The 69,283-nt window shown below is 53.7% G+C and overlaps 2 protein-coding genes across 3 annotated transcripts in view; both read right to left on the reverse strand.

Moving 5' to 3' along the window:
* Positions 1–14,051: 14,051 nt before the first annotated feature.
* EPPK1 (epiplakin 1) lies at positions 14,052–43,883 on the reverse strand. Its single transcript, XM_070748475.1, has 2 exons — positions 43,835–43,883; positions 14,052–33,344 (listed from the first exon to the last, which is right to left on the reverse strand). The coding sequence occupies exon 2, from the start codon at positions 33,290–33,292 to the stop codon at positions 15,749–15,751; it is 17,544 nt and encodes a 5,847-aa protein (XP_070604576.1). The 5' UTR covers positions 33,293–33,344; positions 43,835–43,883; the 3' UTR covers positions 14,052–15,748.
* A 13,783-nt stretch (positions 43,884–57,666) lies between these two features.
* LOC139165298 (microtubule-actin cross-linking factor 1, isoforms 6/7-like) overlaps positions 57,667–69,283 on the reverse strand; it is a 23,226-nt gene continuing 11,609 nt past the window's right edge. Inside the window, exons 1-12 of one of the 2 annotated variants that reach the window (XM_070748478.1) lie at positions 66,643–66,733; positions 66,012–66,421; positions 65,741–65,905; positions 65,244–65,352; positions 61,064–61,233; positions 60,288–60,450; positions 59,911–60,065; positions 59,262–59,336; positions 58,777–58,894; positions 58,496–58,674; positions 58,276–58,399; positions 57,667–58,082 (exon numbers count right to left, since the gene is read on the reverse strand). In XM_070748478.1, coding sequence (XP_070604579.1) covers positions 58,036–58,082; positions 58,276–58,399; positions 58,496–58,674; positions 58,777–58,894; positions 59,262–59,336; positions 59,911–60,065; positions 60,288–60,450; positions 61,064–61,233; positions 65,244–65,352; positions 65,741–65,905; positions 66,012–66,404 — 1,698 coding nt within the window. In that variant the 5' untranslated portion in view covers positions 66,405–66,421; positions 66,643–66,733 and the 3' untranslated portion in view covers positions 57,667–58,035. Of the gene's footprint in view, positions 58,083–58,275; positions 58,400–58,495; positions 58,675–58,776; positions 58,895–59,261; positions 59,337–59,910; positions 60,066–60,287; positions 60,451–61,063; positions 61,234–65,243; positions 65,353–65,740; positions 65,906–66,011; positions 66,422–66,642; positions 66,845–67,027; positions 67,188–67,755; positions 67,926–68,133; positions 68,257–69,283 lie in introns of those variants that run through there. The other variant, XM_070748477.1, reaches the window with a different exon arrangement.

Raw genomic sequence — 69,283 nt, forward strand, 5'->3', positions numbered from 1 at the left:
TTATTTTCAGACCTGCTACCTTACCATATTGTTCTATTGTCTGGATTAATCTTGGTGCTGTAACTATCGGATCTTCCATTATAAAGGTCAGATCATCTGCAAAGGCCTGAACTTTATATATCTCTTTTCCAACGGTTAACCCTTTTATCTTTGAGTCTGTTCTTATTTTTATCAGTAGTGTTTCTAAGGTCATAATGAACAGGAGGGGTGAAATAGGACATCCTTGTCGAACTCCTTTATTTATTTTAAACGCTTCCAATTGCTCATTGTTTAATATGATTTTTGTTGTTTGTTCTGAATAAATAGCATCTATTAAATTGACAAATTTAGGGCCAAATCTCATTTTATTTAGTTGCATTTTTATAAATGTCCAATTAACGTTGTCAAAGGCTTTTTGAGCATCTAAAAACATTAATGATAATGTTTTATCTGGATGTTGTTCATAATATTCTAATACATTAATAATTGTTCTAAGGTTATTTTTAATCTGTCTACCTGGCAGGAAACCATTTTGGTCTGAGTGAATTTTACTATTTATAACCGTTTTCAACCTATCTGCATATATTGCAATAAATATTTTATAATCCACGTTTAATAATGATATTGGTCTATAATTTTTAATTTTTTCCATTGCTGTATCCGATTTGTGAATTAAAGTTATCAAAGATTCAGACCATGATTTAGGAATTTTACCATCTAACCTGCATTCATTAAAGATTTGCAGCATATTATTTCTTAATGTTTCATTTTCTATTTTATACCACTCTGCTGGAATAGCGTCTGGTCCTGTGGCTTTGTTATTTTTTTGCTTCTTAATAGTTATAAGGAGTTCTTCCATTGTTATGGGACTCTCCATCCTCTCCTGTTGTTCTTCTGTTAATTGAGGTAATTCTGAACTTTCTAAATATTTAAATACTTCCTCTTCCTCAATATTATCATTTTTATACAATTCTTTAAAAAAAAATTGTACTATATTTGCTTTTCCTTCTGTGTCATATTTTATTGTTCCATCTTTGTCTTCTAGTTGTTTAATTAATTTAGATTGTCTCTGTTTTCTCAGTTTATATGCTAACCATCTGCCTGGTTTATTAGCATGTTCAAAATATTGTTGCTTAGCTCTTTTTATTTTTTCCAGCATTTGATTTTGTTCTTCCAATCTAATTTTATGTTTAATTAAATTTATTTCCCCCCCCAAATCCTTATTTTTCATGTTTTGTTGTGATATAAATTCTAATTGTTTTAATTCATTCGTTAATTGTTCATATTTTCTTTTCTTTTCTTTGTTATATTTTGCTGTGTAAGATATTGTTAATCCTCTTATGTACGCTTTAGTTGCATCCCATAAGTTTTGGGGAGTAGTATCTGTATTTTTATTAATTTCAAAAAATGTTTTTAATTCCTTCTCAATCCATTCTTTATATTCTTTCTCTTTCAGAATGTTTCTATTCATTTGCCAATTGTAATGCTTTTTACTATTTCTCATATAGACTATAACTGGGTTATGATCCGCCCATGTGTTAACATCTATTTCCACCTCTTGTATATATTCTGCTGTTATTTTAGGAGCCCACACCATATCTATTCTAGTCCAAATTTTGTGGGGGTTTGAGTAAAAAGTATATTGCCTTTTTTGAGGGTGTCTTTCCCTCCAAATATCATTCAATAGTAATTCTGCTTTCATTTTCTGAAAAGTGGAGGGTAATAAAAATTTTTTTTCTTTTTACTATTTTTCTTCTCCCCCGAGTGGTCTAATTGCCTATTTGTTATCGCATTAAAATCTCCAATGATTAACATATTTTCCAAATTTAACTCTATAATTTTTTGATGTAATTTTTTATAAAATGTAATTTGATCATCATTTGGGGCATATATAGAAACAATAGCAAGAGGTCTGGGTTCAATATTAACTTGGACAATCAAAATTCTACCTTCGTTATCACTAAATAATTGTTTGGAATTTATAGAACTCTCAACATACATTGCTACTCCTCTTTTCCTTTGATCTGCTAATGCAGCATACATATTTCCAATTTTATTATTTAGCAATAAATTCCGATTACTTTTTTTTATATGTACTTCTTGAAGTATAACAATTTGAGCCATTTGGTTCTTAATTTTAGAAAATATTTGTTTTCTTTTTTTTTGGTTCATTTAGTCCATTAACATTTACTGAGAAAATTTTTAAGTCTCTCGATGTGGTCATTTATTGTACTTTTTGGTTTCCCGCTGACGTTGCTTTCTTCTGGCCCCGTGGTCCTGCTCCTCCACTTGTGCAGATGCCCCCATGGCTTCCGCCTGCATTACTTCCAATTCTCTTGTTAGCTGTTCCATTTCGCTTATTCCACTATTTTCATAAAAGTCTCTTGCTTGATCTAAATTCTCCATCTTATATCTTGTAGATTTCCATGTCAGTGACAGTCCTTGTGGAATAAGCCAGCGAAAAGTTATGTTCTCTTTGATCAAGATTTTGGTCAAAAAGTGGTAATCTCTTCTGTTCTCTCTAACACTTCTTGGAATTTGTTTTAATATTTTTATTTCTTTACCTTTGTGTTGTAATTGACCAGTTCTTGACCAGTGCAGTATATCATCTCTCAAAGTTTTTCTTACAAATTTGATGTGAATCTCTTGTGGAAGGTTGAAACGACGTATGTAGCTATTCGAAATTCTGTAAACTTCATCGATTTCTTTTATTATTTCTAGTGGGTCTATCTTGAGGATTTTCCCAATAATGTCAGCCATAATGGCCTTTAAATCTTCATCCTTTTCTTCTATTATATTTTGAAATCGTAGCCCATATGACGCACGTTGCATTTCCAGATGTGTAATTGATTCATCATATCTTCTGTAGCATGAATCCGCTTTGTCCTCAAGGTAGTCAATTCTTTTCTCCATTTTCTCCGTCTTTTCTTCAGCTGCTTTCATTCGGTCTTCGCTGTCTTTCAAGGTTTGTTTAATCTCCTTCATCTGGTCTTTCATCTCTCCTGTATCTACTTTCATTTCAGCCATCTCTGCTTTTATTTCGTCTCTCTGCTGAGTTGCATCGCGTTGAGATTGAAGCATAAAGTCATTTAATGCAGTTAGTGTCTCTTGGATTGAGGCAAGTGAAGGTTGTTGTGATTTCTCTTTCTCCTTCTCCTTGGTAAACATGGTTACTGATAACGCCGGCTGTGCGGGGGAGGGATGAGGCGAGCCTTGGGGGGACGATGCAGCAGATGTTTGCTTCTTAATTGTTTTAGTATAGGTAGAAGTACTTGACATTTTGAAATTTAAAGTTAGTATTATTTTATATTAGCAGTATGTAAAGAATCGCTATAAATTCCAAACCTACACAATTAATTGCCCTAGGCAAACCACAGTAAATATTCAAATACACACTGAAAATTGAAATATAGTTCAAGTACAAATACTATTAGAATTCAATATTCAAAATATGACTCGTTAATTCTTATTACTATAAGTCCAAAATTATATCAAGAAAAAAGAAATTGATTCGGCACAGCTGGAAAAGAGAGGGAAAAAAAGGAAAACCAAAGGAGGAGGAAGAAAGAAGAAAATAGAAAGAAGAAATAGAGGATAAAAGGAAGAGGGCAATCTAAGCAAAAAGAAGAGATATAATTCAGTTAAGGAGGAGCAGGAAACCAAGGATTGTTAACAGTGCATATACAAAACCCAAATGATTATAATATAATATAGGTTTAAAATTCAAAACTTAAAATTGAAGGAAGGAAAAAGCAAAAATCAATTATTAATATTCCTCTTATAATAACATAAAATAATTTTGATTGAAGATCTAATCTGTTTTAAAAGAGACTTTTAGTATAGGTTAAAAGAAGGTCCCGTTGATTTAAAGAGTAAAAACAGTAAAATTTAATCTTCTCAAAATTTATAAAATCTCAGTTTTCCAAACGATTTCAATTTAATTATCCAATGTTAGAATGGAGTCGATCCGTCTCTCGCAGCTTAAGGGAAAATGTAAAGCCTCTCCGCTATGAATCCGACAGAACAGCCGTTAATCCAAACGAAATGATCCAACGAAGTAATCCAAATAGGGTCAATCAAATAATCCAAATGTAAAAAATCCAAAATAAGAAGAAAAATATTTTTTATATATTTATTCCAGTTTGTGACTAGATAGTAAGCAGTCTTAATCCTTCTGCTAGAAAAATCCGAGCCCGGACTTCATTTTCTAGTATTTTTTGTAACCAATTGCTTCAATAAAGGAGAAAAATATTCAGCCAAATAATGTCATTTTATATATGTTAAACCTTTTAGTGTCTCATTTTGAAATCCTTAAAATTCCCCTTGTTTTCAAATGTTTGACAGTTCAAGTCCAAATTCGAAACAATAAGTGAAAGTAGTGAAAGTAAGTTCCGGCTGTTGTTTTGCGCCTGGATACAATGTTTTTAGACAACTTTCTCTTTCGCCTTCTTTTAAGACTTTTTAATTTCTCCACTTTCTTTTACTCCGATCTTCTTATTTAGCATGAAACATAGAAAAAAAAACTTTTTACCTTGGTTGTGCTTTCTTTAGTGTATTCCTTTTTCAATAAAAGTAGCTTTAATCTCTGCTTTCACTTTTCTGATTCTTTCTTGCTTCCCGCTGGTTTGGTGGGATCGCAATGGCCGCGTCCTCTTGCGAGAGGACCGGTGCTCCCTGATCCAGAGCTGCAGGACAGACCCCCTGCCTCCGGAGCCTCGGCGACGGCCCCTCGGACAGAGGGAAATCCCCTGTTCTAGGATTGAGCCATCTGGACTCGATCCGATCGCTTTGGGGCAACCTCTGGAAGGGTGGAAGGAGTCTCAAGGCAGAGCCCTGCCAAGAGACTCCGCTGCGGTCCTCAACGAAACCGGAAGTCCAAGCTTTCTGTATTTTAAAGCTTCCCTTCTTTCACCTCTTGACTTTCAATGTGTGCCCACCCCCGGCTGTGTATTTAGTTGCCGCTTTCTTAGGCTTGGGAAATAGCTTTTAAAAATTTTGTACTTCAATCAGGTCTTTAGAGTGAAAGTTGGTAATTACCTCCCCCAGTTTCAATGCTCTGCCCACGAACTGCTCCAGGCAGCCCAAATCTTGTGGCCCCGGTCGTCCCACCTTTGTGGCTGTCCTCCCTGCTGTTGTTTGGGAGAGCTTGCTTCAGACCTAATGAGAAAATTGCTACTTCCTCAGGGTCAGTGAAGCCCCTCGCCTTTTCACCACCCCTACAAGGCGGCTGTGACCCCAAAAGGTCTCCCAACAGTGGTTCCCAGCTGGATTTCAAGGGGCTCAGTGGATTTTCCAGACATTCTGATCTTAGAAGCCGATGTCTTAGAAGAACTTGAACGATTAAAGATAAATAAGGCAATGGGTCCATATGGCATCCACCCCAGAGTCCTTAAAGAACTCAGATCTGTCATTGCTACCCCCCTGACTGATTTGTTTAACCAATCCCTGTTAACAGGAGATATTCCTGAGGATTGGAGAATGGCCAGTGTTGTGCCTATCCACAAGAAGGGCAGTAGAGAAGAAGCTGGTAACTACAGGCCAGTTAGCTTGACATCAGTTATAGTTAAAATGATGGAGACTCTACTCAAAAAGAGGATAAATCAGCACCTAAAAAACAATAATTTATTGGACCCAAATCAGCATGGCTTTACTGAAGGCAAATCATGTCAGACTAATCTCATTGATTTCTTTGACTATGTCACAAAGGTGTTGGATGAAGGTGGTGCCGTGGATATTGCCTACCTGGACTTCAGCAAAGCCTTTGATACGGTTCCACATAAAGAGCTGATAGATAAATTAGTGAAGATTGGACTTAATCCCTGGATAGTTCAATGGATTTGCAGCTGGCTGAAGCATAGACATCAAAGAGGTATTGTTAATGGCGAGTATTCTGAGCAGAGTCAGGTTACAAGCGGTGTGCCACAAGGGTCTGTTCTGGGTCCTATTCTTTTTAATATGTTTGTGAGTGACATAGGGGAAAGTTTGGTAGGGAAGGTTTGCCTATTTGCCAATGACTCTAAAGTGTGCAATAGGGTTGATATTCCTGGAGGCGTCTGTAATATGGTAAATGATTTAGCTTTACTAGATAAATGGTCAAAGCAATGGAAACTGCAGTTTAATGTTTCCAAATGTAAAATAATGCACTTGGGGAAAAGGAATCCTCAATCTGAGTATTGTATTGGCAGTTCTGTGTTAGCAAATACTTCAAAAGAAAAGGATTTAGGGATAGTGATTTCTGACAGTCTCAAAATGGGTGAACAGTGCAGTCAGGCGGTAGGGAAAGCAAGTAGGATGCTTGGCTGCATAGCTAGAGGTATAACAAGCAGGAAGAGGGAGATTATGATCCCGCTATATAGAATGCTGGTGAGACCACATTTGGAATACTGTGTTCAGTTCTGGAGATCTCACCTACAAAAAGATATTGACAAAATTGAACGGGTCCAAAGATGGGCTACAAGAATGGTGGAAGGTCTTAAGCATAAAACGTATCAGGAAAGACTTAATGAACTCAATCTGTATAGTCTGGAGGACAGAAGGAAAAGGGGGGACATGATCGAAACATTTAAATATATTAAAGGGTTAAATAAGGTCCAGGAGGGAAGTGTTTTTAATAGGAAAGTGAACACAAGAACAAGGGGACACAATCTGAAGTTAGTTGGGGGAAAGATCAAAAGCAACATGAGAAAATATTATTTTACTGAAAGAGTAGTAGATCCTTGGAACAAACTTCTAGCAGACGTGGTAGATAAATCCACAGTAACTGAATTTAAACATGCCTGGGATAAACATATATCCATCCTAAGATAAAATACAGAAAATAGTATAAGGGCAGACTAGATGGACCATGAGGTCTTTTTCTGCCGTTAGACTTCTATGTTTCTATGATGGCGACTCACAGCTCCTTTTGGTGTGGCGGGGTTGCTTATCGGATTGTTGTCTGCCAGACCTCAGTCGCGCTGGCCCAGTCGGTTCTCCTTCGTGGCTGCGAACCACTGTGTTGAGGCTGCTCGGCATCCCCAGGCTTGCCTGGTGCTTGTGTTGCCTGTGGTGAAGGCAGCTTGGTACAGCAGGGTTTTGCTAGATGACCACGATGGTTGCATCATTGACAGATGGCCTCACATTACTGGCAGTTGGTGTGGTGATGGTGCCCTCCGCAGCTGGCACATGGTGGAAGTCTGTCATCGGGTGCGTTTGTGCTTTTTGCCTCAAAGGCGGCAAAACTCCTCATTGCTGCCAGGTGAGAAGTCTTGTGCCGAATGCTCGAGATGCACACCAACTATCTCTTGTGGGTCTTTCAGGTTGCTTGGCTGCTGTGGTGCCTCACTCAACCTAGTAGATGCTTCGGCTGCCCTGGCCTCGTCTAGATCGTGGAACTCACAATGGGCAGCAGCCTTGACCAGTGCAGCAACATATTCATTAATGGAGTCCCCCTCCTTCTGGTTCTGCGGATTGAAGGCATGTCACCACACCAATTTGGAGGGTTTCAGGACAAATTGGGTCTTGAGCATTGCCTGTAGGGTGGACTAGGTGACTGTCAGAACCGGCATCTGTTTGGTGGGTGCCTGGGCCCTCTCAAATACTTCTGTGCCACACCTCGTTTACGGTTGTCTGGTAGCCCAAGGAGGCCGTTTGCTTCCATGAATCATTCAAAGTGAGTTGTGTAGGTGTCCCAGTGACTCGGCAGGGTGTGTGTCATCACGTTGCCTGAATTGGGGCTTTAGAAAGGCCGCTTGTCGAAGACTTACTGTCCCAGGCTGGATTGAGAGGTTGTCAGCTCTTTTCTGGCCTATCTGACTTCCAATCCCACCTTCGTTGCCAGTGTTGGATATGGTGAATGGATGAAGCAGACAGAAGTGGCTTCAGGACAACAGGTCTTTATTTACTGCGGCAGGACACACGTTGAAACAGAACTGGAGTGAGAATTGGCAGTGGAGCGTGTGCCTGCAGCACAAACCTAACCCTTGACCCTTTAAAATCCAGGCCGATGGCTCTGATAAACAGCTGGAGGAGATAGTGAGTTTCTGGCCCAAATACAACTGGTCCTGATTGCAACACTGTCAGAAAAAGGCTGAAGAACTGGGGGGAAAAACCGGTGGAGGAGAGAGACGGAGATGGTGAGAGGTCCGAGGCTAAATCTACAATGAAAGTTAGAAGAAAGACGGAGGACTCCTGCCATAGTCACCAGAAGACCTTTAGGGACCCTTCCAATCGCGTGACTCCATGCTTGGATTCAGAAATCCGGCTCGCTCGCCATAGAAACAGACCACCACGAAGCGGGGTGACTGGGAGACCGGTGCCACCGCCGTCGGGTCAGAAGACTCCGAGCCGCTCGCCTGCCGCGCCAGTCCAGGTGCGACAGGAAGGCGAAGGGAGGAGCCGCGGCCGGGCCTCCGCCCAGACTTCCAGAGGGAGATTGTGATCCCCTTATATAGAACGCTAGTGAGACCACATTTGGAATACAGTGGAACCTCGACATACGAGCAGCTCTACTTACGAGCTACTCGAGATAAGAGCTGGGAGGGCAGCGACATTTTTGTTCGCCTCCCGAGCTCACATTCGGGATACGAGCGCCAAGGAGCTGTCTCCTGAAGCCGAACGCTAACTTCCATGTTCGGCTTCAGGAGACAGCTCCTTGGCGCTCGTATCCCGGGTGTTTTAAAACGTCGCAGCCGGCCTGGGGGGCTCGGGGGCTTCCCCCTGAGCCCCCCAGGCCGGCTGCGACATTTTAAAACACGCGCGCCACTTCGCAGCTGTCTCTTGAAGCCGAACGCGGAAGTTAGCGTTTGGCTTCAGGAGACAGCTGCGAAGTGGCGCGCGTGTTTTAAAACGTCACAGCCGGCCTGGGGGGCTCGGGGGGAAGACATGATCGAAACATTTAAATATGTTAAAAGGTTAAATAAGGCTCAGGAGGGAAGTGTTTTTAATAGGAAAGTGAACACAAGAACAAGGGGACACAATCTGAAGTTAGTTGGGGGAAAGATCAAAAGCAATGTGAGGAAATATTATTTTACTGAAAGAGTAGTAGATCCTTGGAACAAACTTCCAGCAGACGTGGTTGGTAAATCCACAGTAACTGAATTTAAACCTGCCTGGGATAAACATATATCCATTGTAAGATAAAATACAGGAAATAGTATAAGGGCAGACGAGATGGACCATGAGGTCTTTTTCTGCCGTCAGTCTTCTATGTTTCTATGTTTCTATTCTCGCTGCAACGTCAGTTGGAAGCCTGCCACCTCCTCTTCTGCTTAATGACCCTACAGGCAAGAGCAACCAACCAGTGGAATCGCTTCCCTCTAGAAGTTGTGAGTGCTTTAACACTGTGTCAGGCTGAAAACGTGAGAGTGATCCCTTGGACAACAGCCCTAAAAGGCAAAACCATGCAAGAAGCTTGGGAGACCTTAAAATCCACGATCACAAAAGCCCAAAACACACAGAATCCAAAAAGAAACCAGCTTGGCTACACAAAGATCTAGCAAATATACTGAATGAAAAAAAGACAGATACAAAAAAAATGGAAAGAAGGCAGATTACCAACAAACAGCCAGAATCTGCAAAGAAAAAATCAGGACAGCGAAAGCACAGTACGAACTAGGCCTAGCAATAAAAGGCAAAGACAATTTTTAAAAGCTTCTTTCAACACATTAACAACAACAACAACAAAACCCCAAGGAAACAGTCGGTCCACTAAAAAGTGAAGATGGCAAAGAAGTAATGGACAACAGAGAAAAAGCAGAAGTATTCAACACATTCTTTACCTCTGTCTTCACTCACAAAGATAGCACGAAACAACATACTTGTGCCGCAAATGCAGAATTCAAAACTGGAACAAAACTCTTCTTTAATAAAAAATACAGTAAGAGACCCCCTACTGGAACTCAATGAGTACAAATCACCAGGACCAGATGGACTACACTCCAGAGTCCTAAAGAAACTAGCAGATGTCATCGCTGAACTTCTGTACCACGTCTTTCAAAAATCCTGGACGACAGGATAACTACCAGATGATTGGAAACGAGCCAACATCCCTATTTACAAAAAAGGCAAAAAAAACCAGACCCAGGAAACTACAGACCGATCAGCCTAATGTTGATTAGAAAATACTAGAAAAAATAATCAAGAAACAGATGAATTGAACAACATAATAACCAACAGCCAACATGGATTTGTCAGGAACAATCATGCCAAAACAACCTCATCTCATTCTTTAACACAATTGACCAGAGAAACGCAGTGGACTTAATGTACCTAGACTTTAGCAAAGCATTCAACAAGGGGGACCACATGCAAAGTAAAGAAGAGTGGGGTTGACAGTAACACAACAAGATGGATTGAAAACTGGCTGACCGACCGCTCCCAAGGAGTAGCCCTCAATGAGTCTTTGTCCAGATGGAAAGAGGTAGGCAGTGGGGTACCAAAGGGATCAGTCCTATGCCCAGTACTCTTTAACATATTTATCTACGACCTAGACGAGGGAATAGAGGGGGAACTAATTAAATTTGCAGATGACACCAAGCTGACACGAGTGGCCAATACCCCAGAGGATACGCTCAGGATACAGAAAGATCTAGACAGATTTTCCCAAACAAACAAAATGAAGTTCAATGTGGAGAAAAGGAAAATCCTGCACCTAGGTTAAAAAAACCCAAACTGTACATACAAACTGGGTGAAACCACACTCACCTCAAGCGACTATGAAAGGGATCTGGGAGTCTTGGTGGATAATCAACTAAATGTGAGCCAGCAATGTGCAGCAGTGGCTAAAAAAACCAACACAATCCTAAGCTGCATCAACAGGGGATACACTCCAAGACCAGAGAGGTATTAATACCACTCTTCAACACCCTGGTCAGACCACACCTGGAGTATTGCATCCAGTTCTGTCCACCACACTTCAAAAGAGACATTGAAACTCTGGAAAGGGTGCAGAAAAGAGCAACCAAAATGATTGGGGGAACTAGAGACTGCTGGAACTGGGCATGGGTAGCCCAATGAAAAGGAGGGCCAGGGGGGACATGATAGCAGTATACCTCCGGGACCATCTTCTACCGCACAAATTTCAGCTGTCCCACAGAGTTGGCCTTTTCCGGGTCCCGTCGACTAAACAATGTTGTCTGGCAGGCCCTAGGGGAAGAGCCTTCTCTGTGGCAGCCCCGGCCCTCTGGAATCAAGATTAGAACTGCCCCCACCCTCCTTGTCTTTCGTAAATTGCTTAAGACCCACCTATATCGCCAGGCATGGGGGAATTGAGACATCGAGTGGGTTTTGCCCCATTTTGCCATTTTTCTTGCCACAGTTGTTACGTGAATCACTGCAGTTGGTTAGCTAGAAACCCGGCCATTGAATGAACCTGGCTTCCCCGTTGACTTTGATTGGCAGAAGAAGATCACACGCGAAGGCCACAAATATGAACCAGCTGCCCAGCGTCTGGATTCTGATCATGTGGGGATGCAGCAAAAGTCGTAAGTGGGGAAAAACGGTCACAACAAAACGGTCACTAAGTGAGACCTGTTGTGAGGATGACTATCATGACAAACACTTTGAAAATACCCACTCTCCTCTGCTCCAGGGGTGTCCAGGGCCTTTCCCGGTCAGGTTTAGCGGTCACATTTTAATAACCGTTTTACTGGTTCATTTATCCTGATCCCGACTTGGAGAATGACCTCCTTGGCTTCCCCGTTGTGGGTTCAGTTTTTAAAAAATAAGTGAACTTTCAGTAGAATTGTGACCCCTTTGTTCCTTTCGTTTGTTCCGTCTGCAAGAAGTTTAATTTAATGACCACCTGTTCAGTGACTGCCCCAACTTGTGAATGCTGAATGGAGGGGCAGCTATGAGCCGCTCCGTACCTGTGGCCGTACCTGAGATGGCCGCCTGGGCACTTGGCCTGGGGTAACAACGCCTCGGCCTGTGATTTCTGACATTCTCAGCCGGGTCCCCACAAGCAGAACCAGCGGAGAAGCCGTCAGGAAGTCATAGGTCATGTGAGGTCCTCACTTGATGACTGATAAGATTAACGTCGGCTGCCAGGGCTGCTGGAACTGCGGCTGTTAAGGATTGCATTAGGACTAGGCGGTCATGGTAATTCCAGTTCCCATTGCTGTCATAAGCCAGGGACTATATTACCAAAATTGGTGTTAGCAGGGGGTCAGAGGTCGACCTCTAGGTCTCCCCCTTGTGGGGTGCCTCAGGGGTCAGTCCTCTCCCCCCCTGCTGTTTAATATCTATATGAAACCACTGGGTGAGGTCATCCGAGGGCATGGGGTGAGTTACCATCAGTACACTGATGATGCACAGCTGTACATCTCCACCCCATGTCAGTTCAGTGAAGCAGTGATGTGCCGGTGTCTGGAGGCTGTCAGGGTGGGGATGGGTACCAACAGGCTCAAACTCAATCCCGACAAGACGGAGTGGCTGTGGGCTTTGCCTCCCAGGGACACTTCCATCCGTCCTGGGAGGGGGGAACTTTTTGACCCCCTCAGAGAGCGTCTGCAACTTGGGCGTCCTCCTCGATCCACAGCTGACTTTGGAACTTCATCTTTCGGCTGTGACGAGGGGGCATTCGCTCATGCCCTTCTCACCCCGAGGATCAAGTACTGCAATGCTCTCTACATGGGGCTACCTTTGAAGAGTCGGCCTTTCCCAGGTCCCGCCAACTGGACAATGTCGCTTGGCAGGACCTAGGGGCCCCGGCCCTCTGGAATCAGCTCACCCTCGGAGATTCATACTTGCCTTCCACACGAGTCTTAAGGCCCATCTATGTCGCTAGGCTTGGGGGCCACTGGATTCTTAGCCCCCTGGCCGACGAATGTATTGTAAGTTAGTTGATTGAATGGGAATGAGAGTTTTTTTAATGTTATATTGTTATATTGTTCCTTTATATGTTTTAAGGCACCCCGAGTCCTCGGAGGGGGGGCAGCATATAAATCCAATAAATAAACATATAAGTTCCCAGAGAGTTCTGTGATGGGTTGTCAGCCAAATGGCTCCCTGCTGCCCCCCCCCCCCCGCTAATCGAGGTCCTTGCTTAATGCTCAGCCTGATGTGGTGTCTGTGCTCCCCTTGACTGCACATTGCAAAGATGAGACAAATAAAAACAAATAAAAAAATAGGAAAAGGCAAGCGAAGCCAACAGCAAAGTCCGAAGGTTCCCCCCATTTCTCCCTCCCCCTCTTTCTTAACAAACTCCCCAGTTGTTGCTTCTGTGTGTGTGTGTGTGTGTGTGTGTGTGTGACAGGTTGTATTCGTTCTCTTGGGTCCTTGCAGCACACACATTAATGGGCACAGAAAAGAACCTCGGGCCTTGATTCTGGTCTGGTCCACTGCCTTGAGAGGCATTAAATGCCCCCCTTCTTTGTGAGGTTCTTCGTGAGTTCTAATCCTGCCTTAAGCATGAAAGCCGGCCCAGCCCCTCCCCCTCTCAGCCCAACCCCTCTCGGAGGCCTCTTGTAGTGGGGAAAATAAGGGGGAAAGAGGAGTGGAGGTAGATCCACCAGCAGGCAAATAAATGCATAGAATGACTTGGATAAAGTCCAGACCGAAACAATTGATCCCAGCCACACATTCCAAGGTGGGCAGAGCATCTCCTGGTTCTGCGCCCAGGATGGTGGTCAGAGCTCAGTGCTGGGGGCTGAAAATTCCTCCCGGAAGGACATCTGGCCAGCAAGGGAGTCCTGCCTCCCGGACAGGCCTGGAAAAGAGACCCAGACCCGGAGGAGGAAGATTCCCACTCGCTCCCATTTGAGGAGGAGGAGGAGGAGGAGACCACGTCTGTAGCTCGGACAAGAGCAAACTTTGCAGGCAGGCCAGAACAATTGGCTACTGGTGAAGCTGTTCCATTCTTATTAAATGTGCTGTGGGCTAAGTCTAAACACGGGGTGGGGGTCAGTTCTAAGTAGGGTTTAAGCTCTAATGTTTTCAGAGACGGGGGGGGCTTCATTCACCCCAGAGGCAACGATCCGCCACTGAAATGCATCCACCAGGTAGAACATGTCCCCATAGCTCTGCTGGCCCCACTCCACCCAGTCTCGGGAGTCAGCCTGGGTTTTGAACACACACCAATGCAGTCAAAGCAATTTTAACACATTTTCCTTCTTTTTATTGCCAGTAGAGACAGACCAGGCCACTAACCGAGATTAACGTGGCTAGAAAGTTGCAGCACCACTTTAATCCTACCCAGTTAAGCCCCCCTCGCCCCTCCCCAGTCCTGCACTGGAGGATATGATCCACCTTGAACCCTCCCAACTCGGGGGCTGTCCAAGGGGCCCCCAGCCCTGTAAGCAGTTCTGGACAAGGAGCCGTCGTTTTGCCTCCTTCTCCTGGGCGGCCACAGTGGTCTGTGTGTGTGTGTCTGTGTGTGTGTGTCTGTGTGTGTGCGCACACGCACACACAATGAGAGGGCTGGAGAGCATCTGCTGGCAACCCAGGGGAGAAACCCCACTGCCCACCCGCGCCAGAGGAGAGGCCAGAGTGGTGCACTTGGCGGGGGTGTCCGGGGGCACCTAGGTTGATGGGGGAGAAGAGAATCAGCTCCAGCAAGGTGTCCCCCCCCATTGTTACAGGCCGTCCCCTTGATCCTCAGCCTCCCTTCTCAGCGCACCACCCTCTTCTTGGTCTCCGGCTTCTCCAGCTGGCTCTCAGCTTCTTCCAGCAGGCCGGTGAGGGTGCAGATCAGGTCCTCCATGGGGAGGGTCCCTGCCCTGTACTGTTCCAGGAGCGCCTGCCTTTCATCCTGAGGGACGTATTTGGAGAAGAGGAGGTCCAGAACGCAGACGTGCTGCCCCTTGAGGTCTCCCACCGTCACAGGGACCAGAGTGCTCCTCAGAGTCTTCTTAAGTTGCAGCTGCTGAGCCTGGGACGCACCGTCTTCTGTGGAACCAGGGCTGCTGCCTGCTGACCAGCCTCTGCCCAGCGTCTCTTTTCCCCCCTTGCCTGCTTGGATGATCTCCGTCACCACCGACTCCATCCGATCAAGGGTGAGATCACCCACATGGTAGAGCTGCAGCAGCTCCTTCAGTTTCTCCTCAGAAATTGACCGAGAGTGCAGCAGGTCCCACAAGGAGGCTCCTGTTCCATGGAACTCGGCAACTGGGAAATTTAACCATCGAGACATTAAATCACACTGTGAATCAAATGGGATTTCTGCCAAAGACTCCGCAGAGGCTGTGGGAAGGGAAAGGGATCCCTGTGAAGACTCAAGGAAGACAGTGGGCCCATCACTCGAGGTCTGCGTTTGTGTAACTGCAGTAGACATGACCGGGGCGACTCCAGGGACACCGCCGGCCACTTCTTGAGATTCCATGAGACTCATTTCCTTACTGACCTTAGAGACACACCTGAAAAAGAAAGGATCCCAGACAGACGTTTTCTGCTCCTGGATATCACGGACAACATCACTGACATTCTCCAACTCCAACATGTACTGGAAAAGGTCATAGTGAGAAGGACGTTGATTTCCTGATTTCAATTCCTTGGTCTTATTGACGATGGCGGAGACCACGGTCTCCATCTGGTCAATGGTGAGGATGCCCGATTGGTACAATTGTAGAAGCTCTTTCCTTTTCTCCTCAGGGATGTACTTGGAATGAAGCACCTCCCACACCGACACTTTACGCCCGTGAAACGCCATAGCGGTGACCTCCACCACCCGGCTGCTGCCAACAGTTCTCCGCTTGGGAGCATCCTCTTCTCTCTAGCGCTCTCGGCAGAGGCAGCCATCGGGAGAGACCTTCTGGAGCAGATCGAGGTTGCTGCCTTGTGGCCCTGAAGGAGCTCACAAAGATCCTCGCCGATCGGCGAGGATCTTTGTGAGCTCCTTCAGGGAAAGGCTGCCCCTCCTGTATCTGCTCAGAAGGTCTTCCCGTTGGTGCTCTGCGAGGCGCTCCGAGAACAGGATGTCCCAAGCGGAGAACTGTTGGCCAGCAGAGGGTGGTGGGAGGAGCTGAGAGCGCAGAGTGCTTTCCCAATTTGCCGGGTGTAAAGAGGAATCCTGCAGAGCCTGATGATCTGCCGTCGCCTCTGGATCAGGACACCTCATCTTCACATTGAGCTTCCTGCCAGTGGCTTCCTTTTTGGCCACCAGGTTGTGGAGGATGCTACTCAGCCGCTCCGTTGACAGCAGCCCACTTTTGTACAAATCCAGTAACTCTGTCCTCTTCTCCTCAGAAATGTTGTTTGAGAAGAGCAGGTCCCACAGAGTGACCGTCTGCCCGTGAGAGTTGCCTGCAGGCATGTCCATAGTCGTGGACTTGAGGGTCTTCATCCAGGGCTCTCCAAGGCTTGGCTGATCGGTAGCAGCATCCGCTGTCATGGTTGGTTGGTTGGGAGCTTCTTTGCCATCGATGGGTCTGGCGCTTTTTTCCTCTGCCTCGGTGGCGATGGCGATGAGGACTTGGGTGAGGCACTCAAGTGTCATGGTGCCTGCTTTGTGCTGCCTCAGCAAGTCCTGCCTCTTGGATGGAAGGATGTATCTGGAGAAGAGGAGGTCCCACACCGAAACCTCCTGGTCCCGGAACAGCCCCATGTGACTGTTGGTCCTGGCCGCCTGCAAAGCCTTCCTGGTGTTGTCGTTGAGGTAAGATGAGAAGCAACCCTTGTCCATGATGTGGAGCAGCAGCAAACCAGTCTCGGGATCGGGCAGGCAGCGCTGCACAAGCTGAAGGTAAGTGAGGTTTTCATGTGTGTTTGGGTCAAAGAAGCCCTTGGTGTCATCTGTGGGATCAGAGAGGATCCGGTTCATTTCCTCATCAAAGTAGCCCCGCTTGTAAGCTACTTCCACAGGGAGGCGGTGACTGTGCACAGGATTGATGATGCCCCCCGTGGCAATCTGGGCTTCCAGCAGGCGGATGCCGTGGTCTTTGACTATGAGGCCTTTCTTCATGGCTTGGAAGAGGGAGAGCATGTTCCCCGTATAGGGGTCCTTATAGCCCGTCACAGCCCTCTCTGCAGAGAGAAGCTTCTCCCGCAGCTCGGCCCCCACCAGTTCAGCGGACACAGCTTCATTGACGGAGAGTCTCTCACTGCTCAAGGGGTTAATGATGAAGCCCGTGGCCGCCTGTGCCTCCAGCAACACCAGGGCCGTGCCTGGCCTCAGAATGCCTTTCCACATGGCCTGGTAGATGGTAATCTTCTCTGACTCGGAAGGGTTTGTCCTGGACGGCACCAGCACTCCGGCAATGCAGCTGTTGCCTTCCAGGTACTTCTTCACTGAATCTATTTCTGTGACCTCTTCCACTGTCTTGGTGCCTTGCGCAAGCTCGGAGAGTGTGGCTTGGTTGATGATGTGGGAGTCAAACAGTTCTGAGGCCGACACCTGCTTCCTGAGCCCCGAGAACTTCAGCTGGTTTCCCTTCTCTTCCATCTCTTCAATCAGGGTGGTGAGAATTTGGGCCAGCTCGCTTGGGGCCACAGACCTCTCTTGGTACTTGTGCAGCAGCTCCTGGCGCTTGGCCGCAGTCACGTACTTGGAGAAGAGGATCTCCCACGCGGATCGCCTGGAGCCTTGAAACTCACCCACTGGCACGTCTATGGTCACCTGGCGCAAGGTGTGTTCCAGTTCATTGTGCTGGGAGGGAAGAGTGGCTTCCTCTTCTGGGGAAGAAGCCCAGTCCTTGGCATGAAGAGAGGTCAGGGTAGTGATCATTTCCTGAATGTTCAAGGATCCCAATCGGTATTTCATCAGCAGCTCCTCTCTTTGGCTTTCTGGAATGCTTTGGGAAAAGAGGAGTTCCCAGACAGAGCTCCTCTGTCCTTGGAACTCGCCCACTTGCAATGTCACGGTCTGGTTACGCAAGGGATCCTCCCAAGAGGCAGAAGATGAGGGAGTGTGGGACTGTTCACTCTTCTTCATTTCCTCTGTCTTATTGACGATGGCGGAGACCACTGTCTCCATCTGGTCAATGGTGAGGATGCCCGATTGGTACAATTGTAGAAGCTCTTTCCTTTTCTCCTCAGGGATGTACTTGGAATGAAGCACCTCCCACACCGACACTTTACGCCCGTGAAACGCCATAGCGGTGACCTCCACCACCCGGGACTTCAGAGCCTCCTCTTTCCCCAGGTCAGCAGCATCCTCTTCCCCCTCTTCTTTGGCCTCTTCGGCCTCGGTACTGGAGCTTGGTGTGTGTAAGTCTGGGGGAAGATGAGGTTTGCTGCTTGTGGCCCTGGGAAGGTGGTCGGCGAGGATCTTTGTGAGCTCCTTCAGGGAAAGGCTGCCCCTCCTGTATCTGCTCAGAAGGTCTTCCCGTTGGTGCTCTGCGAGGCGCTCCGAGAACAGGATGTCCCAAGCGGAGAACTGTTGGCCAGCAGAGGGTGGTGGGAGGAGCTGAGAGCGCAGAGTGCTTTCCCAATTTGCCGGGTGTAAAGAGGAATCCTGCAGAGCCTGATGATCTGCCGTCGCCTCTGGATCAGGACACCTCATCTTCACATTGAGCTTCCTGCCAGTGGCTTCCTTTTTGGCCACCAGGTTGTGGAGGATGCTACTCAGCCGCTCCGTTGACAGCAGCCCACTTTTGTACAAATCCAGTAACTCTGTCCTCTTCTCCTCAGAAATGTTGTTTGAGAAGAGCAGGTCCCACAGAGTGACCGTCTGCCCGTGAGAGTTGCCTGCAGGCATGTCCATAGTCGTGGACTTGAGGGTCTTCATCCAGGGCTCTCCAAGGCTTGGCTGATCAGTAGCAGCATCCGCTGTCATGGTTGGTTGGTTGGGAGCTTCTTTGCCATCGATGGGTCTGGCGCTTTTTTCCTCTGCCTCGGTGGCGATGGCGATGAGGACTTGGGTGAGGCACTCAAGTGTCATGGTGCCTGCTTTGTGCTGCCTCAGCAAGTCCTGCCTCTTGGATGGAAGGATGTATCTGGAGAAGAGGAGGTCCCACACCGAAACCTCCTGGTCCCGGAACAGCCCCATGTGAATGTTGGTCCTGGCCGCCTGCAAAGCCTTCCTGGTGTTGTCGTTGAGGTAAGATGAGAAGCAACCCTTGTCCATGATGTGGAGCAGCAGCAAACCATTCTCGGGATCGGGCAGGCAGCGCTGCACAAGCTGAAGGTAAGTGAGGTTTTCATGTGTGTTTGGGTCAAAGAAGCCCTTGGTGTCATCTGTGGGATCAGAGAGGATCCGGTTCATTTCCTCATCAAAGTAGCCCCGCTTGTAAGCTACTTCCACAGGGAGGCGGTGACTGTGCACAGGATCGATGATGCCCCCCGTGGCAATCTGGGCTTCCAGCAGGCGGATGCCGTGGTCTTTGACTATGAGGCCTTTCTTCATGGCTTGGAAGAGGGAGAGCATGTTCCCCGTATAGGGGTCCTTATAGCCCGTCACAGCCCTCTCTGCAGAGAGAAGCTTCTCCTGCAGCTCGGCCCCCACCAGTTCAGCGGACACAGCTTCATCGACGGAGAGTCTCTCACTGCTCAAGGGGTTAATGATGAAGCCCGTGGCCGCCTGTGCCTCCAGCAACACCAGGGCCGTGCCTGGCCTCAGAATGCCTTTCCACATGGCCTGGTAGATGGTCATCTTCTCTGACTCGGAAGGGTTTGTCCTGGATGGCACCAGCACTCCGGCAATGCAGCTGTTGCCTTCCAGGTACTTCTTCACTGAATCTATTTCTGTGACCTCTTCCACTGTCTTGGTGCCTTGCGCAAGCTCGGAGAGTGTGGCTTGGTTGATGATGTGGGAGTCAAACAGTTCTGAGGCCGACACCTGCTTCCTGAGCCCCGAGAACTTCAGCTGGTTTCCCTTCTCTTCCATCTCTTCAATCAGGGTGGTGAGAATTTGGGCCAGCTCGCTTGGGGCCACAGACCTCTCTTGGTACTTGTGCAGCAGCTCCTGGCGCTTGGCCGCAGTCACGTACTTGGAGAAGAGGAGCTCCCACGCGGATCGCCTGGAGCCTTGAAACTCACCCACTGGCACGTCTATGGTCACCTGGCGCAAGGTGTGTTCCAGTTCATTGTGCTGGGAGGGAAGAGTGGCTTCCTCTTCTGGGGAAGAAGCCCAGTCCTTGGCATGAAGAGAGGTCAGGGTAGTGATCATTTCCTGAATGTTCAAGGATCCCAATCGGTATTTCATCAGCAGCTCCTCTCTTTGGCTTTCTGGAATGCTTTGGGAAAAGAGGAGTTCCCAGACAGAGCTCCTCTGTCCTTGGAACTCGCCCACTTGCAAGGTCACGGTCTGGTTACGCAAGGGATCCTCCCAAGAGCCAGAAGACGAGGGAGTGTGGGACGGTTCTCTCTTCTTCATTTCCTCTGTCTTATTGACGATGGCGGAGACCACGGTCTCCATCTGGTCAATGGTGAGGATGCCCGATTGGTACAATTGTAGAAGCTCTTTCCTTTTCTCCTCAGGGATGTACTTGGAATGAAGCACCTCCCACACCGACACTTTACGCCCGTGAAACGCCATAGCGGTGACCTCCACCACCCGGGACTTCAGAGCCTCCTCTTTCCCCAGGTCAGCAGCATCCTCTTCCCCCTCTTCTTTGGCCTCTTCGGCCTCGGTACTGGAGCTTGGTGTGTGTAAGTCTGGGGGAAGATGAGGTTTGCTGCTTGTGGCCCTGGGAAGGTGGTCGGCGAGGATCTTTGTGAGCTCCTTCAGGGAAAGGCTGCCCCTCCTGTATCTGCTCAGAAGGTCTTCCCGTTGGTGCTCTGCGAGGCGCTCCGAGAACAGGATGTCCCAAGCGGAGAACTGTTGGCCAGCAGAGGGTGGTGGGAGGAGCTGAGAGCGCAGAGTGCTTTCCCAATTTGCCGGGTGTAAAGAGGAATCCTGCAGAGCCTGATGATCTGCCGTCGCCTCTGGATCAGGACACCTCATCTTCACATTGAGCTTCCTGCCAGTGGCTTCCTTTTTGGCCACCAGGTTGTGGAGGATGCTACTCAGCCGCTCCGTTGACAGCAGCCCACTTTTGTACAAATCCAGTAACTCTGTCGTCTTCTCCTCAGAAATGTTGTTTGAGAAGAGCAGGTCCCACAGAGTGACCGTCTGCCCGTGAGAGTTGCCTGCAGGCATGTCCATAGTCGTGGACTTGAGGGTCTTCATCCAGGGCTCTCCAAGGCTTGGCTGATCAGTAGCAGCATCCGCTGTCATGGTTGGTTGGTTGGGAGCTTCTTTGCCATCGATGGGTCTGGCGCTTTTTTCCTCTGCCTCGGTGGCGATGGCGATGAGGACTTGGGTGAGGCACTCAAGTGTCATGGTGCCTGCTTTGTGCTGCCTCAGCAAGTCCTGCCTCTTGGATGGAAGGATGTATCTGGAGAAGAGGAGGTCCCACACCGAAACCTCCTGGTCCCGGAACAGCCCCATGTGAATGTTGGTCCTGGCCGCCTGCAAAGCCTTCCTGGTGTTGTCGCTGAGGTAAGATGAGAAGCAACCCTTGTCCATGATGTGGAGCAGCAGCAAACCAGTCTCGGGATCGGGCAGGCAGCGCTGCACAAGCTGAAGGTAAGTGAGGTTTTCATGTGTGTTTGGGTCAAAGAAGCCCTTGGTGTCATCTGTGGGATCAGAGAGGATCCGGTTCATTTCCTCATCAAAGTAGCCCCGCTTGTAAGCTACTTCCACAGGGAGGCGGTGACTGTGCACAGGATCGATGATGCCCCCCGTGGCAATCTGGGCTTCCAGCAGGCGGATGCCGTGGTCTTTGACTATGAGGCCTTTCTTCATGGCTTGGAAGAGGGAGAGCATGTTCCCCGTATAGGGGTCCTTATAGCCCGTCACAGCCCTCTCTGCAGAGAGAAGCTTCTCCCGCAGCTCGGCCCCCACCAGTTCAGCGGACACAGCTTCATCGACGGAGAGTCTCTCACTGCTCAAGGGGTTAATGATGAAGCCCGTGGCCGCCTGTGCCTCCAGCAACACCAGGGCCGTGCCTGGCCTCAGAATGCCTTTCCACATGGCCTGGTAGATGGTCATCTTCTCTGACTCGGAAGGGTTTGTCCTGGACGGCACCAGCACTCCGGCAATGCAGCTGTTGCCTTCCAGGTACTTCTTCACTGAATCTATTTCTGTGACCTCTTCCACTGTCTTGGTGCCTTGCGCAAGCTCGGAGAGTGTGGCTTGGTTGATGATGTGGGAGTCAAACAGTTCTGAGGCCGACACCTGCTTCCTGAGCCCCGAGAACTTCAGCTGGTTTCCCTTCTCTTCCATCTCTTCAATCAGGGTGGTGAGAATTTGGGCCAGCTCGCTTGGGGCCACAGACCTCTCTTGGTACTTGTGCAGCAGCTCCTGGCGCTTGGCCGCAGTCACGTACTTGGAGAAGAGGAGCTCCCACGCGGATCGCCTGGAGCCTTGAAACTCACCCACTGGCACGTCTATGGTCACCTGGCGCAAGGTGTGTTCCAGTTCATTGTGCTGGGAGGGAAGAGTGGCTTCCTCTTCTGGGGAAGAAGCCCAGTCCTTGGCATGAAGAGAGGTCAGGGTAGTGATCATTTCCTGAATGTTCAAGGATCCCAATCGGTATTTCATCAGCAGCTCCTCTCTTTGGCTTTCTGGAATGCTTTGGGAAAAGAGGAGTTCCCAGACAGAGCTCCTCTGTCCTTGGAACTCGCCCACTTGCAAGGTCACGGTCTGGTTACGCAAGGGATCCTCCCAAGAGGCAGAAGATGAGGGAGTGTGGGACTGTTCACTCTTCTTCATTTCCTCTGTCTTATTGACGATGGCGGAGACCACTGTCTCCATCTGGTCAATGGTGAGGATGCCCGATTGGTACAATTGTAGAAGCTCTTTCCTTTTCTCCTCAGGGATGTACTTGGAATGAAGCACCTCCCACACCGACACTTTACGCCCGTGAAACGCCATAGCGGTGACCTCCACCACCCGGGACTTCAGAGCCTCCTCTTTCCCCAGGTCAGCAGCATCCTCTTCCCCCTCTTCTTTGGCCTCTTCGGCCTCGGTACTGGAGCTTGGTGTGTGTAAGTCTGGGGGAAGATGAGGTTTGCTGCTTGTGGCCCTGGGAAGGTGGTCGGCGAGGATCTTTGTGAGCTCCTTCAGGGAAAGGCTGCCCCTCCTGTATCTGCTCAGAAGGTCTTCCCGTTGGTGCTCTGCGAGGCGCTCCGAGAACAGGATGTCCCAAGCGGAGAACTGTTGGCCAGCAGAGGGTGGTGGGAGGAGCTGAGAGCGCAGAGTGCTTTCCCAATTTGCCGGGTGTAAAGAGGAATCCTGCAGAGCCTGATGATCTGCCGTCGCCTCTGGATCAGGACACCTCATCTTCACATTGAGCTTCCTGCCAGTGGCTTCCTTTTTGGCCACCAGGTTGTGGAGGATGCTACTCAGCCGCTCCGTTGACAGCAGCCCACTTTTGTACAAATCCAGTAACTCTGTCCTCTTCTCCTCAGAAATGTTGTTTGAGAAGAGCAGGTCCCACAGAGTGACCGTCTGCCCGTGAGAGTTGCCTGCAGGCATGTCCATAGTCGTGGACTTGAGGGTCTTCATCCAGGGCTCTCCAAGGCTTGGCTGATCAGTAGCAGCATCCGCTGTCATGGTTGGTTGGTTGGGAGCTTCTTTGCCATCGATGGGTCTGGCGCTTTTTTCCTCTGCCTCGGTGGCGATGGCGATGAGGACTTGGGTGAGGCACTCAAGTGTCATGGTGCCTGCTTTGTGCTGCCTCAGCAAGTCCTGCCTCTTGGATGGAAGGATGTATCTGGAGAAGAGGAGGTCCCACACCGAAACCTCCTGGTCCCGGAACAGCCCCATGTGAATGTTGGTCCTGGCCGCCTGCAAAGCCTTCCTGGTGTTGTCGCTGAGGTAAGATGAGAAGCAACCCTTGTCCATGATGTGGAGCAGCAGCAAACCAGTCTCGGGATCGGGCAGGCAGCGCTGCACAAGCTGAAGGTAAGTGAGGTTTTCATGTGTGTTTGGGTCAAAGAAGCCCTTGGTGTCATCTGTGGGATCAGAGAGGATCCGGTTCATTTCCTCATCAAAGTAGCCCCGCTTGTAAGCTACTTCCACAGGGAGGCGGTGACTGTGCACAGGATCGATGATGCCCCCCGTGGCAATCTGGGCTTCCAGCAGGCGGATGCCGTGGTCTTTGACTATGAGGCCTTTCTTCATGGCTTGGAAGAGGGAGAGCATGTTCCCCGTATAGGGGTCCTTATAGCCCGTCACAGCCCTCTCTGCAGAGAGAAGCTTCTCCCGCAGCTCGGCCCCCACCAGTTCAGCGGACACAGCTTCATCGACGGAGAGTCTCTCACTGCTCAAGGGGTTAATGATGAAGCCCGTGGCCGCCTGTGCCTCCAGCAACACCAGGGCCGTGCCTGGCCTCAGAATGCCTTTCCACATGGCCTGGTAGATGGTCATCTTCTCTGACTCGGAAGGGTTTGTCCTGGACGGCACCAGCACTCCGGCAATGCAGCTGTTGCCTTCCAGGTACTTCTTCACTGAATCTATTTCTGTGACCTCTTCCACTGTCTTGGTGCCTTGCGCAAGCTCGGAGAGTGTGGCTTGGTTGATGATGTGGGAGTCAAACAGTTCTGAGGCCGACACCTGCTTCCTGAGCCCCGAGAACTTCAGCTGGTTTCCCTTCTCTTCCATCTCTTCAATCAGGGTGGTGAGAATTTGGGCCAGCTCGCTTGGGGCCACAGACCTCTCTTGGTACTTGTGCAGCAGCTCCTGGCGCTTGGCCGCAGTCACGTACTTGGAGAAGAGGAGCTCCCACGCGGATCGCCTGGAGCCTTGAAACTCACCCACTGGCACGTCTATGGTCACCTGGCGCAAGGTGTGTTCCAGTTCATTGTGCTGGGAGGGAAGAGTGGCTTCCTCTTCTGGGGAAGAAGCCCAGTCCTTGGCATGAAGAGAGGTCAGGGTAGTGATCATTTCCTGAATGTTCAAGGATCCCAATCGGTATTTCATCAGCAGCTCCTCTCTTTGGCTTTCTGGAATGCTTTGGGAAAAGAGGAGTTCCCAGACAGAGCTCCTCTGTCCTTGGAACTCGCCCACTTGCAAGGTCACGGTCTGGTTACGCAAGGGATCCTCCCAAGAGCCAGAAGACGAGGGAGTGTGGGACGGTTCTCTCTTCTTCATTTCCTCTGTCTTATTGACGATGGCGGAGACCACGGTCTCCATCTGGTCAATGGTGAGGATGCCCGATTGGTACAATTGTAGAAGCTCATTCCTTTTCTCCTCAGGGATGTACTTGGAATGAAGCACCTCCCACACCGACACTTTACGCCCGTGAAACGCCATAGCGGTGACCTCCACCACCCGGGACTTCAGAGCCTCCTCTTTCCCCAGGTCAGCAGCATCCTCTTCCCCCTCTTCTTTGGCCTCTTCGGCCTCGGTACTGGACCTTGGTGTGTGTAAGTCTGGGGGAAGATGAGGTTTGCTGCTTGTGGCCCTGGGAAGGTGGTCGGCGAGGATCTTTGTGAGCTCCTTCAGGGAAAGGCTGCCCCTCCTGTATCTGCTCAGAAGGTCTTCCCGTTGGTGCTCTGCGAGGCGCTCCGAGAACAGGATGTCCCAAGCGGAGAACTGTTGGCCAGCAGAGGGTGGTGGGAGGAGCTGAGAGCGCAGAGTGCTTTCCCAATTTGCCGGGTGTAAAGAGGAATCCTGCAGAGCCTGATGATCTGCCGTCGCCTCTGGATCAGGACACCTCATCTTCACATTGAGCTTCCTGCCAGTGGCTTCCTTTTTGGCCACCAGGTTGTGGAGGATGCTACTCAGCCGCTCCGCTGACAGCAGCCCACTTTTGTACAAATCCAGTAACTCTGTCCTCTTCTCCTCAGAAATGTTGTTTGAGAAGAGCAGGTCCCACAGAGTGACCGTCTGCCCGTGAGAGTTGCCTGCAGGCATGTCCATAGTCGTGGACTTGAGGGTCTTCATCCAGGGCTCTCCAAGGCTTGGCTGATCAGTAGCAGCATCCGCTGTCATGGTTGGTTGGTTGGGAGCTTCTTTGCCATCGATGGGTCTGGCGCTTTTTTCCTCTGCCTCGGTGGCGATGGCGATGAGGACTTGGGTGAGGCACTCAAGTGTCATGGTGCCTGCTTTGTGCTGCCTCAGCAAGTCCTGCCTCTTGGATGGAAGGATGTATCTGGAGAAGAGGAGGTCCCACACCGAAACCTCCTGGTCCCGGAACAGCCCCATGTGAATGTTGGTCCTGGCCGCCTGCAAAGCCTTCCTGGTGTTGTCGTTGAGGTAAGATGAGAAGCAACCCTTGTCCATGATGTGGAGCAGCAGCAAACCATTCTCGGGATCGGGCAGGCAGCGCTGCACAAGCTGAAGGTAAGTGAGGTTTTCATGTGTGTTTGGGTCAAAGAAGCCCTTGGTGTCATCTGTGGGATCAGAGAGGATCCGGTTCATTTCCTCATCAAAGTAGCCCCGCTTGTAAGCTACTTCCACAGGGAGGCGGTGACTGTGCACAGGATCGATGATGCCCCCCGTGGCAATCTGGGCTTCCAGCAGGCGGATGCCGTGGTCTTTGACTATGAGGCCTTTCTTCATGGCCTGGAAGAGGGAAATATTTTTTCCTGTGTTGGGATCCGTGTAACCTGTTACAGCCTTTTCTGCACAATGTAGTTTTTTCTGTATTTCTTCCCCTACTACACCAGCTTCCACCGCCTTATTTACAAAGAGTCTCTCACTGCTCAAGGGGTTAATGATGAAGCCCGTGGCCGCCTGTGCCTCCAGCAGCCCCAGGGCCATGTCTGGCCTCAGAATGCCTTTCCACATGGCCTGGTAGATGGTCATCTTCTCTGACTCGGAAGGATTTGTCCTGGACGGCACCAGCACTCCTGCAATGCAGCTGTTGCCTTCCAGGTACCTCTTCACTGAGTCCATCTTGGCCACGTCCTGTACCATCTCTTTTCCTGCTTCCAAATTGTTCAGCGTTTCTTCATTAATGATGTCCGCCTTGTGTAGTTCAGTAGCTGTGACCTGTCGCCTTAGACCTTGGAACCATATGTCTTTTCTACAGCCTTCTGTCTCCTCTATTATCTCCTCTATTTGCCTAGTGATACTCTTCAGAACTTCCAGGCCCCCCTCTTTATATTTTTTAATCATGTCTTTCTGCTTTTCTTTTGCGATGTATTCTGAAGAAAGAACTTCCCAAAGGGAAACGGCATGGCCTCTGTATTTCCCAAGGCCTACTTTTATTTTGTAAGATGAGAGGACGTGCTTTGTGTTTTTATCCACAAAGATATATTCCCTCTTCCCCAATAATGGCAACAGGAAGGCTCTTGTCTCTGCATCTTCCGTGCACCTGGGCAGGAGCTGAGCGTAGGTCATCTTTTCTTGGGTGTTGGGATCTACAAAGCCTTTGGGAACAAGCCCCTCGTCAGAAAGCAGGAGGCAGGTTTCTTCATCCAAGTAGCCCCGCCTGCAGGCCACTTCCTTGGGGAGGCGGTGCCTGTGTATGGGGTCAATGATTCCACCCGTGGCCATCTGCACCTCCAGCAGCCGGAGGGCGTAGGCTTTCTCCACTAGACTTCTTTTCATGGCTTGGAAAAGGGAGAGTTTGTCTCCTGTGGAGGGGTCAGTGTATCCTGTAACGGCTTTCTCTGCAAGGAGGAGCGCCTGGTGAAACTCCTCCCCAATCAGCCCCAGAGAGATGGCCTGGTCAACTGAGAAGGGCTTCTTCTCTAGCAGGTCAGTGAGGAGCCCTGTGGCAGCCTGGGCCTCCAGCAGTAGCAGAGCATGTTCTGGGGAGAGAAGGCCCCTCTTCATGGCCTCATAGGCAAGCAGCTTCAGCCCTTGTCCAGCGACCAAGACACCTGTAATGCAGCCTGTCCCCTCCAGGTAGCGCTTCACGGTGTCCCTCTGGGCAAGTTGTTGCAGAGGAAGGGTCTTCTGGAGCAGTCTGTCCAACGTTGCCTTGTCAATGATTTCTGCATTGAAGAGCTCTGCAGCAGACACCTCCTGGCCCCTCGGCCCCTCCAGCTTGAGCTTCTGGGCTGCCCGCTCTGTTTCCTCCACAATGGCAGTGATGGTTTGGCAGAGCTGTGGCAAACTTAGCTTCTCACCCTTATACTGCCTGACCAGATCTTTCCTCTTCTGTTCGTGGATATATGGGGAGCTGAGGAGTCCCCACAGAGAGACTGCCTGGCCTTCGTATCGGCCGGCCTGCACCTGCATAGTCTGCGATCTCAAGAATTCTTTTGTTGCCTCATCAATGTAGAAGTACGTTTCTCCTCTCCAGACAATCCGCAGCATGTACAACCCAGTCTCCGAATCTTGGACGCAGCGCTCCAGAAGCTGAAGGTAAGTGAGGTTCTCATGGGTGTTGGGGTCAAAGAAGCCTTTGGTATCATCCGTGGGGTCCAGAAGGATGCAGTTCAGGTCTTCATCAAAGTAGCCTCGCTGGTACGCAACCTCCACGGGGATGCGGTGGCTGTGCACGGGGTCGATGATGCCCCCCGTGGCAATCTGCGCCTCCAGCAGGCGGATGCCGTGGCTCCTGACAATCAGCTCCTGATTCATGGCCTCGAAGAGCGAGATCTGCCCTTCGGTGTAAGGGTCTGTGTACCCAGTGACGGCTCTTTCGGCACTCAGCAGCTTCTCGTAAATTTCCTTCCCAACCAGCCCTGCTGCCACTGCATCATCCACAGAGAGCTTCTTGTTTCTTACCGGGTCAATGAGGTACCCGGTGGCCGCCTGGGCCTCCAGCAAGACCAGAGCTGCCCCAGGTCTCAGCAGGCCTCGCCTCATGGCTTGGTAGAGGCTCATTTTCTCGCGATCCGGTTCTAGGACGACCCCTGCAATGAAGTTGCACCCCTCCAGGAAGCGCTTGATGGAATCCGTCTCACTGACTTCCTGAACCGTTGTCTTCCCCTGCCGGAGTCCGTCCAGGGTGGTCATGTCTATGAGCTGGGACTGGAAGAGGTCGTTGGCGGACACCTTCTTCCTTAGGCCTTTGAAAGTGAACCTCTTGCCTTGCTGCTCTGTCTCCTCGATGACATTCTTGATGGACGATGCCATTTCTTGAAGGAGCTCTTCATGCGTGTCTTTGAACCTCAGCAGCAGCTCCCTCCGCTTGGTGTCCAGGATGTACTCCGAATGGAGCAAGTCCCAGAGAGAAACCTCTTGTCCTTTAAACCTCCCAGTGCCGATCGAGACGCAGAAAGACTTCAGCACTTCCACGGCCTGCTGGTCTCCATAAAGAGCTGCCTCTTCGGACAGTGGGAGAAGCCAGAGCCCAGAGTCGGGGTCCCGGAGGCACCTGTCCTTCAGCTGCTGATAGGTCAGGCTCTCCTGGGTATTTGGGTCAAAGAAGACCTGCATCTCCCTGCTGCTGTCCTGAGAAAGAGCCGCCTGCATCTCTTCATCAATCCAGCCATGCTTGAAGGCCGCTCGGAGGGGCAGGTGGTGGCAATGAACAGGGTCGATGATTCCTCCGGTGGCCAGCTGAGCCTGAAGCAGGGGGATGCCCACCAGGGCAGGGAGGAACTCCTTCCTCACAGCCTGGCAGACCGAGAGTGGCTTCCCCGAGTAGGGGTCAGGGAAGCCGGTCACCGCCCTCTCAGCCTGCAGCAGCTCTTCCATCAGCTCTTCCCCCACGATGCCATTTTTGATAGCATCCTCAACGGCAAACCTCCGGTTAGACACCGGGTCCACGATGGAGCCTGTGGCTGCCTGGGTGCTGAGCAGTTGTGCCGCCATCCCTGGCAGGAGGAGCCTTTCCCGCATAGCTTGGTAAATGCCCATTGTCTCTTGGGAGGACTGAACGAAAACGCCCGCAATGGCCCCCGTGCCCCGCAAGAAGGCCTCCACGCCCTCTATCTTGGACACTTCCCTGGGGGATCTCTTGCCCTGGGCCAGCTCAGCGAACGTCTTTTCTGAAAGGATGCCGGCATCCAGGAGCCAGACGGCTGGCACTGTCCCTCTCAGGCCTTGGAAAGTGACCTGCATCTTAGCTTTCATTTCTTGGTCCTTAATAAGCTGCTGGACAAGGCTGACCAGCTGGCGGAGGGAAACTGCTCCAGAGCTGTACTCCTCCAAAAGGTCCGACTTCTGCTCCTCAGTGAAGTAACCGGAACTCAGGAGGTCCCAGAGAGAAACACCCTTGTCCTCCACCAAGGCCTCCTTCAAGCGCTGCTGTGCCTGCTCTTCGGTGGAGCCAGCCGACACTGCTTGTGCCAGAGGCAAAAGGCGAATGCCCGAATGTGCCTCCTTCTGACATTGGTCCATCAACTGGCCATAGCTGACCCTCTTTTTCCTGTCCAGGGTGCTGAAAGCTTTGGAATCACTGCTGGAGTTGGAAAGAATCTTCTCAAACTCCTCATCCAGGTAGCCATTTTTCTGGGCAAATTCTATGGGGACGTAGTGGCCGCTGTGTGGCTCAACCACCCCACCAGTAGCCAGCTGGGCATCCATCAGCTGCATGGCTTTCCTGTCTGTCAAAAGGCCCTTCTTCATTGCTTGGAAGACGGAGATGATCGTGCCAGTGAAGGGGTCCCTGTAGCCCGTGAAGGCTTCTTCAGCCTGCTGTAGCACTTCATAAAGTTCAGGGCCAACCAGGCCTGCCTTCACAGCATCATCCAGGGGGAGTCTCTGGCTGCTCACAGGATCTACTAGGAGTCCAGTAGCTGCTTGAGCCTCCAGCAAGGGCAGGGCAACTCCGGGCACCACAATGTTCCTCCTCATGGCTTCATAGAGGCTCAGGCTCTCATTGGAGGGCTGCAGCAGGATTCCCCCGATGCTTCCCGTGCCACAGAGGTACCTTCGGACTGAGTCCAGGTGCAGCACGTCCTCTGGGCTCACCGCTTCATCTAGGATCTCCTCCAAGAGGGCCCGGTCAATGATGCCCCTCTCCAGCAGGTGGTAAGCGCTGACGTGCCCTCTGATTGCTGGGAACTGGATGTGAGCCCACCTCTTCATCTCCTCTTCCACAGACAGGTGGATCTGCTCCAGGGTGGCCTTCTGGAGTCTGTAGTGGTTGAAGACTTCCTTTCTCTTTCCCTCACTGAAGTACTCCGAGTTCAGCAGGTCCCACAAGGAGACTCTTTGTCCTTGGAAGCGCCCGTGTTTGACCAAGAGCCAGGAGCTCCTGAAAGCCTGCTTGGTGGCCTCGTCCAGGGGTTGCTGCGGCTTCTTGCTGTTGAGTGGCAGGAGGCAGAGGCCTGTGGTGGGCTCCACAATGCACTTCTCCTTTAACTGCAGGTAAGTTAGGTTCTCATGGGTGTTTGGGTCAAAGAAGCCCTTGGTGTCATCACTGGGATCTGAGAGGATCAGGCTCATTTTCTTGTCAAAATAACCCCGTTTGTAGGCCACTTCCACAGGGAGGCGGTGGCTGTTGACAGGATCGATGATGCCACCGGTGGCAATCTGGGCCTCCAGCAGCCGAATGGCATGTTCTGTGACGATGAGGTCTTTCTTCATGGCCTGGAAAAGGGAGATCTTCTTCCCAGTATAAGGATCCTTATAGCCAGTCACGGCTTTCTCAGCCCCCAGCAACTTGCTATATACATCTGGACCTATGAGGTTGCCACACAAGGCCTCGTCCACAGAATACCTCTCATTGGCCACAGGGTCAATGATGTGTCCTGTGGCCGCCTGAGCCTCCAGAAGGATGAGCGCCGTTCCTGGGCGGAGGAAGCCCTTCCTCTTGGCTTCGTAAATGCTCAGTCTCTCCTGGGAGTCGGGCAGGAGCAGACCACCGATGCTGCCCGTCCCTTCCAGGTACTTCTTCACTGTGGCCATGTTGACGACCTCTTTGACCAGGGTCTCTCCCTGCGATAATTTCTCAAACAAGTCTCTGTTGATGATTTCGGAGCTCAGGAGCTGGGCAGGCGTCACCTTTTCCCTCAGGCCTTCAAAGGTGACTTGGGAATTAGCAACTGATTGCTCCACCGTGAGATGGATTTGGTCAGCCAGCTGCTGAGCAGAGAGGGACCCGGAGGTCAGTTGCTGGGTGAGAGTTATTCTCTGCTCTCCCGTCAGGTATTCTGAGAAGAGGAGCTTCCAGAGGGACGTGGGCCTTCCCTTGAATCGACCAGACGCCACAGACACCGTGGTGTTTTTCAGGGCCAGCTTCGTTTTGTGATCAATGAAGGTCTGACTCCTCTGCTGATCTCCAGAAAGAGGCAGGAGGCAGAGCCCAGTATCTGGGTCAGAGACACCCCTCAAGAGCAGCTCCCCATAGGACAACTTCTCCTTGGAGTTGGGCTCAAAGAATCCGCAGGCCTCGTCCGTAGGCTTGCAGAGCAGCTTGTACGTCTCTTCATCTAAGTGGCCCCTCTGCAGGGCCGTCTTTGTAGGAAGCCGGTGATGGGTGTGTGGGTCAATGATGCCTCCAGTGGCAAGCTGGGCATCTAGCAGGAAAAGGCCTGGGTTCCTGGGCACCAGGTGTTTCTGCATGGCTTGAAACAGAGAGACGGTCTCCCCTGTGCAGGGGTCTTTGTATCCTGTGACTGCTTTCTCAGCGGAAGCCAGCCTCCCGAAGAGCTCCGGCCCAACAACCCCGGCCTGGACGGCCTCAGCCACGGTTAGTTTTGCATTCTTCACCGGGTCGATCAAATAGCCTGAGGCCACCTGAGCCTGCATCATCATTTCAGCCGCGCCGGGAGGGAGGAGGTGCTCTACTGATGCCTGGTAAAGGCTCTTGCGTTCATTCGTTGGCAGGATGGCTACTCCGGCGATGCAGGCGATCTCCGACGTGGATTGTTGCACCGAATCCATCTCTGCCACTTCCTGCGCAGTTATCTCCCCCTTCTGGAGGGCTTCAAACGTGGTGGAGTCAATGACTCCAGACTCCAGCAGCTCCCAGCTGCACACGGCCCCCCTCAGCCCAGGGAAGGAGATCTTGAGAGGCAGCCACAGCAGGCCCCTGGCTGGGTCGGCCACACAGTTTCTCATCAGGTCTGCGTAGGAGACCATCTGGTCGGTGTTGGGATCCCTGAAGCCCTTGGCCTCCTCCTGCCCTGGATCGGAGAGGGAGCTGCTCAAGTCCTTGTCCAAGTAGCCCCGCGCGTAGGCCTCTGGCAGAGGGACGTGACGGTCAGAAGCAGGCTCAATGACCCCTCCAGTGGCTAGCTGGGCTTCCAGGAGGCGCAGGCCCAGCTTCCTTCCAATCAGCTCTTTTTGGATAGCTTGGTAGAGGGAGATCTTCTCCCCTGTGTAGGGGTCAGGGAATCCCACCACTGCCCGCTCTGCACACAGCAGCTTCTCCTTCATTTCCAGCCCTGCCAGTCCCACCGCCAGGGCCTCAGCCACAGGGAGGAGCCGCTCGCCCTCTGGGTCAACGATGCCACCTGTGGCTGCCTGGGCTTCCAGCAGGGCCATGGCCACCTCCGGCTGGATCAGGTGGTCCCGGAGAGCCTGTGCCAGGCTCATGGTCGTGCCAGAAGCCTCCACAAAGACCCCCGAGATGCTTCTGATGTTGGCGGTCATTGGGCCAGTGGGCCGGGGCTCTTCCATTGCCGCTGCTGCTGCTGCTGCTGCTGAGTCTCCTGCAATGGTCGGTGAAGTTCTGCAGAGAGAAGAAAGAGAAGGAAAGTGAGGCTCTGGAACTGGGGGAGCAGCTGGAGACATAGAAGGGGGTCCAGGCTGATGGTTTTCAGGGTGCTTCTGTCTAAACGGATACGTTTCTTCTTCCTTGAGAATATCAACAGTAGAAAGCCAAGAAAGTAACTTGAGGTTTGCTGGTGATGAATATTGATGCTCACATCCACACATTTCAGGAAAAGAGGAGAAAGTCATAGTCACACCTACGCTTAGGTAATGCATGCTTGCACCGTCTGTTTCCTACGCATGTGCGTGACCATGATTTTCTCCTCTTTTCCTGAAACGTGTGGATGTGAGAAAGTGAGAAGCAACCGGGAGAAAGCAGAGCTACTCAGCACGTTTTTTGCATCTGTCTCTACACAAGGAGAACTACCAAATGAGTAGAAATGAGCCGACGTGGTCCCTATCTATAAAAATGGCCAAAAAAAACAGACCCAGGAAACTGATCAGCTTTATGTCAATACCCAGGATAATAAATACCAGATCTCCCACCACCTAGAGACAAATAACATAATAGCCAAACGCCAACATGGATTTGTCAGGAACCAAACCAACACCGTCTCATTCTTCAATTCCAAATTAATTGAGAAGAGCAATGCAATGGACTTAGTATCTCTGAATTTCAGCAAAGCTTTTGACAAGATTGACCACAATCTATTACTCCGCAAACTAGAGAAAAGTGGGATAGACAGCAACACTACCAGGGGGATTGGCAACTGGCTGACCAACCACACCCATCGAGTAGTCCTGAATAGGTTCATGTCCACATGGAAAGAAGTCAGTAGCAGGGTATCACAAGGGTCAGTCCTAGGCCCAGTACTTTTTAACATATTCATCAATGACCTAGATGAGGGTGTAGAAGGGGAGCTAATCAAATCTGCAGAGGACACCAAGCTGGCCGGAGTGGCCAACACCCCAGAGGATAAGCTCAGGATACAGAGGGATCTAGACAGACTAGTGCAATGGGCCCAAACAAACAAAACGAAGTTCAATGCAGAGAAAAGGAGGATCCTACACCTAGGTAAGAAAAACCCAAATCACACATACAAACTGGGCGAAAACAGACTCAACAGCAGTGAATGTGAGAGAATTATTAGAGTCTTAATGGAGAACAAACTAAACATGAGCCAACAATATGCAGCGGTGGCTTAAAAAGCCAACACACTCCAACACAAGGGAGGTGCTAATACCACTCTACAATGCCCTAGTTAGACCGTACCTAGAGTCCTGCATTCAGTTTTGGTCAGCACACTGCGAAAGAGGCATTGATGCTCTAGAGAAAGTGCAGACGAGAGCAACCAGAATGATAAAGGGACTAGAAACTAAACATACAAGGAAAGGTCGCAGGAGCTGGACATGGACAGTCTAGCAGAGAGGACATGAGAGCAGTCTTCCAAGACTTGAGGGGCTGCCACAGAGAGGGAGGGGCACACATTCTTTTCCAAAGCACCAGAGAGCCAGACAAGGAGCAACGGTTGGAAGCTGTCCAAGGAGAGACTCAACCTGGAAATAAGGAGGAACTTTCGGAGGGTGAGAGCGATCAACCAGTGGAACTGCCTGCCACCAGAGGTGGTGAAGGCTCCAACACTAGAAACTTTCAAGAAAAGACTGGACTATTATTGGACTAATGTGATTTAGGGTCTCCTGCACCAGCAGGGAGTTGGACTAGATGCCCTGCAAGGTCCTTTACAACAATAACAACAACAACAACAAAGGGAAAAAACAGTCCAACCTGTCAAAAACAGCATCACAAATAACATATTAGGAACACAAGTTTAGTGAAGAAAGTGGTAAAGGAACACCCAGGGTTGCCATCAGGAATTTTGGGGCCCCATACAGCCTAAGTGTCTGGGCCCCCCCTCCCTTCTTCCTTCCTTCCTTCCTTCCTTCTTTCCTTCCTTCCTTCCTTCCTTCCTCTTTCTTTCTTTCTCTTTCTTTTTTTCCTTTTTTCTCTTCTTTTTCTTTTCCACCCTCCCTCCTTCCTTCCTTCCTTCCTTCTCTTTTAAATTTTCAAACTGTCTTCTCCATATTCCTGGCTGAGGAATTCTGAAAGCTGCAGTCGACTGTCTTCAGCCATTGTCCAGCCCTGCGCTACGGACCCCTCCCTCCACCCCCTGAAGAGGCCGGGGCTTCTTTCCAAAGCCAATGGCTGTGATGCCAGAACCCCCTTCCCTGGGCATGGGAGCTGGGGGGGGCTCCACTGGTCTCCCTCGACAAGACCTTCAGCAACAAATCAGCCCTGCTGGGCAGGACGCTTAGCCCCGCCAAAGAAATGGGGGTTAAGGAAGACCCCCACTCCCCACCTTGCCCCAAACACTGGCACTCTGCATAACCCATGCGGGGGCTTTGGCTTCCCCTCTGCAGAACAGAAGCTGGGGACCCCTCCCTCCACATACACTGGATCCCTATGGCCCATCCGAGGGCTGGCAAAATAGGTGTGCCCCCCCACCTGCTTTTCTCTCTCTCTCTCTCTCTTTCTCTCTCTTTTTATCTCTCTTTCTCTCTCTCTCTCTCTTTCTTTTTCTCTTTTTCTCTCCCTTTCTCTCTCTTTCTCTTTTTCTCTCTTTCTCTCCCTCTCTTTTTCTTTTTGTCTCCCTTTCTCTCTCTCTTTCTCTTTATATCTTTCTCTCTTTTTTCTCTCTCCCAACCTCTCTCTTTCTCTCTTTCTATCTCTTTCTCTCCCTCCCTCTCTCTTTCACTTTCTCTATCTATTTCTCTCCCTCTCTCCCCTTCTCTCTTTCTTTCTCTTTCTCTCTTTCTCTTCCTCTTTTTATCTCTCTCTCTTTCTCTCTTTTTTCTTTTTCTCTCCCTTTCTCTCTTTTTCTCTCTCTTTCTCTCTCTCTCCTTTTCTCTTTCTTTTTCTCTTTTTCTCTCCCTTTCTCTCTCTTTCTTTTTTTTCTCTTTCTCTCCCTCTCTTTTTCTTTTTGTCTCCCTTTTTGTCTCTCTTTCTCTCCCCCTCTCTCTTTGTCTCTTTCTATCTCTTTCTCTCCCTCCCTCTCTCTTTCTCTCTCTTTCTCTCCCCCTCCCTATCCCTTTCTTTCTACCCCTTTCTCTCTCTCTCTCTCTTTCTCCCCCCCCTCTCTGAAGTGGGGAGGGCCGGGTTGGCACCAACGGAGCTCGAGACGGGGTGCAAAAGCAAACTACTCTGCCGGCCCAGGCCCGGATCGGAAGGAAGGAAGGAATTGTAAAAGGGGCGATCAAGAGAGGAATGGGTGAATGAATGGACAGAGGGTGGGAGGGAAGGAAGGAAGGAAAGAGGGAAGGGACAGGAACAGAGGAAGGGTGCAAAGGAAGCAAGGAAAGGTGTGAAAGGGGAGAGTAAGAGAGGAAGGAGTGAAAGAAGGGAGTGAGGGAGGAAAGAAGGGAGGAAGGAGAAGAAAAGCAAGAAATGGAGGGAGGGAAGGAAGGAAAGAAAGAAAGAAAGAAAGGGGGAAGGGACAGGAACAGAGGAAGGAAGCAAGGAAACTTATGAAAGGGGAGAGTAAGAGAGGAAGGACTGAAGGAAGGGAGGGAGGGAAGAAGGTAGGAAGGAGAAAGAAAAGAAGAAATAGAGGAAGGGAAGGTAAAAGAGAGAAAGAAAAAGAGCAAGAAAGAAAGCAAGAAAGAGAAAGAAAGAAAGAAAGAAGGAGAATGAAAGTGAAATAAAAAGAGAGAGGGGGAATGAAAGAAATGGAAGGAGGGAAGGAAGGAGAGAAAGCAAGAGAAAGCAAGAAAGCAAGAGAAAGAAAAAAGAATGAAAGAGCAAGAAAGAAAGAGAGAAAGAAGGAAGGATGGAAAGAAAGAAAGGAAAGGAAGAAAGAAAGAAAGAAAGGCAACTCCAAAGAAAGGCTCACTGAGCGGATGCATGTAAAGAGGGACCGGGATCTCCACTTGCCTCCCCCTCGCGCCTCGCTCTTCCCACCCGGCCACCGGCGTGCGCTTACCTGCTCCCAGTGCCAGCAGCAGGAAGGCGAGCGAGTAAGCCGGCACACGGCAAAAAGAAGCCATTGGCTCCGGGCGGCGGGCGGTGTTCACGGCCCCCCCCGAACTCCCGGCCCAGCACCTCCGGAGGCCGAAAGGCGCGGCTCTCTTGCCCTCGCAATCCTCAGGGGGGACACAAGGCCGGCGCTTCCCCAGCAGCGCGGCTTGGCTTCCGGAGGGCCGAGCCACCCCCGCGGCGACTCCTCCTTCCGCTGCTGCCATCGGGGCTCCCTGCCTGTCTGCCGGCCTCCCTGCCTTCTTTCCTCGCGGGGGTGGGATGAAGGTGCGGGCCGCGGTTGGAGAAGCTCCGCAGAGGCGGAGTTTGGCGAGGTGTCTCTGGTCCTTTCACTCGCCTTGGCGTGCTTTCCCCATCGCAATCGGGGTTGGAGAGTTTTTGGCGGGTGCCGCCCCCCCCCCATTTTTCAATTTGGCTGGGCCCCTGATGCCAATCCCAGTACTACCGGCCTATCGGTGGCCCTGGGAACACCTATCTACCCTAGACGAATTCCAATCACCAGGACCAGATGGATTACACCCTAAGGTAGTGAAGGACCTGGCAGACAAGATCTCAGAACCACTGAACTATCTCTTTCAAAGATCCTGGAGCACCGGGGAACTGCCGGAGGACTGGAAAAGAGCTGATGTAGTTCCCATCTTCAAGAAAGAGGGGGAAAAACAGATCCAGGAAACTACAGACCTACCAGGCTGACCTCAATACCAGGGAAGATTTTGGAAAAGATAATCAAGTAACAAATCAACAAACACCTGGAAACAAACAAAGTAATAACCAAAAGCCAACATGGGTTTGTCAAAAACAGATCATGCCAGACTAATCTTATAGCATTCCTTGACAAAGTGACAAATTAGTGAACTACGGGGATGTTGCTGATATGGTTTACTTGGACTTCAGTAAGGCTTTTGATAAAGTAGAACATAACCTACTACTAAATAAAGTAGAAAAATGTGTGATGGACAGCAACGCCACCAGATGGATTCAGAACTGGCAAACTAACCACACTCAACGTATAGTGGTCAGTGGAACTACATCTACATGGAGGGATGGATGCAGTGGAGAACCCCAAGGCTCTGTTTTAGGCCCAGGACTCTTCAACATCTTCATCAATGACTTGGACGAGGGGATAGATGGGGAATTTATCAAATTTGCAGATGACACCAAACTGGCAAAAATAGCCAACACTCAAGGAGACAGGTGCAAAATACAGAAGGATCTTGACCAACTTGAACAATGGGCGCTTTTTCTTATTGTCTCAATGAAGTTGCCTGAACTGACCCTGGGCAGGAAGGGAAGAGGGTGACGGTGCTCAGGCTGACTCTGATTGGTGAACATCATGTTTTCCAAATGAATGAATGAATCTGCTTTGGGTTTGAGACCCTACAAGAAAAGGGAGTGTGCAAAAAACAACTTTGCCACTACCTAGAAGCAAACAAGATAATATCTAACAGCCAACGGTTGGAAGCTGACCAAGGAGAGATTCAACCTAGAAATAAGGAAGAACTTCCCGATGGTCAGAGCGATCAACCAGTGGAACAGAAGTTGCCTGCAGAAGTTGTGAACTCCCCAACTCTGGACATTTTCAAGAGGAGATTGGACTGTCATTTGGCTGAGGAAGTGTAGGATTTCCTGCTTAAGCAGGGGGTTGGACTTGATGACCTGCAAGGTCCCTTTCAACTCTAACAAACAAACAAACAAACAAACAAACAAACAAACAAACAAACAGAAAAGCATCACAACAGCTGTTCTGCCCAGGAGAGAAGAGAAAAAGCCCAAGACGTGAATCCAAGGACCACAATCATTGGTGCTTAGCTCTACGCTGCAGGTGGAGACACCCGTAATTGGGCAGATCTGTGGAGACGCAGGCCTGTCCCAGGGTGGTGCTTTCCCCCACCCTTCTCTCGCCCCCGCCCACCCTAGAAGAGATGCCTCCCCACCTCTGTGGCCGCTGCAGGAGAGGGGCGCCAGGAGGCAAAGGGCCAGCTGAGGTCAAGAGAAGGCCAGCGAAGGCCTGTTGCTGATCAGCTCACCATGCACCCTTGACAGGTTAACAGGGTTGGAGGGGATCGTAAGGCTGGAAGGGGCTTTGGGAGGACCCCGTAGTCTCCGCCTGTTCCTCCAGAGTTCCCCAGCTTTCTCTCTCCAAGGGCTCCCAATCAGATTTGTGATACGTAGCTGCAGCTTTCACCAGATTTTAGGAAGCGGATTCAAGACTTCCACTAATCTGTTCTAGCCTTTATTTGCACCACAGGGCAAGCGTTCTCCTGCCTGTTGGGGCCCCTCGGACATGCAGCCTTTCTTCTGTGGGGCTTTGCCCTCCGGCTGCTCAGGGATGACTCACCCACTTTGGGAGATGCCAGGCTGGGTGCTCGGAGGCCTTCCTGGAAGGGGTGGCACCTCCCTCCCTTCCGCCCTCGGAGCAGCGGGACCTGCCCTGGGAAGCCGCTCTGGGAGCTGGTCTCCCCTCTCCCCCAGTCCCTCCCAGTCCCTCCGGCAGAGGAGCGCCACCTGCTGGCCCAGAGCTGCCGAGGGCCCTGACTTGGGCCCCCCTCCCCTGAGACTCTTAGCAGCACAGCCGCAAGGGCTCCTGGCCAAGTCTCCTGTGGGGGTCAACCTGGCTGGCTGCTGCCCACCCCCAAAGCTGTCCTCCAGGGGAAGGGCAGCCCCGCCCGAAACTGAGCCGGAGCGAGGGCTGTCCAGGTGGCGGCAGGGCTCTGCATCCAGGTGGGGGCAGTTCAGTTTAATTTCATTTGTTGTTCATTGCACCACCCACAGCTAAATTAAATGCCATCTTCGGTGTATGTCAGACATAAGAAAACTATAGAAATAAAACACAAACACACTTCCTTCACATTCTATACAATTGAATTGAAAACCCCCGATATTGCATTTTGAAAGCTCCTGAAAACCCACCTATGTTGCCAGGCATGAGAAAACCCATATACCCCTTAGCTGCTATGGGGTTTTATGTATGGTTTGTTTAGGTTGTGTGATTGTTTTTTTATAATAAGGGTTTTTAAATTGTTTTTTAACATCATCATCATCATCATCGTGAATGGAACTGCTGCTCTGGGGGGGGAGCCCCTTTGCAGCCTCTTTGTCCTTGTTTCTCTTGTCCTGGGCCAAGAGGGCGCCCAGCAGGGGATGGATCTTGAAGGGGGTTCTGAACATCCTTAAAAGGGGGGGAGGGGTGTAGGCATGCAGCCCTCCTTCAGTGGGTCGCCCTCAGGAAAGGCACTGCATGCCATGATATGTCACAGTTTCCCAACCTGGTTGGGGGCTGAAGGCCAGTCGCTCCGCCCCTCCGCCTGTCTCTCCCCCCCTGACCCCCCCCCAAGGGCTGGTCCTTCTAGAGAGAAAGGCGGGCAGGTAGCCTTTCTGGACTAGCAGAACAGCAGAAAGCCAAGCCGAGGAAGCCGGCGGGGTCTCTGGCAGCCCCAGGAAACTCAGCGGGCCCCACATCCAGCTGACTGTCCGAAGCGGGCTCAAAGGCTGAGCCGGGCAGCCTGGACAAGATTGTGGCGGTGCCGGAACAGCCCAGCCGAGCTGCAGCGCCAGTTTTCAGCGCCGACTCGATTGCTTCCCCCGCCCCGCCACCTGCCTCCGGGAAGCGCGAGACCACCGGCTCCGCTGCGGCCGCCGGTCTACTTGGCCGCCCGTCCCCGCCGGGAAGGTGGCCGACGCTCCCGCTCCCTGCCTCGCCCTCCCGCCCTCGCTCTGCGCCTCCGGAGGACAGCCGTGAAGCCGGTCCGGTCCTGAAGGGCTCTTCACCCCGACGATCGGCCCCTGCTAAGCCCCGTCCATCAGGCAGGCGGGCAGGAATCCTGGGCGAAGCGCTCTGCCCCACTCGGGGGAAGCGCCCTTCGCGGGAGAAGCCCCCGGCCCCCAGCTGGTCCTAAGGAGCAAAGCGCCCGGCAAACAGCCCAGGCAGCCCGACTTCTACGGCTGGGCAGTGCTGCAATCCAGGGCCGGGACACAAACACACACACACACCGAGTGGTCTGCTGCCCCCTTGGGCCTGCTCAGCCTGGGGGTGGAGGCGGCACCTGCACTGGCCAGCGGGGGGGGGGGGGGGGAGAGTGAGAGCGCGCGCACGAGAGAGAGCTGGCCAGCTGGGAGGCTGAAGTGATGTGTGTGTGTGTGTGACCATGCAGCATCTTTCAGGCCCTTCCTCCTTTCTGACCGGCCCTGCAAAGCCCACTCTCTCTGCCGCTCTGGGGAAGGGGCTCTACAGCTCAGGCGGTGCAAATGCTGCCAGTGGGAGGGGCTCACCCTGGCCTTTGTTCCCCCCCTGGTGGCTCTCCTCCTAATCCCGGCCTGCCTTTAGCTTGTTCCGTGAAAGGGCCAATAGACCCAGCAGAGTCCACCAGGACTTCATAGCCAGGTGGTTCGTGACAGTGAAGAGGCATCTGTGCACCATGATTTCCAAATGGTCATCACCATCTGGCAATGGTGCTGGTGGCAGCACCTGACCAAAGTCCAAAGACCAGGCTGCTTCACAACACAAAGGGGCTTGGCCTCTGTGGATGGAGCACAACCCAGGGCATTGTGTGTGTGTGTGTGTGGTGTGGTGTGGACTGGGCAGGTGGGAGGCCCATCTCGGAATCAGCCGGACAGAAGGGAAATCTTGGACGCCCTTCAGCCTCCACATCGGCAAGCACCCAAAGTGGCCCCTCCCTGAACGAGGACTGCCAACTCTCCCAGGCCTCTGGGGGGGGAGGGGCTCTGTCCACTAAGCCCGGGCAAGGCATGGCCACTGAGGCCAGAGGAAAGGGGAGGAGGGGAGGCCCGGCACATGCCACCAAGGGAGGCACCCAGCAGCCCCTGGAAAGCCCGGCAGGAGACACAGGCAGCCCAGACTCCTCTCACTCGGCCAGTCAGCTGCCCAGAGAATTCTGGCCCTGGTCACACCCTTTCCGGCCATAGTTAAGCAGGTCCCGAAGCGAATCTGCCTCCCGCCGAGACTTTGCTTAGAAGAAAGTTGCCAGATAGGATCACACGACCGTCATAACTATGAATTTTGATCATGGGACCAGCGGGGGCTGCAACAGTCGCAAGGGGGGAAAATGGTCACAAGTCACCTATTTTGTCAGTGCCATTATAACTCCGAGCAGTCACTAAATGAACTGCCATTAGTCGAGGACAGCCTGTCCCAGGTTTCTTTCAGCCTAGGCCCCTTCTCCTCCCTCTGTGACCGACTGAGGCTCCCGTCGCAGACCCCTCAGGGGGCCACGTGGGCACCAGGCAGCCCCTGAGGTCAGGAAAGGAGAAGTCAGCACTGTTGGTGGCCCGGACAGACCTGGGTAGATGGTCAAATCTTCTCGGCCTCTTCAAATGTCCCGGCCCAATGGGCTCAGGGAGGCTCCCTCATCAAAGTGGACATGGGGGGAGGGAGGGCAAATGGGGAGACTTGGAAGTTCAGGGCCGGCTGCTCTGATCAGTTTTCTGAAGCTGGTAGAGGAGACCCCTCCTCAGATGTGGAGTGGCAGGACAAGATTGGTGGCTGATCCTCTCTAGGAGACAGAAATGAAATTCAGAATCACCCGCAGAGGATGAGATCTGGGTGGGGAGAATGGGGCTGAAGGCAGCAAAATCAAACAAATGGGGAACAAAACTCAAAGGAGCCCCCATTGGGGGAGGGGGATAAGAAGAAAGCAACTCCCCCCCCCCCCACGCAGCTGAGAGCCACCTGAGGGCAAGGCAGCAACCCCGGGGTGCTGTGTCCAGTACTTAAGGAGGGACACGGGGAAAAGTCCCAGGAAGGCAATGCTGGGGGTCAGGAAGGAGGAGGAGGAGGAGGGGGAGGAGGAAGGAAAAGAACTGAGCTCCTTTGGCTTTGAACAGAGACAACAACTCCTCGAAAGGACATCCCATCGAAAGACCACAGCATCTGTCCTGTCCTTCCAAATGGCCTGCCTGGAATAATGGTGGCCTTCTGGAGGGCTTCGGCTGGAGGACCCATCCATCAACACCCCCCCCACACACACACGTGTGTCTGGGGGGGCCCTGCCCTTCCAGTGCCAAGGTGGCCAGGCCTCTCCATCAGCTGGCACCGGCTGGCAGGGCCTCTCCAGGGCTGGGCCCCCATCCGCCGCTGGGAAGGCAGGTCATGGGATGCTGTTCGGCAGCCGATGCCCCCCTTTCTGCCCCCCTCCCATCACGTCGCCTGCCAGGAAACGGACCCCATACTTCCCAACCAAAGTGGCGAGGGTGGAGGGCGGGTGGGCGGTGGGGGAGAACCAGCTTGTGCCAGGCAGGAAGAACGCGCCGCCTGTTGGAGGGGAAGGAGCGGCGCAGCTGACCAGCCTTCGGGGCTGCACTGCCAGCGCTCTGAGCGGAGCTGCTCCCGGCCAGGTGGGTTTTCCTGCCTCACCCCCCCGCGCACCCCCCCCCCCCGCACGAGCCAGGTCGGGCAAGGAGCGGCCGCCTCTGCCAGGGACGCCAAAGCCCAGCGCTCCCCGCTCCCTCCGCGCGCGGCTTACCTGGAGCCCTTCAGCCAGGCAGGTATGCCGCCCGACGCCCCCCTCCGCTCCAGCCGAGTGTCCCGAGAGAAGCTGAGCGTCTCCTCCTCCCTCTCCTGTCCCCGCCCCCTCCCTTGTCCCCCCCCCTCCGCCTGGATGACACACCGGCCCATCCCAGGCTGCGCGGGGCCGACAGCCTCCGCGGTTCCGGCAGGTTCCTGCCCCGGGGCGTGCAAAGCCTCCCACGCAGGGGCTCGGTAGGCGCCCTCCTCTGCCCCGCCTGGCAGCAGCTACAGTGGAGGGGGGGGAAAGGGAACATTCAATTACTTCCAGGGGACTGTTCTCCCCCCCTCCCCATCCCAGCACAGGCGTGTGAGCGCTTCCCAAAGGGCCCCATGTCCCAGCCCTGTTCAATTGGCCCAAAGCCCACCGGCGCCTCCCCCCCGCCCCCCCTTTTGGCCCACGGGGGTTATTATGGGCCTCCCCTCCCCCCCTTTCCCTTGGCCAGCTGCTCTGCTCCCCCCACTTTGGGGACTTCTGTGCCACTCTAGTTGATCCCCCCCCCTTCACCTGCACTGCCGGCCAACTGCCCAGGGAGCCCCTTGTCTGCACGCCCAATTTCTGCCCCTGGGAGGGAGGCACACGGCCACTAGGGGCTGGGTGGGGTGTGGAAGGAGGCGCCCCCCTCACCTGCAGCCAGAAACCCCTCCCCAAAGCAGCTTCATTGCACAGCTGCTTAAATGCAAGCATCCACCTTTTCTTCCACGCCAGGATTTCCAGTGAAATGTCACACACACACACACACACACCCCGCCCAGCAAGCGTCCTTGGGGTCTGTGAATGGCTTGGGCCAAAAGTCCTCCTGGGGAGGCCTTTAGCTGTTGGGGTGGTGACTTGGGAGGGGTTGGTGGGCGGGAGCACGGGTTGACTTGGCATCTGTCCAAATGGCAAGAAGGAGCTGACGGAAAGGCCAGTCGGGCGGGTGCAATTCTTGAGGGGGGGGGTTGTGTGTTTCCCCAGGTGGCGTTATTTGCTTCAGGAAAGCATTGGGGCCAGGGGGAAGCTCCAGGCACTCCAAACTCTGACCGGTGGGAAGGACACGAGGCCACAAGACAGTCACAGAGGGTCACAAGGCAGCTTTGAGTCCAGAGGGGAAAGGGCAGGCCTGACCTCAACGGGGCCTCTGGCCGGGGCGGGGGAGGACGTGGTCCCAAGGGGAACAGGCAGCCCAGGAACCAAGCGGGCCCTGGAGTTGGATTCTGTCCTGAGGGAGCACACAAGGGGGAGGGCGCGTCCGGCAGGGAAAGGCCGCTGAGGCCATCAGTGGGGGCCAATGTGGGTCCATCTAGGGCCGGGCTACTTAACCAGGTTATCCTTCTTGCCTCTGGGGTGTGTGAAGAGACCAAGGGGGTGCTAGGGGCAGGATGGGCCTTGAGCTGTGTTGGCCCCGCTGGAGGAGACGGGCACAAGGGGGTCCCTCGGTCTGGCGCATCTGCACTGGGTTAAGCAGTTCCATGAAAAGCTTATTTATCAACAGTTTTGCAGGAAAGACGCCCCGAGTTTTTGGAGACGGGCGGCATACAAATTTAATTAATTAATTAATTAATTAATTAATTAATTAATTAATTAATTACATACACACACACATACATACATACATACATACATAAACAAACAAACAAAGGTTGGAACAAATGTGGCAGACTAAGAAGACCTCGGTCCTGGGGTCGAGGGGCCAAGCGCAAAGATGGCCCAGCTGAACCCCGGGAGGGGGGGGCAGAAGGGGCGACTCAGCCTGGGTCTGCTTCAGGGAAAGGTGGGTCTCTCCAGAGGTGGTCAGTTCCTTCGGCATGGCTTTGGCTGGACCCCCACCCCCCACCCCCAGGAGGAAGGCCCACACGTTCACGCAGCCTGGGGGACCCTCCCTGAGCAAGGGGGAGGGCAGAGGGGAAGAGCCAGGACCCAGGCGCTGGGCAGAGGGGGAGGGCAAGACCTTCGGGACCCTTCCGGCCCTTGATGCCGCTCCTCCAGCCAAAGCTGGGAAGGGGGGAAGCTGCCCGCCTGGAAAGGGCCGGAGGGCCCATTGCTGGAGGTTTTCAAGATGCGGGAGGGGCTTCGTGGATTGGGCAGGGGTTGGACTAGCTGACCTCACAAGGCCCCACCCAACTCATGCATCCAAAGCCTGGAGGATTCTCTGGCAGAAAGGCTGAATCCAGGGAGACGAAGCAGGAAAGGGAGGGAGGCTCCCTTCTCCCCGGTCAGCCTGGACTATGCGCACGGCTGCTACGCTGTGGGCCTGGAACAGAGGCCCTGCGGAGGGCAGGTCTGGCCCTGGGAAGCTGAAAACACACCGTGGGGATGGACGGAGCCCCTCCTCGTCCCTGCTGAGCCCCCGTGGCCTTCAGACCACGCTGGGGAAAGAAAAGTGGGCTTTTCGTGTGCCGACCCCACGGGGGACCTTCTGCATCCAGCCCTGTAGCAGCTTAGCCTCAGATCAGCTCTCTGGCCCAGTGGCAGAGATTCCCCAGGAAGCCTATCATGCACAGCCCTCCCTGCTGCCCAGAGAGCCCGGCCAATCGCAGCCACCCACTTGACCCAAAACCTGGAAGAGCCAAGGGCAGTTCCAGCCAGACTTGCTGCCCAGGAAGAGCCCGATGCTGAGCCACAGAATGACCGGGCAGCCTGGCCCAGCGTCCTTCTCAGGGGTCAGTTCCTCGGGTCATAGCTCTGCGGCTCTGCCCGGCTTCAGCACAGCGGGAGAATTTGTGCATTATGCAGCCCAGCAGAGTCCACCAGCAGGTTTACAGCCTTGAAATAGGAAACAGGACATAATCCGGTCAGTGGCTATGTAACTGGTGGCTGCCCAGTGAAGGGGCATCTGGGCTGCACAGACCTGCTAACTCCACTGCTTACATCTCTCTCTCTCTTTCTCTCTCTCTCTCACACACACCTGATCCCTCCTCACAACCCGAACCTGTGGGGTTGCAGCCTTTGGGGAACCATGTTGTTGTTTGGTTTTAATTATGGGTTTTAGATGCTTTTAAATATTAGATTTGTTATATTGTTGTTATTGTTGCTGTGAGCTGCCCGGAGTCTACGGAGAGAGGCAGCATACAAATCTAATAAATAACGAATAATAAATAACAAATTCTGCCCTGGACGCCCCCCCCCCCCCTCAGCCAGCCGCTTCATGCCCTTCAAGGAAGGCAGAGAGGCCTGGATGGTCCTGGGGCCAGGCAGGGGTCCCGGATGGAGGTCCCCAGGCACTGGCAGCCTCTCTGCAATGAAAGAAGAGGGGGGGCATCCCCCGATGGGCCCCTCTGCCACCGTCCCCCTCCCCTGCCGCTTTGCCCTTCCAGGACAGGAGGCCTGCGGCCTGGAGAGGGGCACGGGGGGGGGCACCGGGCGTCCTCAAAGGCTCGACTCCCTTTCGGTAACGGCGCTGCCAAGATGAGAGCCAGTCAGTGGGCGGGGCAGGTGTGCAATTGTGCGTTTCTTAAATTGTGTATGCCACCCGTCTCAGTCTGCCATGCAACTCTGGGTGCCCGGCAATTAAAGCATGAATATTCAAGCCTGAGGTACAAAGATAAGGAAAAGACAGGCGGGATCGCTGCCGGGTGGCGGCTTCCGTCAACGGCCGCCACGGAGGCCACCGGGACCCTCCTCCGCAGACCCCCAAGACAAGCAGCGGAACCGGCCTTTGGCGCTCCCTCTGGAGAAGCCGAAGGCGGCAAGGGACCCCGAAGGGTGCCGGGGTGGGGGAGGGAGGCCATAACCGAAAGGATCCTCCCGGCCCGGTGCTGCGCCCCCCCCCCAGACAGGCGTTGGCGGCCCGGGCAGCGGGGGGGGGGGACTTTCCCTCCCCGCAGGCTCTGCGTGCCAGCCAAACCGGCTGCGCTCCTGACTCTGAGCCGCTTCTCCGAGCGGGCGCGCGCCGACCAAGGAATGGGGAGTGGTGGCGGGAAGGAATGCGGCGGCGGGCGCGCCCGCCTTCCACGGAAATCCCTGGGCCAGCCTGGCTTTCTTCTGCCCCCACGTCCCCTCCCCTCCCCAGCGCCGCATCCGGCTTTGGCAGCCGAGTCCCGCTTCCCTCCAGCGCCGCCCTTGCCCCTCTCGCCCTCCCCTTCGAGCCCAGCTCGGGGGTCGCAATGATGGGTGAAGCTCGGAAGGGGAGGGGGAGCTCCGCCGGCCCCCTCCCCCCCCACAGGCGAGGGGCCCCGGGACGCATGCAGGGCGCCTGTTCAGCCCCGGTTCAGCCCCGCAGATCCAATCGCACGTGGCCGTGAGAACCGGAGAGGCGCAGCCGCTGCTCCAGGCGAGGGCGCGCCCCGTGCAGAGACCTCGCCGGTTCGACAGGCTCCCTGGCTTCCTGGGAGTCGCTCTGGAGGCGGCGGTCTCCCCTCGGCCCCAGAGCGGCCTCCGTAGAGGGCAGGCGGGGAGGCCCGGGGGCTCCGGCCCAGCAACGCGGCGCGGGGCGCGTCCCTCCACGGTTGGGTGGCGCTGCGGGAAGGCGGTGGGCTTTCCCCGGGAGCCCATTCCGGGCTCGGTGCTGCTCAGCCCGGAGGACTCGCTCGGGGGAGGCGGAGAGAGGAGGGCCAAGCAGGCGGCACGGAGCAGGGCAGCGCGAACCCTTCGAGCGGGGCGAAAGGCCGAGCGGGCCCGGCTGGCTGGCTTGCCCTGCCTGCGGAGGGGCCGGTTTTTATCGAGATCCCCCAGCCCGAGTCAGAACCCGAGCAGCCTCGCACACTCTCTCTGCACCGACGCGAGGCCCGTTTTGGGCAGCAGGATGACCAGGCGGAAACCTTTCCATTGCCTGTCCACCAAGACCTGGACCATCAACCTGGGCGACTGCTGTGGTCACTAAGGCTGACGGTGTCTCTCTCTTCCCCTTTGACCCTCAAAGCCCCGTGGTGGTCCTCACTCCCAGCTTCTCCGTAACTCTGCTGGTGAGAACCTGGTGTGCAAGGCCAGAGATGGTGGGGGCTCCCAGCGACCCCTAAGCAAGGCTGCCCCGGAAGTGAGGACTCCTGCACTGGAGGGCGGAACCTGTAACGGCAGCGGGGGGTGGGCGCGGGATAACAAAGAGAAGCCGGCTGCCTGGGTGGGTCGCCTGATCCAGCAGGCTGACCGAGGGGAATCCCGGGCGGCCTCCTTGTTCTCCGTTCTCCCGAGTCGGAACACAGTTCTGGGCAGCCCCACTCAGGAGCTGATACAACCCTCCCCCCATCCCCAATAAAGGCTGATCGCGTCTCCTGGGCCCTCCAGAGTTGCCAGGAGGAGGAGGAGGAGCAGGAGGCGGAGGAGGAGCAGGAGGAGGAGGCGGAGACGGGTGGGGCCTGCCCCAGGAGACAAGACAAGCAGCAACAGGTTGGAGGAGAAAGGACGTGGGTTCCAGTTGTCACCAAGAAGGCTTCCATCCCAAGGAGTTTGCTGGAGGCGGATCTCCGGTTGGGGAGGCCGTGGCAGGGGGAGGTTCCAGAGGGCCCTCCCCTTTCCTAATTCCAGGGCTGTCCAGGCAGGACAAGGGGCCAGGGCTCGGCTGGGAGGCCGGAAAGCTCTTCTGCACCCCAACTTTGAGCCATCGGCTGCGGTCAAGGTTTTGTCCAAGATGGACCCTCCCTCACCCCTGTCTGCTGCGATGACGTCAGTGGCAGGGGGAGGGTGCTGAGCGAGGGCAGGGAGGGTAACTGCCCCACCCAAAGGCCTGATCCCATTCCTGGCACAGGGGACAGGGTGTGTCTCTCTCTCTGTATGTGTGTGTGCACTTGGCCAACCTCCTTCTCCTAATGGCTGGCAGCTCCTAAAAGGGGACCTCGTCTGAAGCTTATCTGAGTGAATGGGGACCCAAATGTCTGTGACTGACAATTGAAAAAACCCTCCCTGCAAGAAGATGTCCAGGTGACGTTCTTGGAAACGTAGAAACATTCTCGGGGCCCCCAGGCGTCAACGGAGCCCCATTTGGGGTGCCCAGGAGAGGAGGCTGGGGGAGGGGCCAGGCCAGAGTTGGGAACCGGCTGCCCTCTGCGATTCCCCAGTGGCAGCACTGACGTCTGGGCAGTGGTGAGCCAGCCCCTCCCTGAACGGGGAGGTGGGGGCTTTGTTCCCAGCAAGGTCAACAGAAAAGGTGACGCAACGCCTGCAGACTGACCGGAGAAGCTGAGTTGCTGGGTTGCAAACATTTACTGATCCCGCCCAAGGGCGCAATGGGGGGGAGTTTTTCCAACAAAGTGGCCCTCTGCTGCCCGGTCCGATCTGGGTGTGGCCAAGTCTAGGCGAGGCTGTCTGATTTCCTGGTGGTGCCCTGTCCAACTGCTGCTTAACCTTTTGTGAGTCGTCTCCAAGGCAACAGAGAGGCTGGCAAACTCGGAGGACACCGGGCTGAGGGGCCCCCATGAAAGGCCCATGAAGGCCTTGCTCCTCCAGGCGCCTGGCCCCCCTTCAGCCAGCACAGGAGGGTGGGGAGCCTGCCACCCGTCAGGTCCTTTTCGGGCAAGGCCCCTTCCTGCTGCCCCTGGAGCGCCCGGGGTGTGTGTGTGTGTGGAACGGCCTGGGAGCTGACCGAGAGCCACCCCTCACCTGCCTTCTCACGTGGCTCCGGGTGCCACCTCTGCCACACACCTGCCATGGCTCTGATGTAGCTGAAAGTGTTCTTACATCGCTGTTTGTGGATCTTTCTGGGAGGGAACCATTCTGAGCAATGGGGGAATAATTCCATTTCACACCTGTTTAAATCTCTTTCCCATAATTGATGTAATTTTGGATACTTTGTTTTTACTTTATCTCCTTCAGGATCAATCTGATTAATGATTCTGTCCATGAATTTGGTATTTCTCCTTTTTGTAATTAATAATAATAATAATAATAATAATAATAATTATTATTATTATTATTATTATTATTATTATTATTATTAATTAGATTTCTTTGCCACCCCTCTCCGTGCACTTGTATACAGTTAGTAATAATTTTGTTAGAACGTTTGGTAAACCTTTGTAACATCAGTGTGCTGATGACGCTCAGCTGTACATCTCCACCCTGTGTCCACTCAGTGAAGCAGTGGAAGTTATGTGCCGATGTCTGGAGGCTGTCAGGGTCTGGACGGGGGCCAACAGGCTCAAGCTCAACCCCGATAAGATGGAGTGGCTTTGGGTTCTGCCCCCTAAGGACAATACCACCTGTCCATCCATTACTCTGTGGGGGGGGGAGCTTTTGAACACCTCAGAGAGGGTCTGCAACTTGGGAGGGTCTGCAACTTGGGCGTCCTCCTCGACCCACAGCTGACCTTGGACCGTCATATTTTGGCTGTGGCGAGGGGGGCATTTGCCCAGGTTCGCCTGGTGCACCAGTTGCGGCCCTATCTGGACAGGGAGTCTCTGCTCACAGTCACTCATGCCCTCATCACCTCGAGGTTCGACTACTGCAATGCTCTCTACATGGGGCTGCCTCAGAAGAGTCGGCCTTCTCCAGGTCCAGTCAACCAGACAATGTCGCTTGGCGGGACCCAGGGGAAGAGCCTTCTCTGGGGGAGCCCCGGCTCTCTGGAATCTGCTATCTCCAGAGATTCGCACTGCCCCCACCTTCCTCGCCTTCCACAAGAGTCTCAAGACTCACTTATGCTGCCAGGCTTGGGGCCATTAGACTTTAGCCCCCTGGCCGATAAATAGACTGTAGGGCAGTTGGTTGAATGGGAATGAGTCTTTTTTTAATGGTTTAATTAATTTAAACTCATTGGATTTAGGATGTTATATTGTTCTTATTATATGTTGTAAGCCGCCCCGAGTCCTCAGAAGGGGCGGCATATAAATCCAATAAATAAACAAACCAACAATAAATAAACAAACAAATAAACAAACAAATAAATAAATATTTAATTACTTAATTAATTAATAGGAGCCTTTGGAGACGCCAGATGGTGCCGAATGCAGCCGCACGAGCGGTCAAGGGCCTTCCCAGGGGTGCCCATGTTTCTCCAGCATTCTGTGGATTGCACTGGCTGCCGATCGGTCTCCGGACGCAATTCAAAGTGCTGGTCATGACCTACAAAGCCCCACGTGGCATCGGACCAGGTTACCTGCAGGCCTGCCTCCTGCCACACGAGTCCCAGCAGCCGGTCAATAAACAGACCAACCGACCGACCTTCCCCTGGGACACCGTCTGGCCCGGGTGTTTTATGATTTTTCTCTTTGTGAATTGCGTTCTCCAGTCCTGTCATTGTAATTTCCTCATCTAAAATTTCTTTTTCTGTATCAGTTATCAGTTCATTATTATTTTCTTGTATATAATTTATTTTTATTTCTTCTTTGCTATATACAGTATTTTACTATAATATTGAGTTATAATTTCCTTTTTTTCTTCCATCCGTTTTTATATTTCCTTTTTCATCCTCCAATACATATACAGTATTGTGTATTAGGTACACACACACACATACACACACACTTCTTCTCCTCCTTTAATTTGTGTGATAACCAGCTCTCTGGCTTATTTGCATGTTCGAAATTATTTTGCCTAACTATTTTTATAATTTGTGTTACTTCCTCTTGCATATTTTATTGTTTTTTATTATGTAGTAAGCCATCCCAAGTCTTCGGAGGGGGCCAGCATAGAAATCCAATAAATAAATAAAATAATTAGACTTACTTTGTGCTTTTTCTTCCCTGCTTTTATTATCTTGCGGATCAGTCTGTAATCTATATTCTAGTTCTCCGTTTTTCTTTTGTAGTTCATTAATTTGTCTATTTTTATTTTCCCTACTTGAATATGCTATTGTTAACTCTCTTATGAAGGCCTTTGTAAGTTTTGGGTGGTGGCACCACTATTTCAATTTTCTTTCATAAAAAGAGAGGGCTTTCCCCCCATGGATTGGATGTATTCTTTTTCTCTTATTGGTCTTTGGTTCATTGTCCATCTTTTTTTCCCTTACTTTTGTTCCTTCTGGGGTTATTATCATCAGATTGTGGTCTGCCCAAATATTCGATTTAATTTCCACTTCTTGTCTTTTATTCAATAATTCTGTACTTGCCCAGGCCATATCTAGTCGTGACCATGAGTTTTGTAGATTGGAGAAATGGGTAAATGGACTTTTGTTTGGATTTCTTTCCCTCCAGATAACTCTTAAATTATGTTCTCTGGTCATTTCATAAAAGATCTTGGCTAACATTTTTCTTTCATATTGCTGTTTATTTCCAGATTGATAATCTAATTTCTGGATGGGTGCCAACAGGCTCAAGATCAATCCAGACAAGACGGAGTGGCTGTGGGTTTTGCCTCCCAAGGACACGTCCATTTGTCTATCCATTACCCTGAGGGGGAATTATTGACCCCCTCAGAGAGGGTCCGCAACTTGGGCGTCCTCCTCGATCCACAGCTCACATTAGAGAACCATCTTTCAGCTGTGGCGAGGGGGGCATTTGCCCAGGTTCGCCTGGTGCATCAGTTGCGGCCCTATTTGGACAGGGAGTCTCTGCTCACGGTCACTCATGCCCTCATCACCTCGAGGCTCGACTACTGTAATGCTCTCTACATGGGGCTACCTTTGAAGAGTGTTCGGAAACTTCAGATCGTGCAGAATGCAGCCGCACGAGCAGTTATGGGCCTTCCAAGGCATGACCATATTTTGTCATCATTCCGCGGACTGCGCTGGCTGCCGATCAGTTTCCTGTCACAATTCAAAGTGTTGGTTATGACCTATAAAGCCCTACATGGCATCGGACCAGATTATCTCCAAGACCGCCTCCTGCCGCATGAATCCCAGTGACCGGTGAGGTCCCACAGAGTTTGTTTGTTTGTTTGTTTGTTTGTTTATTTATTTATTATTTAGATTTGTATGCCGCCCCTCTCCGAAGACTCGGGGCGGCTCACAACAAGATAGAACAAATCATAAATAATCCAGATAACTTTAAAATTTACACAAGATTTAAAAGAACCCCATATACTAACAGACGCACACACAAACATACCATGCATAAATTGAACATGCCCGGGGGAGGTGTTTCAATTCCCCCATGCCTGACGACAGAGGTGGGTTTTAAGGAGTTTACGGAAGGCAGAGAGAGTAGGGGCAGTTCTAATCTCTGGGGGGAGTTGGTTCCAGAGAGTCGGTGCCGCCACAGAGAAGGCTCTTCCCCCGGGGCCCGCCAACCGACATTGTTTAGTTGACAGGACCCAGAGAAGGCCCACTGTGTGGGACCTAATCGGTCGCTGGGATTCGTGCGGCAGGAGGCGGTCTCGGAGATATTCTGGTCCAGTGCCATGAAGGGCTTTAAAGGTCATAACCAACACTTTGAATTGTGACCGAAAATTGATCGGCAGCCAATGCAGACTGCGGAGTGTTGGTGAAACATGGGCATACCTAGGTAGGCCCATGACTGCTCTCGCAGCTGCATTCTGCACGATCTGAAGTTTCCGAACACTTTTCAAAGGTAGCCCCATGTAGAGAGCATTACAGTAGTCGAACCTCGAGGTGATGAGGGCATGAGTGACTGTGAGCAATGAGTCCCGGTCCAGATAGGGCCGCAACTGGTGCACCAGGCGAACCTGGGCAAACGCCCCCCTCGCCACAGCTGAAAGATGGTTCTCTAATGTGAGCTGTGGATCGAGGAGGACGCCCAAGTTGCGGACCCTCTCCGAGGGGGTCAATAATTCCCCCCCAAGGGTAATGGACGGACAGATGGAATTGTCCTTGGGAGGCAAAACCCACAGCCACTCCGTCTTATCCGGGTTGAGTTTGAGTCTGTTGACACCCATCCAGGCCCCAACAGCCTCCAGGCACCGGCACATCACTTCCACCGCTTCGTTGACTGGGCATGGGGTGGAGATGTAAAGCTGGGTATCATCAGCGTACTGATGATACCTCACCCCATGTCCTTGGATGATCTCACCCAGCGGTTTCATGTAGATATTAAATAGCAGGGGGTAGAGGACCGACCCCTGAGGCACCCCACAAGGGAGAGATCTTGGAGCTGACCTCTGACCCCCCACTAACACCGATTGCGACCGGCCAGAGAGGTAGGAGGAGAACCACTGAAGAACAGTGCCTCCCACCCCCAACCCCTCCAGCCGGTGCAGAAGGATACCATGGTCGATGGTATCGAAAGCCGCTGAGAGGTCAAGGAGCACGAGGACAGAGGATAAACCCCTGTCCCGGGCCCGCCAGAGATCATCCATCAACGCGACCAAAGCAGTTTCCGTGCTGTAACCGGGCCTGAAACCCAACTGCTGGGGACCTAGATAATCGGCTTCTTCCAAGGACCGTTGGAGCTGGAGTGCCACCACCTTCTCAACAACCTTCCCCATAAAGGGAAGGTTGGAGACTGGACGATAGTTATTAAGTACGGCGGGGTCCAGGGAAGGCTTCTTGAAGAGGGGGCGCATGAGCGCCTCTTTATAGAGTGTTGGAAAAACTCCCCTCCCCAAGGAAGCGTTGGTAATCTCCTGGAACCAGCTCCGTGTCACCTCCCTGCTGGCCGAAACCAACCAGGAGGGACACGGATCCAGTAAACAGGTGGCGGAACTCACAGTCCACTTCATCAGGTGTCACCAGATCAAACTCTTCCCAGACAGGTGGACAAGTACGTGCCCCAGTCACCTCGACTGACTCGTTGTCAGTCAACTCTGTTTTCCAATTGGAGTCGAGATCAGCCCGGATCTGAGCGACTTTATCAGCGAAAAACGTGTTAAAATCCTCGGCACTGCTCTGTAAGGGCTCCCCAACTCCCCCCTGGTTAAGAAGGGAGCGGGTCACCCTAAACAGAGCGTGCATGCGGGATTCCGCTGATGCAATCAAGGCGGCATGGTACGCGCATCTTGCTGCCTTGAGCGCCACCTTGTAAGTCTTAATAAAAGCTCTTACAAGTGTTCGATCAGATTCGGACCTACTCTTCCTCCATCGCTTCTCTAGACGTCTCTTTTGGCATTTCAACTCCCGGAGCTCCTCATTGAACCATGGAGCTCTACGGGGTCTAGCGCCACAGAGAGGTCGCAAAGGTGCAATCCGGTCAAGAGCCTCCGCTGCAGCCTTGTTCCAGGCCTCCGCAAGAGACTCCGCCGAACTGTGGACAAGTGCCTCTGGAATAACCCCAAGCGCCGTCTGAAAGCCCTCTGGGTCCATCAGGCGTCTGACGGCAGGTTGAAGTCCCCCAGGACAATAAGTCTGGGGAACTCCACCGCCAACCCGGCTACCTCCTCGAGTAGCACAGGCAGGGCTTTTGACACGCAGCTGGGAGGCAGGTACGTGAGAAATAAGCCCACCTGAACCCCTAAGTCCAACTTCATCAAGAGAGACTCGCAACCCGCAATTTCCAGAGCAATGAGTCTACGTAGGCAAAGGCTCTCCCTGGCTATAATAGCCACTCCTCCCCCCCTTCCCTGGGGTCGAGGTTGATGCCATATCTGAAAGAGTTGGTCTCCTTAGGGTCCTGTTGACCAAACAATGCTGGCTGGTGGGACCTAGGGGAAGGGCCTTCTCTGTGGGGCCCCCGGCCCTCTGCAATCAGCTCTCCCAGGAGATTCGCACTTCCCCCACCCTCCTTGCCTTCCGAAAGAGTTTAAAAACACATCTTTGCCGCCAAGCCTGCGGTTCCTTAGACCTTCCCCCCTGTCCATCGAATGTTGTTAGTGTGATTATTGGATGAATGAAAATGAATGTTTTAAAGTTAGAATTTTAAGAACCTTTTAGTATATTAATTGGATAAACTGTACTGCTGTGTTTTTGCTATATGTTGTGAGGGGGTGGCATACAAGTCCAATAAATAAATAAATAAATAAATTTGAATATACAACTGTATTAAAACCTCCAATTATGTTTTCTTCTCCAAAGATTCTCCACCAGGACTGATTGAGAGAGAGTGAGTGACACCCACAGGCCGCCCATCTCCTGGCTCAGGACTTGGTGTGTGTGTGTGTGTGTGTGTGTGTGTGTGAAACCATTACGAAACGTGAAACCCCAATTATTCAAGGCATTCACGCATCTCTTGTCCACTACTGCTGGCCGGTGTCAGCGCTCAACAGCCACAATCCGGCCAGCAACGTCGTGTTTCTAAAGCCTTCCGGAAGGCAAGGGGAGGGGCGCTGTGCGGATCCCTGGGGGGAGGGGATTCCAGAGGACTGGAGCTGCCACAGAGAAGGCCCTTCCCCTAGGCCTGGCCTGGCAACATTGCTTGGCTGATGGGACCCGGAGGAGGCTGACCGGTCGCTGGGACGCGTGAGACAGAAGACGGTCCTGTAATCATAACCTGGTCCCAAGCCATGTAGGGCTTCATAGCGAATAAGCGACACCTTGAGCTGCGCCTGGAGACCGATCGGAAGCCAGTGTGTGTCCGGGTATGTGGCCGCTCGCGTGGCTGCATTCTGGGCCCACTGAATGGACTTATTACCCTCGAATGTCCTGCAAGGGCAGCCCCATGTAGAGCGCACTGCAGTAATCCAGCCTCGAGGTGATGAGGGCACGAGGGATGGTGAGAAGAGGGTCCCTCTCGCTCCCCTCCGCTCTCCCACCCTCCTGCTTGCCTGCCCGAGTTCCACTCCCGGTGGCTTGAAGCCCGTTTGCCGCAGACCCCAAGGCCTGGAGGAATTCATTACCGGGGGGGGGGGCTGTGTTTGGACACCCGGCCACAGCAGTCGCCCACCAGCCCAGGCCATGGCAGCCCCTGCCAGCCCCAGCTCTTTCTTCCCTGGGCCTACGGAGAAGGCAGCCGTCCCCTCGGGGCCCCAGGAAGCCCAACCTGAGCAGCCAGGAATGGGGCCCACCGGCTGCCTTGCGTTGGTGCACCACCCGAGTTCCCAGCATGAACGCTCACACACACATGCACGCACGCACACCAACACGCGTGCGCCATGCAGAAAGAGGCGGTGGCGATTGTAGGAAGCCTCGTCTTTATTGCTCCTGGCGCCATCGCTGGCCCCAGATTTAAAGGTGGCTGCTGCCTGCAGAGGGACAAGGCACCACGCGTTCCAGAATCTCTCCCAGGGGCTCTGGGGCTGCTCCTAAGGCCTCGGGTAGCTGGGTAGCTGGCTGGTGGGAGCACCAAAGGGTGGTCTTGCTCCAGGGGGCCCTCAGCTGCGTTGCCAGGGAGGGCTGCGGAGAGCAGGGCGAGGGGTACTTGTGGGGAAAAGGTAGGGCAGCCTGCTTAGTTTCCTAGGGTCTGGGGGGGCCCAGTGGGGTGCTGCCCAGGTCTCTCCGCTGCTGCTTGTGGGGCCCGGGGAGGAAGGAGGCGCTCCAGCACTTAAGGGGCAGGGACGTCGCTCGGGGCAGCTTCTCTTCTGGGGTGACCTACGCAGAAGCAGAGAGAGCGTCCCACGAAACAGGCCCAGACCTTAACGGGGGCTACCGTGGCCGAGCAGCCCATCCAAGCCAGGATGCCGAACATGAGTGCCCCGGATGACCGCGGCAACCACCCCAACAGACGCTTGCAAGGGCAGGCCTGCCTCTCAGCCCCTCCGGCCACAGAGCCCCACCCTCTCACCTGGGGGCTCATCGTCAGGCCCAGTCGCCCCAGCAGCAGAGGCCACCTCAGGCCCCCTGGTCGCCCCAGCAGGACGGCTGGAGTGGGGACACCGATCCCCCGAGCGTGTCCGGTGCAGAACCGTCTGGAAGGAGAGGCAGGAGGGGCTGGCTGCAGGGGTGCCGGAGCCGCCCGGGAGGGCCAGGACTCTGCCCCCCTGCTGCCCCCACAGCCTGCTCACCTTCCTCACAATGGGGCTGCTGGGCAGAGAGGCACTGCTGTAGAGGCCGAGGCTGGAGGTGGAGCAGCCGGGAGAGTGATGCTTGGAGGCCGGAGCTGACTGGCTGCCTGCTCCCTTCCGCCCCGGAAGCCCTGGGCAGAGATACTTCTCGTTGATCTTCAGGTTGGTCCTTCCCTTGACTGCGGGAGAGAAAGTCACCAGGAGGGGGAGTGGGTGCAGCCGGACCCCCCATCCTGCCTGGCCTGCTGCTGGGGGCTCGGGGCCCCCACCCGTCCTCTCACCTCTGCAGGGGTCGTTCTTCACCAGGAACTCATCCAGAGCCGTCCATCCTCCCCCGACTCGCACCATCAGGGTACTTCGCAGAATTCGGACCATGCGCAGCTGCCGGCACTCCCCAAACTGGACAGGCAGCAGGAGGGGGGAGGGGCATTGGACAGAGTCTGTTCTTGAGGTCCCCATTTAGGGAGAAGCCTCCCTCTCCGTCCCAGCCTCCTCAGGTCAGTGCCAGGGCCCTGCGGCACAGCTGGCCCACTCATGGATCCCCCAAGGTGGAGTGGGGTGAGGAAGGAGTGACCCTCTTCTGCCCCCAGGCCTCACGGGGCCCCCTGCCAGCACCCCGAAACTGGAAGCTGACTGGGCCCCCTGGTTTAGCGGGAAGAGTCAAGACACCCGGGGTGCAGCGGGACAGAGCTAAGAAATCCCGGGGGGAGGGCATGATGATGATAATGATAATGACACACACACACACATGCGCACGCAGGCTTACTCTGTAACGGGTGGCGCTGATTTGCTCCACTTGGAAACGCTTCACACAGTTGCACTCGGCCACTTGTCGGTTTACCTGGGTCACAAAAAGGAGGCAGGGTGGAGAGTGGGGAAGAGCACCCAATTTCTCCTACGCACACATGCAAGACTCAACTGCCACAAGCCTTGCCCCCCCCCCCAGCAATCTCTGGAGCTCAGTCTGCAGACGACTGCAACGCTCTCGACATATGTGGGGCTGCCCCTGAAGAGTGTCCGGAAACTCCAGATCGTGCAGAATGCGGCCGCGAGAGCTATCGTGGGCCTCCCCAGATACGCCCACGTCTCGTCAACACTCCGCGGCCTGCACTGGCTGCTGATCAGTTTCCGGTCACAATTCAAAGGGTTGGTTATGACCTATAAAGCCCTACATGGCATCGGACCAGAATACCTCTGGGACCGGGGGGGGGGGGGGAGTTGGCCGCAGACCCCCTCAGTGGGGCTAAGCATCTGCTGTGGCATCTGGGGCAGAGCCTCCCTCCCGAGCCCCCCTGCCTCCTTAGGAGTCTGCCCAGGTCCCCCTTTGAATGCCTCCCTGGGGCAGAAATGGGGAGACTCCTCAGGCTGCGGCCCTGGGGCCAAACTGCACAGTTGTGTCTATGGAGCTCCCCCACCTCCTCTTGGATGTGGTCCACGCTGGCCGCCCTGCGCAGGATGTCCCGGCTGGGATGCAGAGCGCTGATAAATTCATGATAATCAACGCAACCGTCCCTGTTCACGTCAAAGGTTCTGGCCACAGCTTTCATCTCCGACAGGCTGGTGGGGAACTCTGGAGAGTAAAGGAAGGAGTGAAGGCGGCCGGCACCCACCCCCGGCCACGCCCACGAGAGCCACAGGGGGAAGCCCAAGCACCGCAGAGGCCGAGGGAGGGAGCGGCCCTTGCGAGGGGCTCAGGTGGGAAACCCGGACCTCTCGGCCTGTCCCCTCAGAGAGCGCCCAGCCCACGTCAGTGATGCCCTGCAGGAAGGCGGCCCCCCCAAGTGGCACTCACTGGAGGCCAGGACACACCCGACAAACTCCTGCTGGGTGATGCGCCCATCTTGGCCTTGGTCAATGCTGCGAAAGATGTCCAGGAGCCGGGACTTCCTGTGGCCAATCCACTGCAGGTACCGCTTGCGCCAGGCAGCAAAGTCAAAGCCGGCCGTTTCTTCCAGCTGCGTGCGAGACAGAGAGGAGCCAGGCCCCCACACGCAGGGTGAGAGGCCCCTGCCCTCCACGGCAGACTGAGAGGAGGGGGCCGGCCTGGGAGGGACTGGCGCCCTAATTCCCCACGCAGCTGCCCAGGCCCACCGGAGGGAGCCCAGGCCTCCCAGCCAGACCTCTGGGTTGTTGGGACAAGGGCCGGGCAGCAGCCCGTGCAGTAGGAAATTCTGGGATTCATGCACAGCTGCGTATCCCCGACATGCCCCCGCGTGGGATTTGGCTTCTGCGCATGCGCAGCAGGCAAAAGTTCATGTGAGGACATGTGGAAGAGCCAGAGTTTGGCGATTCGGAAGCAAAAATATCAGTGAAAATTCTCTCTCTCTCACACACACATCCTTGCACGAGATTTCGTTTGCCGCACATGCGCAGAAGCCAAATCCTGCACCGACAGGCGCCTGTGCCCCCGCAAGAGCATCCGAGGGCGCTCCGGTAGAAGGTAAGAAGGGCCGCCCCCCACCGGCTGGAAGCCGACCTCTCAGGGCTGCCGGGGGTTCGCGCTTGACTCCCTGCATCCACCCCACCATCCAGGGCAGCTCTCCGCCTGCTGCGCTTGGCCGTCCTCACCTGCTGGTGGCGCTGCTGGGAACTCTGGAGCTGATGATGCCGATCCTGAGCTGCCAGCCAGAGGCGCTGCCAGCGGTGCGCCAGTTGGGCCGGGAGCGGGTTCTGGGTGTCCAGGCCTTCCAGGGACAGACAGGAGGGCCAGGGCAAAGCTCTGCTGGCACCAGGCCAACCTGTAAGGGGGGAGGGAGGGACCCAGCTAAAATCCGGTGCTACCCACAGACTGGAGGCAAAAGCGGGGCTGGGTTGCAGCAGCGGCACGTGTAGAAATGTAGGTGCCCTCTTTCCCAGGGCTGCACAAAGTTCTCCAGCCGCCCCCTGCCTGCTCCTCGGTCTCCTCCACCCCCCATGAGTAGAAGCAGAGAGGAGGATGCAGTGAAGTCCCTGCCGAAGGAGAGGGAGCAAGGGGGCTGCTCTTTTCTCCCCCGGGGGGGAGGGAGAGCATCTGGAGTGGCACACTCGGGAAGCAACACACGCATTACAAAACTGCAACAAAATTCCTTGGTGTTCCTAAGAAAAACCACATCTGGGCAAAGCGTTGTGTCTTCAGGCCGTAATTCTCCTCCCACAATTAATGGTCCACCATCCTGACCCCATGGTCCCTGTGGCCCTCCAAAGCTGGGGGCATTCCTTGCCTGAATCTGGACCCCAGAACTATGGGTCCAGCTCCACCTGCCCTGCAGCTTCTTCAAGGCCCTGCCCCCATCTGGAGGTCAGCCAGTATAAACCGGGGGGTGGGGGTGGTAGAGGGCGGGGGGGGGGGAGCCAGTCTCTGACTTCCTGGCAACTGAGCATTTGACGCAGCGCTATTGGAGGTGCTGGGTAGAAGCTCTCTCTGCAAACAGGGAGGGATCATCAGCCCTCCAACTCTTTTTCCCCAAATGGGGTCAGACTAGATGGCCTCTGAGATCCCCTCCACCTCTATCATTCTGTAACATTCTCCTGCATGAGCAGGGGGTCAGACTAAATGGCCTCTGAGATCCCCTCCACCTCTATCATTCTGTAACAGTCACCTGGCGAAGTGTCCCGTGTGGCCAAAAGGCTGTGGCTGAATGTGGATTTTTCTGACCAAAGGGCTGGGGCCAAGAGCTAGGGGCCTTTGGGTGAGGGAGAGAAGGCAGTGGCCGATCAGCTGCTGCGGAAGAAAGAGCTTCGTCCAAGGGAAGCACTAGAAGAGCGGGCGGTGCTTGGTTGGGCTTCCCCCCAGCACAATGGCCGGCCAGAAAAGCACAGGAGGATAGTCCCCTCTGAGGTACTCCCTGCCCCTGGCCATCTTGGGGCATTGCTGCCCTGGCACCCAGGCGCTCAGCTTATCTCCTGGGGGGCTTCCAGGGAAGAAATGCCAACCCAAAACCCCCCTGGAAAAAGCAGAGCCCTCCTGTGAAATTCCTCGGGACCCCCCACAACTTGTGCTCCAGACAGCGGCTCCTCAACTCTGATGGACGGTAGAGGGAACCAGAGGGAACCTAAGATTACGATTCAAGGAGGAGAACTTGAAAGCTGATTGGCTTCTGCAGAATGGAGGGGAACACTGGGCCCATTTGTGAACCGTGTGTCTGTTCTTATAGATAGTCTGTGTTCAAAAGATGTTGCCAGGGCCGCCGATAGACGGGTATTACTGGGAGGGGCGTACCGGGCCTGGGGAAATTGAATAATGGGGGGTCCCCCGGCGCTTCTCCTGCTGAGCCCAGTCCTCTCCCGGTGGCTTTCGGCTCCTCCCGCCGAGGAGCTGCAAGGCTGGCCTCGGAGCCCCGCGCGGCCAGCGTTCCCTCGTGCCCGGTGGGCTCCCCTTTCCTAAACCCCCACCAGCCCCCTCCTTCCCTTCCCGCCCTGCCCTCCTTCCCCGAGGCGTCCCTTGCCCATCATCCCCTGCCGGGCAATGGGGCAGCGGGACTGCTAGATGGGCAGCTCTTCCGGGGAGGGTGGGCAAGGCGCGCCCTTTTCAGCTCTCGGCCTCCGCCCGCGCAGAAAGCATCCTTCCTCGCATCCAGCGCCGGCCATGGGGGCTTCCGCCGCCGCCTTCCGCAAGGCCCCCCCGAGGAGCTGCGTGGGTCTCCAGCCTTCTCCTGGTGAGTCACCGCGGCAAGGATGCGGGCGAGGGAGAAAGGGAAGAACCCGGCGCCTCGGGCGCTTCCCTCTTGCGGTAGAGGGGTAGGTGGTTTGTGGGGAGCGGGGGAGGGGAGGAGCCGGCATAGTCAAAATCACAACTTCTTTCGTTTCTTTTTCTTTCTTTCTCTATTTCTCTCTCGCTCTTTCATTCTTTTTTCTTTATCTTGCTTTCTTTCTTCCTCTTTCTTTCTCTCCTTCCTTCCCTCTTTCCATTTCTTTCATTCCCCCTCTCTTTTTATTTCTCTTTCATTCTCTTTCTTTCTTTCTTTCTTTCTCTTTCTTTCTCTCTTTTACCTTCCCTTCCTCTATTTCTTCTTTTCTTTCTCCTTCCTACCTTCTTCCCTCCCTCCCTTCCTTCAGTCCTTCCTCTCTTACTCTCCCCTTTCATAAGTTTCCTTGCTTCCTTCCTCTGTTCCTGTCCCTTCCCCCTTTCTTTCTTTCCTCCCTTCCCTTCCTTCCCTCCCTCCATTTCTTGCTTTTCTTCTCCTTCCTCCCTTCTTTCCTCCCTCATTCCCTTCTTTCACTCCTTCCTCTCTTACTCTCCCCTTTCACACCTTTCCTTGCTTCCTTTGCACCCTTCCTCTGTTCCTGTCCCTTCCCTCTTTCCTTCCTTCCCTCCCACCCTCCGTCCATTCATTCACCCATTCCTCTCTTGATCGCCCCTTTTACCATTCCTTCCTTCCTTCCTTCCTTCCTTCCTTCCTTCCTTCCTTCCTTCATAGCTCGCCCTCGCCTTTCTTCCCTTCCTTCCAGATGGGAGTGCCCCCTCAAGACACCCGCCTGACTGCTGGTACCCTGCTTTTTCTCTCCCCTCGTCCTTTCCAGCTCCTCTCCGGTGGCTGCCGGGTGTGGGATCCCCCTCCCCTCTCCCCTCGCTAGAAAGCACATGGTTTTGTCAACAAGAAGGGAGAAGTGCCAAGGAGCCGTAAATAAGCCTCGCTCCGCCTGACCGATGCCAGGATCTTTCTTTCCCTTGTCACTCCCACTTCTTTCTTTCTCCTGGACAAGTCCACACAATCGGCTTAACCCAGTTCCTGAAATAGCCTATGGCAGTGCTTCCCAACCTTGACAACTTGAAGATATCTGGACTTCAACTCCCAGAATTCCCCAGCCAGCATTTGCTGGCTGGGGAATTCTGGGAGTTAAAGTCCAGATATCTTCAAGTTGCCAAGGTTGGGAAACACTGGCCTATGGGACCGCCTCGCTTGGCGTGAAGCGGGAAATGATCCCCGGGGGATGGAGTGGCTTGGCGACTTAAAATAGTTTTAAAATGGCGGGGGGGGGGCAGACACTTAGGCTGTATGGGGCCCCAAAATTCCTGATGGTGGCCCTGGATGTTGCGGGAGGAGATCAGATTTTACTGGATAAGACTGAGGCTGATCTGAAAGTGGATTTAAAAGTGACCGGCTACACAGGATGCCGTGCAGGATATACAAACGGAACCGCTGGTTCTGCTGTCTTCATAAATCACGAAAAGGGAGGTCCAAACCACAGCGTTCCTACATTGGATTCGCGAGAAGGGACCAAGTGAAAAAAAGTTCTGCGACATCATTTGAAGCAATCACAGGTCAAGAGTGTTAGAAACAAAGGAATGGGTGCCCTGTTCTCTCTGGTCACCCTTCATGGACTTTTGCTGATGGGGATTGAAATGACCAGGGTTTATTTATAGAGAAGAGATTGAAGACGGAAGAAGACACCAAGGGTGGTGATCAGTTTACATTTGTGACGGCTGTTGCTTTATATACTTTTTCTATTTCTTTTCTGCACTTTTCTTTCAGTGTTTTTAGGCTGTAGTAGTTTTATCTTTTTCTGACATTTGATAAAAATTTCTAAAATTTCCACTCTCTTAGACCGAGAAGGTCTTGGGGGGGGGGCTTCATTGCCCAAATAATTAGGCGAGCACCCAATAGCTCGATTCCCTGCCTGCGCCCCCCTTCCCTCCCTCCCTGAGCCTCCGGCCAGGGCCTGCCATTAAAACGGCCCAGGGGGTCAGGTGTGCTGCCGGTGGCTCTGGATGCTCCCCCTCTGGCTCGGGGCAAGAGCTGCGGCAGTCGCAGGGACTGGGGCCACTCACCGGGAGGCCCTGGGCAGGAGGAAGCCAGCGGTGCCCTTCTTTCCTGCCTGCCGCGCTTGGCCACCTTCTCCACCTCGGCCTGTTTGTGGTCCAACTCCCGCATGAACATCTGTGGGGGGAGAGGGGGGGTCCCCGTCAGCCACTCGGAGCTTGACAACCAGGCGCAGGGCCAGGACCCCGTCTCAGAGGCCCCCCATTCAAGGCCTTGAAAGCACAACACCAGCGCAGACGCCCACAAGCGATGGGTCATGCATCTCAGGGCCTCCCACACCGGCCGAAATGCGCCTCCCTTTGGGAAAGGTGGGCTGGTGGCCAGAGGCTCCCTCAACTGCCCAGCAGAGGGCCCTGCCCAGCTGAAGATCTTCCCTGGCAGCCCTGCCCAGGAGCGAAAGGGGCGGCCGCTGCAGAGGGCCAAAGGGGCAGGCGGGGGCCACGGATGCCTCAGCCCACCCGCTGCTCGGGGCTTCCGCTATCAGGAGGCAGCAAAGCTCCCTTACCCTGTGCTGGCAACCAAGCACCTCCAGCTGCCTGGCATCCTCCGGGAGGGGCTCCTGGTCCTGCAGGCGCAAGGCCTCTTCAGCAGCCGTGATCCAGTCGCTCAGCTGCTCCGTCTCCCCCTGCGCCGGCCACTGCGGCTCCTGCTGCTGGACCCGGTTGCAGAGCTGTGGGGGCAGGAGGAGGAGGAGGAGGCGAGCCATGTGGGGACAGAGAGGGGCGCATCTCCCCACCTCCTTGGATGAGCGGCCCCACAGCGCCCACTCTGCTCACCTGCTGGAAGCGGCTCTTGGCTAGGGTGACCCAGGACCGGACGGTGCCCACAGCCTCTGGGTGGCAGGCATTCAGGATCTCCTCTCCCAGAGACCGGATGCAGTCCAGCTCCAGCTGCCGGCACGGCACGCTCTGCTGCGCCTCCTGCTGGTGGTGGGCAAGGCCAGCAGCACCTCCCTGTGGGGCCAGCCCCCCACTCCAGAAAGGAGGCTGGATGCTGGAGGCCCTAGCATGAGACTCTTCAGGAGGAGAGCAGCAGGATCCACCTGGCCCCTCCCTGACCTCCAGCTGGTTCTGGCCCTCGGCCACATCTACCTCCCCCTCCTGCGCTCCGGGGGCCCCACCCACGGCCGACTTCTCCAGGCCAGGCAGGGGGCTCAGGAGGGCACGCATCAGGTGACGGAACTCCTCTGCCTGCGGGAGAGAGGGACATAGGCATCAAGGGGGTCGCCCTTCTGGGGAGCAGAACGTGGGTCCTCTTGGCATCCGGCAGCAGTCTGGAATCTGCCCAGCTTCAGGAAGGGGATGGTGGGCAGGGAATCAGACAAGCCTCCTGCCCATCCTGTGTCCCAGGCCAGGCCCGGCCTTCCACCCAACAGCCCTTTCCCCACCGATGCCCTGGCTGGCCTACATGCCTGCCTCAGGGCCACCTCCAGCCGGTCCTGCTGGCAGATGGACAGCCGCCCAATGAGGTCCCAGGGGTCTCCCAGCTCCTCCATCTGGATCTGCAGCCACCGGGCATCCACGCTGCTCCTACCAGGTGCCAACACGTGCGCAGAACACCTCAGCGTCCTGACAGCCACCGCCCGCCGGCCCAGCTCCGTCTGGAAGGCCTGCCGGGGCCGAGGAAAGAGGCCTCACTGCTGGGCCCCCAGGCAGTGCAGCCCTCCACCAGGGGCTTCTGCAGGCACCCCAAGCCCACCTCGGTCCAGGCCCTCTTGCCGCCCTCCCGGCAGTGGCATTGCAAACAGCCCCTCCATGCCTTGCCTGCGCCAGGCCGTGGCGCTCTGACCCACCTTGTGCTGCTCCATCAGCGTGCCCACCAGGTCTCTGTCCCCGGGCACAGGGGTTGCCTCAGCCAGCTGGGACTCGGCCCGACAGAGCCAGTCCAGGAGACCCTGAAGGGCATCACCAAGGCGGCTGGAGAACAGCAGCTGCTCCTCCACCTTCTGCTGCCTGCAAAGGGTAGACAGCAGTGAGGGGCCCGTGAGGCCTCTGTGCCCCCTCCTTTAGGGTGAAGCTCCTTGGAGCCACCAGCAGCCCCCACTCTGGGCAAGCTCTCCCCAGCCTCTGCCCAGTTCCGCAGCCCCCCAGGTCAGGAGCGTGTGGGAGAGGGAGGTTTGGGCCCCTGCGAGCAGCGGTTACGTAGGGCTTTCAACCCCAGGGGCCTGGATGTGTGGCCGGAGACCCCCCGACCATCCCATTAGTGGCCCCCTCCATCGCTCCACCTGGCCCTTGCCTACAAGCTTTGTGAGGATGGGAGGCTCCACCAGCCCCCCAGGGGCTCCTCAGCCGACCCTCTTTCCTCCGCCCCAGAGGCCGGGCCAATGTCTGCGCAAAGCGAGCAGCTACCCCAGGACCCCTGCTGCCCCTCTCTTATTTATTTATTTATTTGTTTATTTATTTATTTGATTTTTATGCCGCCCTTCTCCTTAGACTCAGGGCGGCTTACAACATGTTAGCAATAGCACTTCTTTTAACAGAGCAAGGCTATTGACCCCACAATCAGGGTCCTCTTCCCCACCTCTCGGCCGCCCAGCTCCACAGAGGCCCCCAGTGCTCCTTCAGCTCCCTCTGCATCGCGTCCAGCTCCTGGCCATCGGCGGGTAGGAGGGCCTTGCCGCATAGGAGCCCCCCCTGCTGTAGGGTGGCGCCAAAGATGGGGTGCTTGGCCCACAGGCGCCTCTGGAATTCCTGCAGGGACATTTGGAGAAAAGACATTTGCCTGACCCCACCTCCCGCCTGCCCTGGGAGGGGAGCCCTCTCCTTGATGGGGAGTTCCAAGGGAGGATGCCCCCCAAATTCAGCTGCTGACATCAATGTCCTCTCGCCCCCTCACCCGGACTCAGGATAGTGCGGGAGACGGAAGGGGCTTCCACAGGGGGGGGGGATGCAGCCTCACCTCGTGCTGTCCCAGAAGGGCTTCCAGGTCCTCTTGCTTCGCAGGGGGGCCACCTGTGGGGGTTGGGCAGGCTGCCCCCGCCCTCTCCATCCACTTGAGGAGCAGCTGCCAGGACCCTCTGACCTGGGAGGCCAGAGCAGAGCTGCATTAAATCCAGGCGGGGCTTCCTGCTTTCCGCCACTACCAGTGGGGTTGCGTGCGCAACTCTGGGTGACTCAGGCCGGCTGGCCCTGGCTGACCTGCCACCGCCACCTCTGCTGATTGTGTCCAGGATGTAGTTGGGAGGAGACAGGGCTGCTTGACCCACTGAAGGAGCTCTTGGAGGGTGGTGTGGAACTCAGTGGCCCCACTTGGGCTTTGGAGGAGCTGCTCCAGGGAGAAGGACGGAGGGCCGTGGGCCGACCCCATGCAGGATGAGGCCCGCCCTCCGCAGCCCCCTCTTGTCCACCCACCTTCTGCTCTTGCAGGCAGCTGGCGGGTGGGCAACACTACCACAGAAGCACACACAATAGTCACACACAGACTGAGGTGCATTCCGAGTGCACAGCTTGCAGTTTGCAGTAAGCCAGCACTAGGGTTGTTCCTACATATTATGGAATGAGCACTGAATAACATTCCCAGCATCTGTCCATACTTTGATGACCACCTGATTGGGGGGGGGGGGGGGCGTCAGGCGAAAACCATTTGGGTTGAGGTCTTTGGCCTGCCACACTTTACGTTACTTTAAAATGTGTCCTTTGCTGTGGGGATTTGGGAGGGGTCATGGCATGAGGCCTGTCTGCCTGTAGCCATAAGAAATTCCTTCTAGACGGTCAAGGCCATCCTTTGTCTGTCCATTCCTGCACCTATACGGAAGGAGGTGGGATTTGCTGCCAAATTGGCGGATGAAGATTGGTCAATGTGGTGGACTTGGCGGTGTGGGGAAAAGGGACTGAACATTCAGCTGGATGGAGAAACCTCTGGAATTTTGGATTTGGGTTCCTCCCAGATGTGCCAACAGGGCTCTGCTAATAAATTGGAACTTTGTATTAAATAATAGACTATAAATTTACACTGATAAATCCAATACACTTATAAATCCAAACATTGCAAAATTATTAGAGATACATGCTTATAGAATCTAAGAAATATAGAAACAGTTCGTTTGAAG

This window comes from Erythrolamprus reginae, chromosome 3 (assembly GCF_031021105.1).
Source record: "Erythrolamprus reginae isolate rEryReg1 chromosome 3, rEryReg1.hap1, whole genome shotgun sequence".
NCBI classification, from domain to species: domain Eukaryota; kingdom Metazoa; phylum Chordata; class Lepidosauria; order Squamata; family Dipsadidae; genus Erythrolamprus; species Erythrolamprus reginae.

Excerpts from the sequence above, each read along its gene's own strand:
- EPPK1 (XM_070748475.1), bottom strand. The coding sequence starts at position 33,292 with ATGGAAGAGCCCCGGCCCACTGGCCCAATGACCGCCAACATCAGAAGC.